The sequence below is a fragment of the Lynx rufus genome, unplaced genomic scaffold (genome assembly GCF_022079265.1).
Source record: "Lynx rufus isolate CCGP_SWC_20201006 ecotype Redwood Valley unplaced genomic scaffold, mLynRuf1.p SCAF_8, whole genome shotgun sequence".
NCBI lineage: Eukaryota > Metazoa > Chordata > Mammalia > Carnivora > Felidae > Lynx > Lynx rufus.
This window is the reverse complement of record NW_025814896.1, coordinates 110192372-110264460: the sequence shown is the minus strand read 5'-3', so window position 1 is coordinate 110264460 and position 72089 is coordinate 110192372. Positions and strand designations below refer to the sequence as shown.

General features: G+C 45.1%; 1 protein-coding gene across 1 annotated transcript; it reads right to left on the bottom strand.

Moving 5' to 3' along the window:
• Positions 1-38476: 38476 nt before the first annotated feature.
• On the bottom strand, positions 38477-61738 carry CDC42EP3 (CDC42 effector protein 3). The gene is made up of 2 exons (XM_047068521.1): positions 61481-61738; positions 38477-40491 (listed from the first exon to the last, which is right to left on the bottom strand). The coding sequence occupies exon 2, from the start codon at positions 40256-40258 to the stop codon at positions 39494-39496; it is 765 nt and encodes a 254-aa protein (XP_046924477.1). The 5' UTR covers positions 40259-40491; positions 61481-61738; the 3' UTR covers positions 38477-39493.
• Positions 61739-72089: the final 10351 nt, after the last annotated feature.

The window sequence follows — 72089 nt, the reverse complement described above, 5'->3', positions numbered from 1 at the left end:
AGGGGGGAATAAAAGAAGAGGGAAATTTAGTTGGTTGACAACGGTAAAGCAGTGCTAAACTGCATTGGTGAGCAATATTGTCTTTTTGGGCTGAGGATATTGGGAATGCATTATCACTGTGCTTTGAAATCTTGGTAGGCTTTTCAACTTTTCAAAAACGGTCCTCTCTTTTCTGGGAAATAGCTTAACTGTTTTTATTCTCCAACTCTGAAGTTTATGTTTGAGATAAAGTCTTATTTTCCTAAGTAGTTTTGAAATCCTAACAGATGTTTGAAGCAATGACTGGGGTTTTAAAATTTATTCTGTAACCTGACAACTGTTGACCAATGTGCAAATGATCCTGGGAGTCCCTGTCATCTTGCGTCATACACTGTAGCATTAGAGGGTATGAAGGAAGCAGAGAAATCTGAAGACTGAGATGGAGAAAATGGTTACAGTGATAACTGAATCAGAATCAGGGGCAGAAGTGAGCCCAGACACAGGGCGAAGGTGAGGGTGGGGAGCAAAGTCCTCGTGAACATCTACTAAAGGATGTTTTAGAAACTGCAGAAAGCAGGAAGTCAAGTGTCCAGGTAAAAGTCAGCAAACAGGAGGGTCATAGAAAGTAGGAGCAAAGTGGACAGGAAATCTGGGCCCATTAACAAGGAGTGAAAGCTGAGGTGATTTTTTCCCCAGCACCTTTATTCTATTTTGACTGTGGGAGGAGCCTGGAGACTGGAAATCTGCAATGATAAAAAATGATGATTCTGGATGAGGAGAGAGAGAGAGAGAGAGAGAGAGAGAGAGAGAGAGAGAGAGAATGCATATCTTATCCCTTTGGCTCCCCCAAATTGTCTGGTTGATATATTTCTCTTCTGACATTGTGGGTCTGCCTCCAGATTGCATTTATTTTTTTAAAGTTTATTTATTTTGAGAGAGAGGAAGAGAAAGAGAGCAGGCTAGCAGAGGCAGAGAGAGAGAGAAAGAGAGAATCCCAAGCAGGCTCTGCACTCTCAGCACAGAGCCTAATAAGGGGCTGGATCTCACGAGGCGTGAGACCATGACCTGAACTGAGATCAAGAGTCAGATGCTCAACCAACTGAGCCACCCAGGTGCCGCAAGACTGCATTTATTTTGAATCAGCATTTGCCACGACTTGATTTTTTAATTTTTCTTTTTCAAATTCAATTTTTGAAATTGAATTCAAAACTTGATTGAGGTAAAATTGACCAACAAAAAGCAGTTCATTTTAAAATATGCAATTTGATGAGTCTTGACAGATATACACCCATGAACCACCAACATGATCAAGATTCTGTACTTTGCCATCAAGATAAGCAACATTTCCACACCCTTGCAATCCCTCCCTCCACAACCTTTTTAACTCATTCTATTCAGCTTCACTGAGGTCTCATTGACAAATAACATTTTAAGATATTTAAATTGTGCAACACAATGATTTGATATATGTATACCTTGTGGAAAGATTCCCGCCAATGAATTAACACATTCAATACCCCACGTATTTACCTTTTTTTCTTTTCTGGCAAGAACACTTAAGTTCTACTCTCTTAGAAAATTTCAGTTGTACAAAATAGGAATATCAGTTATACCACCATGTTATACATCAGATCATTAGACCTTTTTCATCTTATCACTGAAAATCTGTACCAACCTCTCCCTATTTCCTCCAACCCCCCAGCCCCAGGCAACCACCATTTCATTCTGTTTCTATGAGTCAACTTCATTTTTTTAAAATATATCACATATACGTGACACCATGCAGTATTTCAGTATTTGTCTTCTGTGTCTACCTTATTTCCCTCAGCAGAATCCCCTCCTGGTTCATCCATGTTGCCAGAAATGGCAGGATTGCCTTCCCTTTTAAGGCTGAATGATATTCCATTATTAGAGTATGTATATATACATATATGATATTCCGTTATTAGAGTATATATATATACATATATACATACATATATATGTATATGTGTGTGTGTGGAACTGCTTTTCTTCCTCAATTTTCCCATTAATGGACACTTGTTTCCATACTTTAGCTATTGTGAGTAGCGTTGCAATGAATGTAGAAATACAGATATCTCTTTAATACTTCATCTTTGTTGAGAGAAAAGTTGGCTGAAGTGGGGCAGGGGAGAAAAAGAAAAAGAAAAAAACCCGATAAGTACTCCAGCCTTAGATCTTCAGAGAGGGTGCAGAGCTAGGGTTACTAGATAAAATACATGCAATGTGTGGGATATACTTATGCTAAAATTTTGTTCATTGCTTATGTGAAATTCAAAAATAACTGGACATCTTTTTGTGTGTGTGTGCCAAATCTGTGAACTTGATGCTAGGTTGAAAGGATTAAGGAACTAGAGTGTGGAATGTGTAAAGACAGAGTATCTTTATAGATTTAGATACAGTTATAGATAGGTATAGATAGGGAAGAGTTTGTTATTCAGGAGCTGCAGTTATAGCCCAGTTTGATGCATAGATATCCTTCGTGGGTCATATCTATGCACCATACTAGGCCTTAGGAGGCTATCTTAAAATTTAGAATTTGTGTGGGCATTTTGCCACCCCTCTTTTATGAAGTAATGCTGTCATCTATTAAAAATTTCCCCAAAGGGGCACCTGGGTGGCTCAGTCAGTTAAGCATCCAACTCTTGATTTTGGCTTAGGTCATGATCTCATTGTTCATGAGATCAAACCTCACTTTGGGCTCTTCCCTGACAGCATGGATCCGCCTTGCAATTCTCTCTCTCCCCCTTTCTCTGTCCCTCCCCTGGTCACTCTCTCTCTTTCTCTCTCTCTCTCTAAAAATGAATAAATACATTAAAAAAAATTTTTCCCCCAAGTAATGTGCTGCAGTCCACATGTGAGTGGACTGATTGCGGCTGGCATAATCTGATGAGTGAAAATCATTTTATCGGCTCAAGACCCTTTCATGAAGACCAACAAATGAGTAACTTGGACTAGGTTTTCCCCAGAAAAATAAACCATCACCTGAGTCATTCTTTAGTTGTGTCCATGTCTGTTTTGGTAACAGAGGGTTGGGAAAACAGTTCAGGGATTTCTGAAGGCCTTACCCCTCCCTGCAGCATTATGCACATGAGAACGAGGTGACTCAGAGGGGACGTTTTTTGAGCAGACCTTCCAGGGAGAACAAACCGATGTTCTGAAAGGATTCTGCCTATATCAGCAGCTGTGTACAACTATCACCATTGCAAAGGTTTAGATCTTCATTTATGTGTTTGTACAAATCAGATATTATTTTTAAGTGCACTTCTAAGAAAACTTGCCAGGAATTCTGTTGTGTAACAGACAATCCTTTTGTTTGAGAATGACCAATGCAGTGGATACAGACTGGCCCCTGGACCAGACTGCCTGGGTCCCAATCTTGTCTCTGTTACTTACAGAGTAATGTTGACAAATTACCTAATTTTTTGTACTTCAATCTCCTCTTCTACCAACTGGGGAAAATAGTCACACTCCCCTCAAAGTGTGGTCATAAGGGGGGAGCGCCTGGCACATGGTAAGCAGTATCTAGCACTTGTTAAATAAGCGTGTTTCTGTGCTGTTCTAAAGAGAGGTTGGGATCTGATGATATTCTGTAGGTATTCTAAACGCAGCAGAACTTTGATTTCCTTTGGTTTCCTCCTGTGATTTCCTCACTGGTGCCCAAAGTCCCCGTAAGACACTGGACTGGCTACTCAATGGCAGGAATTCCTACCAGAAAGACCAGCCTCCCTGTAGACTGATTTCTGGGAAGATGTTCTTTCATGGGGAAAAAAAAAAATTAAATATTTAGCGAGGTAATTTCACAGTCTGTAGGGCATGTTTCCTATTTATAAATGATTTTTCAGTGAGAACTCAGGATGGGGATGGGAAGGGGCTAATTCATGTCACAGGTAGAAGCAGGTCAGCTTCTGCTGGCTTTCTGAGAGGGTGGAAGGACATGATCTTCCCGGCAGCCATGGGAGATGGAGCCACTTCTCATGCAAGTGCATTTCCAGGGTTTCCCTGGAAGAATGTAAGGGACCAGTTGGACTGACATTGGATTGGGTAGGGTCCTGAGGGAAATGTAAAATCCAGCAGTTATTCTGGAGTTGATGCTTCTAAAGAAAGAGCACATTTGGCTGTGATGCTATATTTGTACTCCTAAGGAACACCCACTGAAAAAAAAATTGACCCTGAGCATTTCATTGTCTTCCAAAGGGCTCCTGAGGCTAGAGATTCTTCCTGGAGGCACTCCAATACCCTGTTGAAAGAAGGACTGATCATAACTCCCCTCCCTTGCTTTACAAACTAGATTTCCCTCAAAGTCTATTTGAAATATCTTTCATGAATTTCAAATGAGTTGTCCTGTAAGCAAGGCTATGTTTTCCTGTATCACACAGAACTATAGAAACTTCCATTTACAACACAAGACACCCGTCACAAACCCTGCCCTTGCCTTTAGCCTGTGAAGTGTGTGTGTGTGTGTGTGTGTGTGTGTGTGTGTGTGTGTGTGTGTGTGTGTGTTTAAGAAAATTACTCTTTCCAGGGTGCCTGGGTGGCTCAGTCGGTTAGGCGTCTGGCTTCGGCTCAGGTCATGATCTCACATTTCATGGGTTCAAGCCCCGTGCCGGGCTCTGTGCTGACCGCTCAGAGCCTGGAGCCTGTTTCGGACTCTGTGTCTCCCTCTCTCTCTACCCCTCCCCTGTTCACGCTCTCTGTCTCAAGAATAAATAAACATTAAAAAAAATTTTTTAAAGAAAATTACTCTTTCCTCCTTAAAGAAGGAACATGTTTTTTGTATCTTCTGTATCCTTTGTGGGTCTCAGAAAACCAAACACGCTGTTCTCCATAATTGGTTGCTTTTCTTGATATTTCCTTATTTATCTTGGCTGCCAGGAAGCTCAGAGTTAAATATGAGTTTAATTATAGTAACAATCTTTTTGCTGGTATAATTAATTCTGCATATGTTATATATGGTTTCCATTATCTTTGTGTACTATTTGTATTTCAACTTTTAAAAGAGTATAGGATATCACTTTCATAAAAGAAAAGGAATGAGATTCCTTCGTTCAATTGAATCTCTCTTTTGTAACAAACTATATTTAATGTTCTATATTGCTAAAACTCTTTACGATTTATCTATTTATTAATGTTTATTTTTGATAGAGGGAGAGTGTGAGTGGGGGAGGGCAGCGAGAGACGGGGGAGGGGATCTGAAACAGGCTCTGCGCGGACAGCAGAGAGCCAGATGCAGAGCTTGAACCCATGAACTGTGAGATCATGACCTGAGCCGAAGTTGGATGCTCAACTGACTGAGTCACCCAGGTGCCCCTAAAATTCTGTATGATTTAAAACAGGAGTTCTTATTCTGAGGTATATAAATATAATTATAAATATAAATATGCTTTGAAGGAGTCTATATACTTTATATACACACACATAATTCTTCATATAGAATACATATAACATATCAACATGTAATACTTTGTAAATACATGTAAAATAATGTGTATATACACACATATACATATCCATTGTGTGTAAGTGCACATTTTTGGAGGGAAAGCGCCTCTAGCTTTTGTTAATTTATCCAAAGGATTTACGACTCTTCTTGTCCACTCTTCCACTTCCAAAGTTAATAGTTACTGACTTGAAGGGACCTGGAAATAAACATCCAATAAAACAAATCCACACAGCTCTACCCTCAATTCTTTCCCCCACGTCCATAAACACCATCATTTATTTTTGGTCTCTCCCAGAACTGTTCCTTCTGACCAAGCAAATAGATGAATAGCTATTGTGGGTCGGGTTCAAAGCAAGACACAATCAAGGAAGCCCATGGTTGGATTTTGATCAGAGAGGGGCCAGGGCCACAGGGAAACCCTGCTTCTAAGTGAGGCCCATGCAGAGGGCCCTTCTCGGCTTCCCTGGGCGCAGAGATGCCTTCTGACTGTGCCAGATTGCACACAGGGGCAGGTGGGAGGCAGGGGTGCTGGACCAGAGGTGGCAGAGGGCTCTTAAGTCTCAAGAAGCTGGCCGTCAAGTTTCAGAAATCAAATCTACCAAAAAATCAAGGAGCCACAATAGCAGCATGTCCTTCGTCTGGGTTAGGAGGCTGTTCAGGAGGCCCCGACGGCATTTTCCAAGGTGCTCAGCCAGTGTACTTGCTGCTCAGGCTGCCTCTTGAGGATGGAGGGGAGTGTGGGTGGCACTTCCACCAGGGACACCCGGCTCTGCTCTGTTCAATAGTAGGACTTGGAGGGGACCTGGGTGGCCCAGTCCGTTAAGCGTCTGACTCTTGATCTCAGCTCAGGTCATGATCTCGCTGTTCACAGGATGGAGCCCCACATCCGGCTCTGCACTGACAGTGTGGAGCCTGCTTGGGGTTCTCTCTCTCCTCTATCTCTGCCCCTGTTCTACCACTTTTGCTCCCTCCATTTCTTCTCCCCGGGGGGCGAGGATGTGACCTATCTGATTAGGGAACTTGTGAGCAACTCCTGAGAATGAGGGGCTCGGCCGCCCCCATTCCCCTCACCAGTCTCCCTCAGAGACCATGTACCCTAGGTGTTACCAGGGCAAAGTCCTTCATGGGAGCCTTGGAGGCCTCCCAGAGCTGCTGTGGACAGCTCAAGTTGGGGCTGTGGAGCCGGCATTCCCTTCTAAGCCATGGTCTCCAACAGCTTGATCGGTAAGAGAATGATGTTTTGGTCTCCATCTGCCTGCCTGTTGTGTTTTTCTCTTTCTATTGGTTCTATATGAGCAGAAAAGCCAGGGATGCTTTGTATTAATTCTCTAAAATTCCAATAACAGCTTTTGAAGGAAGGCTTTAGAAAGGCTTGAAACCTTCTGATCTCTGGCACTGTGGGTGGTTAGCTGTGCGGGGGGTGGGGGTGGGGATCCACAGGACTGGCTGATGGTGGAGAAATGAGGGAACAGAGGTGAAACAGGTAGAGCACTGGTCACCCCACCCCCCACAACCACAGAAGTCGTGGGACCTTGCCAACCTGGTCTTCTGGTTGAACTGCCTTTCCATTCATCTCTGCCTACCAGACTGATTCTGAGAGACACTAACCAAAGGCTGCCTCTACCAGTGGACATCGAACCAATATATCGAACACGTGGAGTTTGATCTGGTATGATCATGAAGGGATATTTTTTCATGACTGCTCCGGAAAACCTATTAGGTCCTTTCTCCTACCTCCCACCTTTGGGTGAAATCTCACGTAGATGCCATCATCTTTTTGGTTATTCTCAGACAGAAATTAAAAACCGTAAAATATATCTTTTAAAAAACATTTTAAATGTTTTTATTTATTTTTGAGACAGAGAGAGACAGAGCATGAAGGGGGGAGCGGCAGAGAGAGAGGGAGACACAGAATCCGAAGCAGGCTCCAGGCTCTGAGCTGTCAGCACAGAGCCCGACACGGGGCTCGAACTCACGGACTGCGAGATCGTGACCTGAGCTGAAGTCAGACGATTAACCGACTGAGCTACCCAGGCCCCCCAAAATATATCTTATTTGCAATACAAATGTGTCCAGGACTTATAAGTCACAGGTAGGGGGAGGCTGTTCCATTCTCTGCACGGCTTGGCTTTAGTCTAGAAACGTTCATGAGGTGGGGAGGGGCGCCTTCTTCTGTGTTTCTTGCAGAGCCCATCTATAATTCTTCTCCAAGTCTCTGGACTCCCTTGGATGCTGGGGAAGAGGAAGAGGAGAGATGGGGAAAGTTCCTGCTTGGTGGTCCTCTTGTGATCTGGCACTGGTCTCCTCTGCTCTCCTCCGGCCAACACTCCTCAGAATGTTCTCCTGTGGGGTCCCTGTAACGACAGCTTCTAACCTTTTCCACTGTGGTCACCCTGGCCCTTCCAGAAAGTGCTCCTGGGTCAGATGGCCTTTTACATGATCCAAATGGACATTCCCATCATCCGGGAATCCCATACCGGCAGCCCAGGATTTAATCCTCTTACAGGTCATGGCAGAGGCTTGGTGGCCCCCGGTGTGGATGCAGGGGTGAGGCTGGCAGAAATTTGGCTGTCAGGGCCTTGGAGGAGGCACTGGGCAGAAACCTTGTCCTCTTTCAGCCTGCAGCAGCCTCTGCTTCCTGCTCCGGTCATCTCCCATTGGCTGGCCGCTTGTTTCCTCCGCCTTTTTTTAGTCCTTTGCCCTGTCCTTGTAGGGTCACATCATCTGTTCCCTTCTCATAGAATCTTGGCTTCTTGGTGACACCAGCCTTTCTGGCTTGTTTTTGTGATTTTTTTTTTTTTTTGGTCCAACTCCACCCCCTCGCCTTTCACCTGCTATGTTGAGAGCTGTGAAATGAATTAAGCAGAGGTTCCTCGGGCAATCTCTGCATGTGGGGAAGTTGACTGGGGCTTCAGGAAATGCATCTGAGCTGATCTGCGGACATAAGAAGGGGTCTGCCAATAGGAGTCGATGGTGGACGATGGGCGTGGGGCGAGGTGCCCCAGAGAAACGCAGTCGGCCGGCCAAGAGTCCACCGGCTCCAGCAACTGCCCAGCTGCCTTAAGGTGAGCCAGAATTACACAGAGGGAGGACGTGGCCACTATTAAGTTCTAAAGCATGAAAGGATTCTGAGCAAGACAGCGGTGCTGTGGGTATCAGCCCAACAGTCCCTCCCAGTGCTGGGACCCATTTCCACCAGCCACTTAGGAAGTTTCTGAATCGCTCAAAAATAGTACTCGCCTGAAACACATTCCATCTTTCCTTATCAGCAGGCTCGTGCTGCCAGCAAAGGTAACACCATGTTTTCCTCTAAAAATGTGCAGGGTTATGGGCCGTGGAACAGATGTTTGAGGTTTACGACTGCCCCTGTTCAAGCCTGATTTCTTTTATAATAACATCTTTTAGGCGCCTTCTAATGTGCACTGGCCGCATTTGCTAGAGGCCTCTCTCTCTCTAACACAGACTCAGCACCTCCCCCCCCCCCCCCCGCCCCTCTTCCCATTGGCGAGATGTCTCTAGGATCACTTGGATTTTTGTAAAGTCCTGGCTTTTGGTTGGGGCTGAGTTTGGGCCGACTGCCCTCGTGGTGCGTGGGGAGTGAAATCCCCCTGAGCCTGGTGTTGATGTGTTTACTCTGGTGAACTCCTCATTTCTCATAAAAAGGCAAGGCCTGTTCTTTCTCTCCTGGGTTGGATTTCTGGAGCCAAATCAGGTTTGCTGGGCTTAGTATTACCTCCCCTTTCCTGTGTACAAGAAAAGCAAGGACAGGTGGTTGCAAAGGCCCCGGTGAGTAAATCGAAAGCACCTGTGACAAACTCCACATCAATATTTTCTTTAAAGGAAAAGCCTGTCCACAGGCACAGGTCATTTGCCTCAGTTGCCCTAGCAGAGATGCCCCGGAGAGCTGAGGCTGGCTTCTTCGGCCACTCTGTGTGCCTAGGGTCACGGAGTCGGGTAGTGCCCTTTGCCAACTGGTTATTAACAAGACATTTCACTACTTCAAACAACATTGTTGTTTTTATTTCTACCTCAAGGAAAACAGCCATGATATCGCTAACATGTTTCTAAATGCTAGCTGTGCCCCCTTGCACCGAACTAAGTATTTTATGTGGATTATTTTGTTCAGTCCTTGCAACAGCCCTATGCAATAACCACTATTATTTTCACGCAGAGATAAGGAAACCAAGGCTTCACCAGAGTGAATTTGCCCACAGTCATGTAGTTTGTAATTGATTCAATCTATGGCTGTTCGGACACCAAAGTCCTTGCCGCTGTGTCGTCTTCGTCAGTTGAGTAAAACTCATCTCCTAAATTTGTTTCTTTTTCCTTCCCTGGGTGTTATTTATCAACAATAGTTTATTATTTCTCACTTTTTTTTCTGAAGATTTTTAATTTTTTTTTAAATAATCTCTACACCCAAAGTGAGGCTTGAACTCACAACTCCAAGATCAAGAGTCGAACGCTCTGCCGACTGAGCCAGCCAGGTGCCCCTTCTCACAATTCTATGGCGGGGGGGGGGGGGGGTGGTGCCGGGGGTTCTTCTGCTCTCAGTGGCACTGGCCACATTCAGTGGGCGCTCAGCTGGGGCACATCAGTTCTCCTCCATAGGGTCCCTTTCTGCATGCGTACAGCCCTTCTCTGCATGCAGTGTCTCTCCCTCCCGGCCATCTCCAGGTGGCTGTCGCCAGCAGGACAGCCCAGACTCCTCCTGACCTGGCCGCGGGGATCCCACAGAACTCCTCCTGTAAATGCTGATCACGCTTCTGCACCTTTCACACTTGCTAAGGCCCCATTGGCCAAATCAAGTCACATGATCAAGCTAAGCTCTTTTTTTTTTTTTTTTTTTTTTTAATGTAGCAGGGGACTTTACAAGAGGATGAATACCACCAGGTGTCCTTTACCGGGGAGGCCACAATGTCGCATTCTACCACACCAGTAATAATAGTAATAGTAGAACTCTGTTACTTATTGAGCACTTACCATGCACCAGCCAATGTGATTGCTCTTCCCATCACCATAGTAACACAACCTCTCAGCTCGGTATGTTTATCACCAGGGAACAGGAAAGGAAACTGAGCCTCAGAAACTCTAAGTGACCTGACAAGATGACAAGAATGAATTTAAACACTGGTCATTCTATCTCTAAAGTCCTAACACAAGAGAGAGATGGGTGGTCTGTAGAAAATGGAGAAGAAAAAAAAAAAAAAAAGGAGGGGGGTGAATTTAACGTAACAATTGGCCTTGGAATTTGGAAAGAAAAAAGAAGAGTGCTTGTCAGTGGCCTTCCATGCTGGGTGCTATCCTGTGTATGGGGCCTTCCTGTCCCCAGACTGCCTTTCTTACATTTATTTGCAGTCATTCTTTCCAATTCTGGCATTTGGAATGGAGAACACAGTCAGTAAGCAGGAGTGGGTATAATTAGGCTAATCAAAATGTGAAAGAATATAATGTAACTTTTCTTTTAATCAGCCTCTTGTTTTCAACCTTGGCAAAAAGAGCCAGTCTTTCCGCTGGCCTGTGTTTTCCAACCGTCCCCCGCCTGCCCGCCCAACAATTTGGGAAGCAGAGAGCTGGAGAAAGAATGGGGAGGTGGAGGGAGCTATACCCTGTAATAACGCAGATTTCAAAACATAGTTTAGATTTTTGGAAAATCCCTTCATGAGCATGAAAAGGGCAACGACTCATGTTCGGTTCCTTCTGCCAGCCGAAAACCACCGTGACACTCCTGTGTGGTTGCAAATGTTCTCCCCTTCCCCACCAGCACCCGGGGCTGCGTTCCAGGCGATGAACACAGTGTTTGGCTGTCTCAGGGCTGAGTGTGTATGAAGCGTGGGTATTGTTGGGTGAGCCTGGTTGCAAGGGCACTACTTAAAAGCAAGGGAATCATGTGGAAAGATTAATGGAAACTTACGTTAAAATATGATACCTCCAAAAATAATTTCTTGCAAGCAGTAAGAATTAATACATTGTGAAACAAACAGAACTTTCACTATTAACCTCAGGGAAGAAAAAAAAGCGGGTGGCTGGCTCAGTGGAAAATATCGCCTCTGATTTTTTTTTTTAATTTTTTTATTTTTTGCCTTTTCCATGCTCGATGGCACTAATTGACTGAAGGGCTTGGTTGTTTGGAGGGAGGTGGGGTGCCCTGAGGGCAAGGGATAAAATTAGACCGTGTGATTTTTGATATATCATGGGGCAGGGGTGTCTTTTATTTTCACCCCTATGGCTCATTACTTCACTATTGTTTTGGTCTGAGAGGTAATTTTTAATTTTAAGTAGATTGCTTGGTTTTTCTGCATGTTGACACTTGGAGGAAAAACTGGTTAAAGGTCTGCCAAATCCCTGGGGCGGGTGTCCACAGATCTGACTGACATTTGCATGGCATTTCCCTGGTCCGCTTCCCCCCACCCTGCACCCTAGTGGAGTAGTTTAATGGTACAAAAATCCTGGAAAACAGCATTTTTTAACCGTTTTTTTTCAAAGTGGAGCCCATGGAGAAAGGACTCATTTTATCTGAGCAAATAACAAATTCTTACAGAAGCTTGTAATCGCTATCAACTCTCCCCATCCAGTCCCCCAAAATAGACCTTGTGGTGTGACACGAGGACAGCAAATGATTCATACATAAGTGAGTTTATAATTCATTTTAGAAATAAAGCTGAGCCCATAAAGTATAGTCCAGGAAAAATAAGGAAGAATGAATAGCCTTAAGGGCGCATCAGATACTCTGGCCAAAATAAAATACTTGGTATAACTTAAAATAGGTGTAGGGGGCGCCTGGGTGGCTCAGTCACTTAAGCATCCAACTCCTGATTTTGGCTCAGTTCATGATCTCATGGTTCATGGGTTCAAGCCCCACATCAGGCTTCACGAGGACAGCACAGAGTCTGCTTGGGATTTTCTCTCTGCCCTCTCATGTGCGCTTTCTCTTTCTCAAAATAAATAAATAAACTTAAAAAAACAGGTCTATATATTTTTTAAATATAATTTGCAGTTAAAGTTTCCTCTGTCTATTGAATAATTGCTTAAAAATAGTTTTGTGGCATTGATGTATAGGGATTGGTTGCTTTGATCTCATCGGTGGTTCTGTGAAGAAAGCTTTTCACGTAATGTTGTTGACAGATGACAAAACAGAGGCTAAGAGATTTTGTCACTTTCCTCAGGTCCCATGGGTCATAAGTGATAGAGCCAGGACTTGAATTAGGATATTATGGCCATAAAGCTCATTCTGTTCTCTTTAATTGCTGTGAATCTCACTCTACAAGGCTTTGTAGCAACAGTAGCCATGGGCCCTCTCACTTTCTTTCTAGGTGGTGGAAGGAGGTTTGGATCCAGAATTAAGAGCTAGATTAGAGTCTTACCAGGTAGGACTTAGCCGAGTGAGGTGAAGCACATTACTAAAACTCTCCCAAGCCTCAATGTTGTCATCTGTAAACTGGGGGGAGATCTTTATCTACAGGGTTATTATGAGAACAAGGATCATGAATGTAAAAGTTCTTGGAAGATGGTAAAGTGCTCTGTAAAGGTACACTACTGTTATTTATCCAGCACAGATTAGATAGCCAGCAATGGACCAGGAGCTATGAGAAATTCGGAAGGCTTTTTTAATAGTCTGTCCTGACAACCGCTCCTGATTTACTTCCTTCCCATCGATTTCAGGAGCTCCATGCCCTCGTCACATTGAGCTTTTTAGTTTTTCTTACATAACTTGTTTCTCTGTGTGTTTACAATTTCAGCCTTCCTGTCTAGCATGCCTTCCTCTAGGAACTCTTATGCATCCTGCGGAGGCCCTTTTCCAGCTCTCCTGGGTAGAGTTAATTTTTCCTCTCCTGAGTTCCTGTACACCATATTCACATCTCTACTTAGCACTTCCTGCAGCATATTGTAATTCATCTGTTATGTATCTGCTTCTGCCCCTTCCTAAGCCATGAGCTCCTCAAGGTCAGGTGCTGCTGTGTATATGCAGTGTGCCTGGCACATAGGAGACACCCAGAGGCTTGCTGAACGAATGAACGATCAGAGATGTAAAAGTTACTGCCCTGACCCACAGATACCTTACAGCTTAACTGAGGGGCAAGACAAATAGACAAGACACACGAGGAAACACGCTGGACAATGTATTATATGCTATGGTATTTACAGCCCCTTAGCAGTGCATAAATTCAAATGAACAGGAGATTATTGAAAGTCAAGGTAAACAGGGAAAGTTTCAGTAAGTGTGCGGAATTAGTTGATGACATGAAACAAGTGGAGAAAACATTAAGCCCACCAGAATATCTTTAGGGAGAGCATTAGTTTGGGAACAAGGCTGTGTTAGACATGAAGCCCAGCTAAGGATCTGCTTGGGGGCAGGAGTGTCTGCACCAGGAAAGGGTTTTACCTCAAGTCCCAGGGAAATTAGGGATGAGGTAGTGATGTCGAAGGGGAACAGGGAGATAGATCGAGGACGACAGCTAAAGACCACATGCCAACAAATCTCATCGAGGTTGCCGAAATCCTGAAGAGTCTGAACTGAAGAAATGTTTCTGTTTTCATAGAAGCAATGTATGGATTCAAACCAGAGACATTGAACACTGTGAATACTGTAATACTGTGAATACATGTGAATACTAGAACAGGGAGGCAAAGAGAAAAGCAAGGCATAGAGACTACTAGAAGCATGAAAAGGACTTCTGAAGGTCCAGACATAGATTTAGGGTCTGGGGCAGGTTTAACCAAATCCCCAAGGAATAGAGCTGGTTGGGGGGGGGGGAGGGGGTAGATAGGGTGCAGGGGGAGGGGAGAACTGACCTCCAGATGTCCAGATGACAATACCAAAATGAATTGTTCCTCCAATGCAAAGAATTGGCCGTGAAGTGTTGTAAGGAATCATTCATGTTAAAGCAAAATGACACTTCAATCCTCTTTATACACATTCCTGTAGCCACTGACCCTTGGACCTGTAATCCATGAATGTCAGTCCTCTGACTGTGCTGATGATAGAGACAAAGTTTTCACCTGTCTCTGGCTAAGTGAGGAAAAATGGCAATGGAGTGAGGTACTTGTAACAGTCCATTGAATTTCAAGAACAGGCTTTTTTGGGAAATCATGTTCTCGTATACGTTATTTGTTATAAATGGCCTTTCTTCTATAAATTAGTGGTTATTTTTAGCTGTCCTTATGTGGCGAAATTAAAATGTGTCAACTTTATGCCCATCTCCTGAATTTCTTGGAACATTCACTGGTGTAGAAAATCCAAACGCGTAGGAACCAGCTCTCTTAATGTGACTTGAGTCTTAGTATAATTTCAATTAACTAGCGTGTCTCACATGAAATGGTAGGAAGGAGGCTTAACTTTCATCTCCTATATCCACTACTCCTAGGAAAAGACGATGCCTTTTTGAGCCCCAACATCCACAGCCTCTTCAAAGTAAAATTTGTGAGCGGAGGAATTGCCACAAGCCTCCTCGGAAGACTGCCTGCGTATGAACAGGGTTTGGTTCTCTAATTAATATACCATTCAACAGAGTAAATCCTGCACCTGGTAAAAACAATACCTGGCATTGTATTATTACAAAGCAGTGTTTATGTAATGACTACATGTTTGTGCTTACATAATCATGAAATGCACAACTGTTATTATGCCACACACTAATTGACCACAAATGGTACGCGTCTCGTGTACATGGCTGTAATTCCTGTGACTTTCTTAACAGCTTTGTGGGCGTACAACTTGTGCAGTCCCATAGGACCCCATGCCCAGGAAGGCCCGTGCTTGGTTTAATGCTCTGAGGTCGCTGTCTTGAAATTGCTAATGATTTCTGAACAAGGGGCCCCCCATTTTCCCCTTATGCTGACTCTGCAAATTATGGATCCCTCTGGCACGGGCCTCTGCTTTATTCTTGAGGCTGAGCTCAGCAGGCTTTAAGTCTTATTGAGGCTACCTAGTAGAGTGACGGGCACAACAATCTGGGCAGTCTGATTTTTTGCAGAAAGAGATCATGTCCCAAAGGTCTCCCCATGGTCTAAAATCCCATCTGATCAAGACCATTGAGGTTAATGCAGACCAATCACCCTGGAAGGGTTAAGGGGTAGGATGAGGAACCCCCTCTTCTGTGCCTTCTCTGGTGTGACCCTTGTGCTGGAGGTGGGCTCTGCGGGGAGAGGAACAAAGAGGGTAATTCGCGGTGGTCAAATGGCCAAGGAAGGGCCTTCAGGCTCTCTCCAACTCTTATGACATCTTTCAGTAGAGCTGCCATTGCTCCTTATGGTTTTGGGTTACTGGCTTTCTTTGGGGAACCCCAAAAAAGGGCCACGTTGATTCAACATGAAAATAAATACTGTTCACATGGGCTCAGGAACCAGAAGACAGAGAGACAGTGGGCAACTGGCTTCTGGGTGGCATGGCCTCAATGAGAACTTCAGCTGTGCCATGGTGAGGTGGCGAGAGTGAGTGTATATGGCCCTGAATTTGGGCGGTAGGGGACTAGTGGGCGCTCTCTGAATTTATGAGTGAGTGAAGCCCAGGTGAATCTATCAGTTTTGGTGATTAATCGTCTTTGCTCAGGCTCTTTATAAGATTTTTGCATTTGAAGGTAAAATATTTTGCTTAACTCATATGGTAGACTTCAGACATCAATGGAAATGATAATTTTGTCATTAGTTATGTTGTCATTTTAATTCTTTTTCAAGTTTCTTTCCTTTTATTCTCTGTCTCTCTTATTCCTCCACAATACACAAAAGTACACTTATAGCTTTACCATTGCTATGAGGTTAACCTAAGACAGAGGGTACGTCGCCAGCCACAGGCCAGAACCCTGGGCAGGCATGCACGAAAGAAATATTTTGGCAGCAATAGAGCTTGGGAAGCCAATATTTTTTACCATAACTTACAGTAAATATTTACAAATTCAGGCTCATGTGGGTGTTTAGATTCCTAGTGAAAAGCAATCCTGTGCACTGATATTTACTTTAAATGTGTTCTCCTCTTTTCAGTAACCGTGACTAATTCCTCTTCTCACAGAGAGTAGAGAGTAAGTTGGCCCTCAGCCTTGCAAAACACACACATACACCCCAAACAATTTATTCACATTCTGGTAGCCGGCACACAGAATGCAGGAGTCAGAGAACAAAGACTTGAGACCACAGTACCAATCAGTGAAGGACCTAAGTGAATACCGTTGCTACAGGGTCTGAGTCACTGCTCCACTGACCTTTACTGGGCTTTCGCTAGGAAAGCAAAGAATCTGTAAACTCTGAAGGTATTGCAGCCAATGAACTAAGTCCAGTAAAGATGCTTACTGAGGACTGTTGTTGATGGTGGGAGAGCTGTGAGGACAATATGATGAGATCCTTACCTCCAAGGAAATTATATTTGTAAAGAAAGCACACCAACAGTGCGAAGTTAGGCAACCGTGAAAGACGTGAATGACACTTGAAGGTAACGACACAAGACAGGTGGAGATGATTACTATATACGTGGAATGTATAGGGTTGTCTCCTAGGGACAAGAGATTATTTGGTGTTGGCAGGAAAGGAAACCTCTCTGAAAGAAGTAGATTTGAGCTGAGTAATGAAAAGGGATGTTCCAGGCCGCAGATGGCATAAGGAGAAATCACAGAGGCGGGGAAAGACCTGGGTCCACAAGAGCACGACACATAAGCCAGTCTGACTGAAATGGAGTTTCAGATGATGGATAATTAGAGATAGCACTGGAAGTAACCTGTGTATTAGACTAGAGAGGGCCTTGACCTTTGGGGTAGGAGACCCACCGTGCACCATGAAAGCCTTGCTCTGAAATAGTAACCATCTCTGGGGGCGCTTGGGTGGCCCAGCCGGTTAAGTGTCCGACTCTTGATTTCGGCTCAGGTCATGACCTCACGGTTCGTGAGTTCGAGTTGCACATCGGATTATGGGCTGACAGTGCAGAGCCTGCTTGGGATTCTCTGTCTCCCTCTCTTGCTGCCCCTCCCATGCTTTCTCTCACTCTCTCTCTCAAAATAAATAAATGAACATTAAAAAAAAAAACCAACAAAATCAAATAGTAACCATGTCTGGAATCCACTTTTCCTTCAGGTCTTCAGGGCCTTCTTTCCCTTTCTGCTTTTCCCTTGACGTCAAGAGTCCATTCCCTTGGTCCAAGTCTGACACAAGTCTAGGCATGGCAGGGGGGTGTACAAGGCCATGTGAGAGCTCCTGAAAACTCATTAGTATTCTAACTTGAACAGACCTGGTTTAGAAAACGGAGCGGTGAAGGCCTCTTGCCTCAGCATCGTGTGGAAATTCCCGTGTGCACAGTGGAGACAGAGAGGGCTTCTCCTACTCACTGCCCCCAGAACCCGCTCACCTGGTCCCTGACCCAAGATCCTGAGAAGTAGGTGTAAAATTGGGAATTTGCTCAAAGGACAGGTATTGCATAAAGATTCAGGGCAGTTTCTGAGGGAGGCTTATGAACACAGAGCTGATAATGCATTATTGTAAGACAATGAAAAGCATAGACTTTGTGGTGATGCCTTCAGTGTTAAGTAATTCTGGAAAGTAATTATGAAGCAGGAGAATGATTATACAAAATGCAGACTAAACATTTAAGCCCTGTGTGTGGGGCCAGCTGACAAGGGGAGGTAATTAATAGGCAGTTACAATGTGGAAGATTCCAGAAAATAGAGTTTTGTCGTTTGAAATTCACAGTGTCTGACGGAGGAATATTAGCAAGTTGAATGTTAGTTGGATCAAGTAATCTTGAGAGGAAGGACACCCTCCAATCACTTTTGGAAAGAATCCCTGGTGGTATTTGGTTTCCTCTGACCCTTTGTGAAAGAGCGTTCTCCTTGAGTGTTTCGGTTGGCGAGCGTGTGGGTGAAGGAGATGTCTCAAGCGACGGGTACAGCTGTATAAGCAAGCCTCTGGGAGGATTAGACAGTTGTTAGTTTTTATGAAGTTAGGTGTCTGGTCTCTGTTTCTTTGCCTTCCAGAGGCACTTCCTGGCAGAGCGTTACGATGGCGTCTCACAGAAAAACCCTGGCTGGCAGCATCCGCTAGGGAGCTCGGCAGACTACAGCTGGCCCTGACCATGGCTTGCGTATTTTCTGGGTCAGGAGCTGCTCTGGTGGTGATAGGCGTCAGCTGAATAGGACCCTCCAACCTCTGCTCTCCGTCTCCTGCCCCAGATGCACCAATTATTAGAAGATGTGACAGGAGGGGCGCCTGGGTGGCTCAGTCCGTTAAGCGGCCGACTTCGGCTCAGGTCGTGATCTCACAGTCCGTGAGTTCGAGCCCCGCGTCGGGCTCTGTGCTGACAGCTCGGAGCCTGGAGCCTGTTTCAGATTCTGTGTCTCCCTCTCTCTGACCCTCCCCTGTTCATGCCCTGTCTCTCCCTGTCTCAAAAATAAATAAATGTTAAAAAAAAATAATAAAAAAAAAAGATGTGACAGCAGTCCCTGATTTTTAGAAAACCGTAAAGCTGACTTTTGAAGACCTCCTACTTCTATTTCTCCTGTATTCTTCTGGGACCCTTTCCTCCATACCAGCCCATCCACGCCATTGACAGATACCTTTGCCCTACTCCCCAAATGTCCAGTTTAATCTTCTTTTGCAACACCATCAAAGTCTTTTCTTTTACTGTATGTACCCCCATTTCAAAATGATCCCTAGCCCCACCTCTTCAGAATGTCCATTTCCTAGGGGCTGATCCCAGAAGAAGCAATCAGATTGATTAATTCACACTAAGGTGTGAATGATTGATGATGCTCTGGGGGGCTGGAAAATTAAGGTGCTTATTCACTTATAGATGATCTGTTTGTTTTTTTTTTTTTGAGAGAGAGAGAAAGAGAGAGAGAGAAAATGAGTGGGGTAGGGGGGCAGAGAGAGAGGGGGAGGGGGGCAGAGAGAGAGGAGGAGGGGATCTGAAATGGGCTCTGTGCTGACAGCAGAGAGCCCAATGTGGGGCTTGAACTCATGAACTGTAAGATCATGACCTGAGCTGAAGTTGGACACTTAACTGACTGAGCCACTCAGCCCTCCCCCACACTATAAGAGATCTTTTAAAGCCAAGTGGTTAAGAATATTTCCTATCTATCCTTTCACATATATATCTTGTTCACCCCTGTAGAGCAGATAATCTTACTATCTCAATTTTACAGAAGGGGATACTGAAGCTCAAAAAACTCCACCTACTTAAGTAAATAATCTAGGCAAGGCTTGAACCCAGATCTCTGGCTTCAAGAGGAGCCTTTGTTCCTTCCTTCACACTCTGCTGCCTGAACAACAGATGAAAATATATTTTGATAGTTAATTCTTCTTAACTTTCAGGATGACTAATAGGTTAATCTCTAAAGGTAAGCAGTCTAAGGGGGGTGCAATGGGCTGAATCGCCCCTCAGATTCATATGTTAAAGCCCTAACCTCCAACTTGTTTGTGCTTAGAGGTGGGGCCTTTGGGAGAAAACCAGTTTTAGAGGAGGTAGTGAGGATGGGGTGCTCATGGCAGGATTAGTGCCCTTTTAGGAAGAGCCATCTGAGAGCTTGCTCCCTTTCTCTCTCCCTGCTGTCTGAAGGCACAGCGAGAAGGCAGGCCAGGAAGAGAGTCTCATCAGAACCCAATGCTGCTGGCACGCTGATCTCAGATTTCCAGCCTCCAGAACTATGGAAAAATAAATTTCTGCTGTTCAAGTTACCCAGTCGATGGTATTTTGTTAAGGCAACCCAAACTGACAAAAAAGGAGAACCCAGAGGGCATGGGGACCACTGTGCCAACATGTAGCCATGTACTCCTATCTGCTGTTTCTCAAATGTCCACATGACGAAGCCCAAGAAACCAGGCAAGAACTATGAAGAAAACAAAAAACAAAACAAAACAAAACAAAACAAAAACAAAAACTAAAACTAAAAAAGCCTGAGAATTCTCCTTCTTTACTAGATTTTTTTAAAGTTGTGTTTTGCTATAAAACCCTGAGTACAGGTCACTTGCTATAAAATTATCCATAATTTCTCTTAGCCCAGTGATACCAGCTTGGAGTTTTCCTTCAGAAAAGTTTTCCCTGATTGGGCACAATATTCCCAATTGTATTAGTTATAAAAACTAAAGGCAAAAACCATGTCTGGTCATTTAAAGTAATTCTCTTCTTGACCTAGTTGGTTCCATCTGGTCCTTTAGATGAAAGTAGTGCCTTCGAATGAGCTTTATTCTTTGGAAGTTACTTTCAGTGATGCCAAAGCCACACATCTGGTGAATGGCAGATGGGAATTTCCCTTGGGATGAGCCAAATGGGGGTGATTCACATCACCCAAGGGTGATGTCATCACAGTCCAAGATCAGCTGAAACTTGCTTAGGCAAAGGGGGATTTGTTGTCTCTCATAACCAAATCGGGAGAGGACAGGATTGTGGCAAGGCTTTGGGGTGATTGGGTGAACACTCGACCATTGTAAGCCTCCACCCTCCCAACCCCAGCCCCCCTGCTGTTTGCTACTCAGTGGTTCCATTCTTTCTGACAAATGTCCTCCTGGCAGCTGGAAATAAGACCAGCAGAAGCTGCTTACTGCTTAGATCCAGGATTCACCTCCAAAACCAGCTGGCATTGATGGTAGCTGTTTCAAACCACATGAATAGAATGGAGGAAGAGATCATCCCCCAAAGTTAAAAATTCTGTTCATAAAAGAAGTGCAGGAGGGAGCTATGTAGATTCCAAATAGATGACCCTATAAATGGCCATGGAAATCACAAATAAATGATAATAAAGCAGATTATGTATGCATTACATGTGCCCTTCCTCCTGCCCTTTCTTCTTTCCCTCCTTCCTCTCTCTTCCTTCCTTCTTTTTCTCCTTCCCTCCCTCCCACCCTCCCTCCCTCCCTTCTTCCCTTCCTTCCCCCCCTCCTTCAATCTTCCTTCCTTCCTTCCTTCCTTCCTTCCTTCCTTCCTTCCTTCCTTCCTTCCTTTCTCTCTCTCTCTCACTGACCATTAATGATTGAACTCAATCTCCCCTCCAGCCCCTGTCCTCTCCCTCGAGATCTGGGTGGGGCTGAAATTTCCAACCCTCTAGTCAATGGTTGTTTCTCAGACTGCCAGCCTCCATCCTTAGGTGTGGTTCCCCAAATAACTTCATTAACATAATAACAGATATCTTTATTGCTCCCACCCCTTAAGAAATTCTAAGGGGTGTAGGAGCTGGAAACCAGGAACTGTGGACAAGGTCAAATATATAAGAAATTTATTATTATTATTTGAGTATAATAGACATACAATGTTACATTAGTTATGTTAGTTTTCAATGGACAACATAACATTCAATGAGTTTATACAGTATGCTATGTTTACCCTGATGTAGCTACCATCTGTCAGCATATAACACTATTACAATATTATTGACCATATTCCCTATGCTGTGTTTTTATTCCTGTGACTTATTCATTCAATAACTAGAAGCCTGTATCTCTCACTCCCCTTTACCCATTTTGCCCACCCCACCCCCCACCCTGGCAACAATTTATAGGTCAGATTCTGCTTTCTGTTCATACATCTGTTGTTGTTGGTGGTGGTGTTTAGATTGCACTTGTGAGTGAAATTATACAGTATTTGTCTTTCTCCATCTGACTTATTTTAGTTGGGCATAATACCCTCTATGTCTCTCCATGTTGTCTGAAAGGCATGATCTCATCCCTTTTGAATGGCTGCATAATATTCCAGTGTGTGTGTGTGTGTGTGTGTGTGTGTGTGTGTGTGTGTATACCGCATCTTCCTCATCCATTTGTCTATCAATGGACACTTAGTTTGTTTCCATATCTTGGCTCTTGTACATAATGCTGCAGTAACATAGGAGTGCATATATCTTTTTGAATTAGTGTTTTGTTTTCATTGGGTAAGTACCCGATAGAAAGTACCATTATTGGATCACATGGTATTTCTATTTTTAATTATTTGAGGACCCTCTATACTGTTTTCCACAGTGGCTGGGCCAATTTACATTTCCAACAACAGTGCACAGGGATTAAATTTTCTCCACATCCTTTCCAACACTTGTTATTTCTTCTCTTTTTGATTTTAGCCATTCTAACAGGTGTAGTGTGATGTCTCATTGTGGTTTTGATTTGCATTTCTCTGGTTCTTGATGTTGAGCATCTTTTTTTTTTTTTTTTCCAACGTTTATTTATTTTTGGGACAGAGAGAGACAGAGCATGAACGGGGGAGGGGCAGAGAGAGAGGGAGACACAGAATGGGAAACAGGCTCCAGGCTCTGAGCCATCAGCCCAGAGCCCGACGCGGGGCTCGAACTCACGGACCGCGAGATCGTGACCTGGCTGAAGTCGGACGCTTAACCGACTGCGCCACCCAGGCGCCCCTATGTTGAGCATCTTTTAATGCATCTGTTGGCCAACTGTAGGTCTTTGAAAAAATGTCTACTCAGGTCCTCTGCCTATTTTTTAATTGGATTCTTTGTGGGTTTTTTGGTGTTCAGTTGTGGAAGTTCTTTATATATTTTGGATATTAGCCCCTTATCTGACATATCATGTGCAAATATCTTCTTCCACTTAGTAGGTTGTCATTTTGTTTTGTTGATACATTACATGTGTTTGTGAGTTGTAGGTTTCAAGGGAAAATTTGATTTGTGGCATCTAAAATTTTCATTATTTTATATACTGAAATCAAAATATGAATGGATGACAAATTTTTATTTTAAATACGTAATCAAGCCACACTCAAGAGATTCCAGCTCATTGTTTATAATTGTCGAGTATAGTTAGGACACAATGTTATATTAGTTTCATGTATACAACAGAGTAATTTGACAACTCTATACATTAGTCAGTGTTGACATGATAGGTGTAGTCACCATCTGTCACCATGCAATGTTATTGCAGTATTATGGAGTATATTTCCTGTGTTGTACTTTTCATCTCTGTGACATTTATTTTATAACTGGAATTTTGTGCCTTTTAATCCACTTTACCTATTTCACCCAACCCCCCCACCTCTGGCAACCAACAATTTGTTCTCTGCATTTAAAAGTCTGGTTTTTTAATTCGTTTGTTTATTTTGTTTTTTAGATTCCACATATAAATGAAATCCCATTTGACTCACACATTTTGACTCACACATTTCAAAGACAATGACAGTTTTCAGGAGTGAAAGAAGTCTGAAAACTTTTAAAAAATAATCGTAGAGGAAGAATTCAGATAATTAAATATAAAGTCACCTATTATTTTCCCTCAAGTATATATAATGTAACTGTAAAATAATGAGCCAAAAAAAAAGGTGGCAGACATAACTAGAATCTTACACTAACAAGTTTCGAATGTAGACATTTTGTTGGTATAATAATAACAGTTAATATTTATTGAATGTTTATTAAGTGTGGATAACTTTTATAAAACTTTTATTGGCAGTATCTGAATTAATACTCAGAGCAAGTCGTTGGCAGACTAAGCCCTGTGGGCTAAGTCCAGCCCACTGTCTGTTTGTATGGAGTTTTACTGAGACAGAGCAATGCCATTCACTTATGCATTGTCTCTGGCTACTTTCGTGCTAGAGAACAAGCAGTTTCAGCAGAGAGTGTATGGACTGCCTAAGGAATTTATAATCTTGTTCTTTATAGAACAAGTTAGCTGATCCTTGCAACACAATCCTATGCAGTAAATACCATTATCCCTATTTGACCCCAAAGTCACACACTGGTATTGTCAGCGTAGTGAGTCAAAACCGAGTATGTCTGAATATCAAGTCTATAATCTTTTTAGATATTTCTGTAGCAGAGAACACAGATCCTAGAGACAGACTGGGTTCCACTGAGACTCCACCACTTAGAAGCTGCATACTGGACATTTTGCTTAACCGCCCTGTGTCTTAGATTTCTCCAGAACTCTTCCAATTGTTAATAGACGTCGCTGGTCATCTTTGGTAGCGGCATAGCCCTTGAACCCCAACATGTCTGTCCTAGGCCCTGTACCTCAGGACCTCCGTGCTTTGGATGCCTTCCTCAACATTTTCAAAGTTCCCCTCAGGTACCTGGGAACAACTAGGATGACTGTGTTATCTGGGCAGGACCTTAGGATCAATATCTTTGTGGATTCTGGTCCCCGTTTCTCCCCTTTGGGGTATTCTTTGATCTCTATTCCCCATTCACCATGTGGAATCAACCAGATGCCCCCAAAGTGCTTCAGGATTCATATATATGGGATCATTCTGGGGCCTCCTGGCCTAGCCCTGATTCCAGGAGGGTGGTCTGACAAGTGATTGTTCCCAGGATAGCCTAGTCTCTCTCTCTCTCTCTTTTTAATTTTTTTTTAATGTTTATTTACTTGAGAGGGGTGGGGCAGAGAGAGAGGGAGACACAATCTGAAGCAGGCTGCAGGCTCTGAGCTGTCAGCATAGAGTCTGACATGGGGTTCGAACCCACGAACCATGAGATCATAACCTGAGCTGAAGTCAGACGCTCAACTGACTGAGCCACCCAGGCGCCACCCCCCCCCCACCTAGTCTCTCTTTGATGAGACTTCATGAACTTGAGCTACCGTACAAGTGTAGACATACTGATTTTGATGACTCTCAGGTAGGAGACACAAGTTCAGGAATCTGGGGTACCCATGGCACACTGCCAACATTTGGGCTGGCACACGTTGGGTCCATGTGTCAGCTCTTACCCCTCCATGTTCCAAGATAGAGCAGTCTGTGGTCTGTAGCACTCCAGGACACTAACTGTGGCATCATGCATCCTTCATCCTGCTCATCTCTCATCATAGATGCCAGGATTGTCAAGTCCCCACCCTGAGTGGTCCTCCAGAGGTGGCTATGTCATTCTCTTCCAACAGCTTTCAAGCCAGGAGACCCTTGTGACTGATGCCCTCTCGAGGCACCAATCATGTGTTGACTCTGACATCCAGTTTAAGCCATTTTGGTGAGAGACAGACATTCTTTGCACAAATGGGACCACTTTTCTTTGACTACTCATAGCCCCCCCCCCCCCCCGCCACAACTGGTGGTAGAAGGCAGAAGTGTTGTTAGCATTGAAAGAAATCACAGTCTCAGAGTTCAGCGATTACTCAGAGGAGTTCAAGAGAAGATAAGGTTAGAAAAATGTGCCATTCCATGCTTACTCTGTAAAATTTCAAACAGTGAATTTCACATGCCGAGAAAGTAATTAGCATTCCCATTTACCGCCACACTCTGGGTAAGACTGCCTTTGTGGTCATCATTCGCAAAGCCAGTAAGAGCCTTTGAGAGTCACTGGAAACTGGGATTTATGAGTGTCAGGATGGATGTGGCATCCTGAATGATGACAAATCAGCATGAAATAAAGGGTATTAGGGAAATGCAGAGGCAAGAAGATCTATGTAGTTTCAATATAAACGTATTCTGAAGAACCATAGCGTGAGTGATAACAATGTCATTACCCTTTCCTCCCAGTAGGAAAGGTGAAATTAGCACATCTAACGATAAAAAACACAAATAGATGATTCTGGCACCTGCACAGGAAGGGAAGGCAATATGAATAATCTTCACATATGCTGACTGGATAAGAAACAAATATCAATATTAATCTACCCATGATTCTAAATCTCCATCGATAAATCCTTATACCTCACATAGGTCCACCAATTTGTAAAACATTTTAAAAATCAGGGGTGCCTGGGTGGCTCAGTCATCCGATTCTTGATTTCTGCTGAGGTCATGATCTCATGGCTCTTTGTGTAATCGAGCCCCCAGTTGGGATTCTCTCTCTCCCTCTCTGTGCCTCCCCTGCTTATATGCACATGCTCTCTTTCTCTCAAAATAAATAAATAAACATTAAAAAAAATCAAATTATTTGTATAGACAGAGGTCCTGCAAAAAAAATATTTGCCTGGAGCATGTACTCTAGGGACCATCCTGCTTGGGGTGACCTTTTGTTTCCAAATGAGTCACTCTAGATTTCATTTGTGGCTTCTCCTGTATCTTTTCAGGTTTGTGCTTTCCCACATGTTTCCTGCTCATTTAGGTTGCTCTTTCTTGTCTCCTTTGCAAAAATCAACCTAGGCTTTGTAATACTGTGTACCCCTTGACTTCTTTTCAAGCAGACAATTTGCCACCCTTTCTCTCTGTCTCTTTGATCATCTGTCAGCCATTTTCTTTCTCTCTGTCCCACACCCGCGCACGCACACACACACTCTACCCACACACGCCACATCACGCAGGCACACACACAACTAATGAACATAATGCTTTGATGTGTAGGCAGCACATTTCCGTGGGATTTGTTCTTGCTTTAGGAACTATGAGACTCATGAATTCAAGGGGCTTGCATTTGGTACAGTCAGAGAGTCCAGGATTGCTCCCCCCATTCTCAGATCTAGCATCAGGACAGTGAGGTCTTACATAGCATGTGAAGAATGCCAAGATGCCAGGATGGCACACAAGTGGGAATTCTTTTAGATGGCCTGTTGTGAGCTCCAGTCTGTGATTAGAACTTGGCTCTTTAAATCTTTACTTGCCTGTGGATCAAGTGTCCTGTGACTTGTGACAGCTGCAGTGTTGGATGAGATAAGGGATGCTCTGTGTAATTCATGGCTGTGCGTCTACATTTTCACTAGAGAAAGCTATTGAACTAAAATCACATTTTATGGCATTTAAAAATATTTGGATAGCCTAAGATCCAAATCGTGCTTTCTACCAGGAGATAATACAATCCATTTTTACATGCTGTTCCTCTTTGTTGTTACAGATAATTTATACGTCTTTATTCCTGGCACTGTCTGGCTGTCCTAGAAACAGCCGATGCCACCAATTAGGACATAAAATCAGTTGCTGCTGACTTTCTGTCCTATTATGTGTTCATGCATCAGCAGGGAAGGGCACTTGAAATGCATTTGCTTTAGCACATTTAGATAATGTATGAGGAAGGTGACAGCTTTTTTTTTCTTTTTTGCCAACTTGCACATTAGTGTCTCTTAAGTGGCAGATTAAAAATTTCATAAAGCACTAGCACTGATTAAAAATGTTTGTTTAGGCTTGCTCAGGATTGTAAGTGCCCACAGGCTCCGAATCACATTCTTGTCCTTCTTTAAACCAACAACATTTTAAAAGCTTGCTGTAATGGCTCTCTCTTATTATAGCAAGCAATAATAAATTTCTATAGGGCTATATTCTTTTATAAGGTAGATAACAATAATGTATAAATATGGAAAAACCAACCAGATCCATGGAAACATTTTTAAGTATATATATATATATATATATATATATATATATATATATATATATAATATATATATATACTTAAAGTATATATATATAAATTATATATATATATAAATATATATATTATATATATATAAGTATATATATATATATATATATTTAAAAATTTCAGTCCTATTAGATTCTCCTTTGAATACATTAGAGACATGTCTCATACCTGGTTTTGTTTTTCTCAAAAATTATTTTTCAGCATTTATGACATGGCTCTCATGTAGTTAAAGCTCCTGAGGAGTCTTAACTTCTGGTGGACTGTATATCTTGTGGATTAATAAAAAAAAATTCTTTGGCGAGCATTAATTTTCGGGTCTACTTTTTATCCATTTAGTCGTTCTTCTCCTCAATGTTTCCTTCATTGAACAACAGCTCCTGTGCCTGGCCGGGGTCAGGTCTGACAATGGTGTCATCTCATCATGAGGATAGACCTAGCTCTAATGCCGTGGAAGACCCACAGAAGAGAGGCTTGAGCAAAGTGTGATGGGCCAAAAAGGAGAGAGCAGCTGACCATCAGTTTCTCATGCGGGCATCCCAGAGAAGGTGTCAGTGGGTTGGGAATGGAAGAAGAGTGCCTGCCGAGACATAGAGGCTGAAAAGTTGGGTATGTGGGGAGGTCAGCAATAGTCCATGTGACGGAAGCCAGGGGTGTAAATGAGGTTCATTAGTGACACCTACAAAGAGAAGTAGGCAAGGCCCTAAAACCTCAAATCCTGTCCTATTCCTTGTTACCAGTCCCCAGGGAAGGGACATGCTGCTACCAGCTAGGGCTTTAGCCCTCACACTTTATGTGGGTGTCTATCCTGGCCCCCCGCCCCTGGGATAAGCCTTGGGTGACATGTAAGGACCCCCTGCCTCCTCTAAGCTCAAGACCAGAAGCAGGTGAGAGGATATACCTGGCTCCTTTCTCCTGGACTTGACCTAGTTCCTGCATGGCTTTTTAAGAGAGGGAAGAAATACAATGATGTTCTATAGTCGTAAGGAGACCCTAGACCCATTTATCCCAACAACAGCTAGGAAGGGAGGAGAGAGACATGATCTAAATTTTAAGAAAGTTGAACTTTAAAGGAAGAAGTTCTAAATGAAGTACCCACCCAGAAGCAAGGATGTTTACCTTCCAAACGTAACCCTGAACAGTGTAGATCCAATTTTTACCTCCTTGGATATGGACTAGGGTGTTGGGAAGGGGGGTAAGCGTTAGACTTGATTCATGAAATTTGGGTTTTATGTCCAGGTTCTGCCACTAACACAATGAGTTCATGGAGGGCCTTACATGCCTGCTTAGGAGTTTAGGCTTTTACAGTAAGAGAGAATCTCTGAAGGTTGTTAACTTGGAACTTTATAGGATTAGATATTCATTTGGAGAAAACTAAAATATTTTTAATCTTTTTTTTTAATATTTATTTTTGAGAGAGAGAGCATGAGCAGGGGGAGGGATAGAGAGAGGGGGGACAGAGGATCCAAAGCAGACCCTGCACTGACAGCAGACAGCCCGATGTGGGGCTTAAACTTACAAACTGTAAGATCAAGACCTGAGCCAAAGTCGGGACATTCAACCAAATGAGCCACCCAGTCGCCCCTAAAATAACTTTTAAATATTGAAATATTGAAAAACTCGCCACCAGCAAAATAATACAAAAACATGGGCAGGGGTCATTGTGAAGATAGGGTAATAGTTAGGAAGTTGTTGCTGTAATAGAAGCAAGGGATGATGAGGAATTGATCAAAGTTAGTGCCGGTGGGAATGGAGAAAAGAGGTTGGATGTAAGAAATATCAAGGGGGTGAAGGAGAAGGTTGTAGGGAAGGAGGAGTCAACTCCCACATTTTTGTCTTGAGCAGCTGGTGGGCTGGTGATTGTCATTCACTAGGATGGGGAAAGGGGAGGGAAGCATATTTTTGGTGATGGTGAGCTGAGTTTGGAATACGGTAAATTCAGGGTTCCTGCAGGACAAACAAGCAGAGCTTTGCAGTGTTCAGCTGGGTGCTCAGGTATGAAGTCCACGAGTTGAGCCTGGGCAGGAAATACAGAGCTGGAGTCATCAATAAGTAGCTGGTAGTTGAAGCTTTGCCACAAGCAGAGGGACACAGAGAAGGACGAGGATGACCCCTGGGTGCACAGTAGTGACAGTGTTACGACCGATCTATCCCAGACACTAACTCAGGAAACAAACGTGTGAGCCCTGACTGCCGGGGCCACCTGCTCCTCCCGGGGAATTCTGAGAGGGCTGGACACGGAGGAAGCCCAGCTCCCGTCTGGGCTCGCCAACACTGTTGCCTAACAAACTTGGATAAACTCTGTCACAAGAGAAGACAATAACTCAAGAGATGAGGGTTTGATAGAGAGAAAGGGAGAGATTTATTTCAGGTGCCGGCAGCCCCGGGAGGTGGCAGGTGCAATCTTTAACCACCAACCTCTTCACCTACAAGATGGTCACTAGAGTTTTACAGGAGAGGTTCAGGGGGTATGTGCAGTGGAGCAGGCAGAGAGCTCATGGTCTGGGGTAAGTGCTCAACTCATGACCATGGACAGACAAGGGGACGTGTAGGGTGTGGTCTTCTGGGCATTCACTTGCTACCGGTTTTTCTGCTCTGGCAGTTGTAATGTTCTGGTCATTGGCAAACATCAGTGCCACTGTGGGGTGTCCATGCGTTACCAGGGTGCTGAGGCATTGAACCCACAGCACCTGTGGTGGTAGGCGGGGCTTGCCTCGGCTGAAACAGCTCTTTCATTTCCCCAGGGCATCCTTCAAACGCCTCCATTTCCTCCACCTCCAGCACACCGGCTGTGGCTTTGCCAGTCAGCTTCCTGGAGGGTATTTGCGATCCCCTCACATCACGCCTGGGTTTCAGTGAGCTCTCTGGCTTCTTCCTAGATTTGATCTCTGCAGACTTGGAAGGCCTATTTAAGTTTGCCTGCATCTGTGTGGGAACACTTCTTAGGCAAAGAGCTACTGAGGAATATGTTCCTATCAACAACCTAGCGCCCCTCTGAGGTCTTCTCTGCTTCCCTTTTGCTGTTATCTGGATGACAGGAATAATCTGACCCCTGCCCACATCAAATCCTGTCTGGGGCTGGAAACAAGCCTCAAAACGTGTTTTAAATCCTTTATTTCTCTCCATCTCCCCCAAATCTGCCCACCAAGCACACGCTTGGCTTATATTACACAGCAACAATGAATTGTGAGTGACAGTGACCCTCCTGAAGGTAGCCGACTTGGCCCCCATGGGCCAAGGCATCACACCTGCGTCTGATTAGACACTGTGCTACCCTGTCTGAACATGTGGCACATGAAAGCAGCTTTCTCTCGTGCACTTGTAGGGGGATGCTTTCTGGAAATGGTAATGCAGGGCTAGACTTTACTCCTGCTGATCTCCTGCCTGGAATATTCTCCCCTTGCTTGCCACCAGCCAGAGCACCACAGAATGCTCTTATCCCCCATCTTACAGTAGACACTGAGGCCCAGGGAGATGGGGCCACCCTGGCCTTGTCTCCTTAAAGAACACTCTTAAAGGGGGTCTTCTTTGTTGACTCTCTGTATTGGCTTGCTTGGACCACCATAACAAAATGCCACAGACTGGGTGCTGCAAACAACAGAAATTAATCTTCTCACCATTCTGGAGGCTGGAAGTCCAAGATCAGGGCGCCTGTGGGGCTATTTTGTCCTGAGGCCTCTCTCTGGTTTGCAGATGGCACTTTCTCGCTGTGTCTTCACATGGCCTTTGCCCTGGGTATGTGTGTGGAGACAGGGGTGTAGTGCGGGTGGGGAGATCTTTCTAAATCCACCAATCCTAGCAGGTTAGAGTTCACCCTTATGGCCTCATTTAACCTTAATTACCTCCTATATGCAAATACAGTCACACAGGGGTTAAGGCTTCAACATATGAATTTAAGGGGAACACAATTCAGTCCATAGCATTCTTTGACCTTAACATTACTCCATTTTTCTCCATTGTCTCCAGTGCTTGAGTATTACATCAGTTTCCTCTGCTGCCTTAACAAATTACTACAAACTTGGTGGCATAAAGAACAGAAATTTATTCTCTCACAGTTCTAGAGGCCAGAAGTCAGAAATTAGTATCCCTGGGCTGAAATCAAGCTGTCAACAGGGTCACACTCCCTCCAGAAGCTTCAAGCTCTGAGGGAAAATCTGTTCCTTGCTTCTTCCAGATTTTGGTGCCTACAGCATTCTCTTACTTGTGGCCACATCACTCCAATCTCTGTCTCTGTAGTTACATTGTTTTCTCCTCTTCTGCATGTCAAATTTTCATCTCTTTCTTATGAGGACAATTGTGATTGCAGTTAGGGACCACCTGGATAGTTCACCATCCAGGAGAACTCCCCATCTCAAGACCCTTGATTTAATCATGCCTGTAAAGATCCTTTTTCCAAATAAGGTAACATTTTCAGGTTCCAGGGTTTAGGACCTGATATCTTCATTGGCCATTATTCAGCCCACCCTAGGTGTATTGTTCATATGCTATCATTTGGTGTTTTAATAGGGGAGTCAATCTATGAGAGGAGCCCTTGTTGGAAGGGCAAGAGCCCCAAACATGTCTTTCTTGGGCATTTCCAGGTGAGATCACACTCTGCAAATCATCTTCCAGACAGGTGGCTCTGTCCTCTCCCATGGCTTTCTCATAGGATCTGAAGGGAGGGCTGAGAGCTGGGGGCTGGGGGTCTCCTGGGAGAGGAAATGCTTACATGATCAGGGGTCAGAAGGTAGGAGCCTTCTCTGCATTCCTATTTCATGGCTAGTTAGAAGGGTGGGCTATTTAACCTTATTACTTTGGTTACCTCTGGTTCGAGCCATGTCTGAGCCTGGGGTCTTCAGGAGGGAGACCCTGCTTCCCCTCCAACCTTAGACCACAGGGTCTGCCCCTCCTCTCTGTTCTCCCATCATGACACAATTTTCCCTCTCAATTACTTAAAACACCAGATCAATTTTCAATGTGCTTATGAAGTCCAGAGAGCCAACTGTGTTGAAAATTAGCAATTTTAATCAATAGTGAAGCCACCATTTTTTTTTCCCCCAATAAAGGGGTTACTGCAGAGTGAATCGTCACAAACAGTGCTTTATTTGGTCACAGGACCCATGGTCTGCTATGAGGACGGGAGAACTTTATTGGATGCTAATCTAATATCTAAGCTTGTGTTTGTCTGCTCTTCCTTCTGGCCATTTATGGTAAAAAAAAAAAAATCTGAGGCCAGGACACTGTAAATGTTTTCTTTCTTGTGTCCAGTCCCATCCCAATTTCATTTTCATGCAGTGAGAGTAGGGGTTAGAAGATAATTAGCGATTTTCTTATCCTGTTTTTAACAATGCCTCTGCTTGCTTTACAAAGATAAGTTTAAACATTACTGCTTACTCCAAAAAATTCAATATGTAATTTTAATGTTGTTTCAGGCTTTTTAAAGTTTCATGTGTTTGTGGAGCACTGCTAATGGTTTACCTCAGAATGCAGAAAAACTATTATAAAGTTACAAAGGAGACTTTAGGAGAAAGTCATAGTCTCCTTAAGGAAGCCATGTCACTAAGATGCCTTGTCTCGGGGAGAGAAGGGAAGATCAGACAGTGATTCAGAAATATCAACATTTGGTATCAAGGCATTAATGAACCATGTTAATCACTGAAAGCTTTCCTTTAAATTCTTCCTGTACTACCTAATTTGTGTTGATTCAAAATTAGATTGACTTGCAATGCTTGCATTTACTCCTCTGGCACCAGGGAAACCAGCCAACCAACCTTTATGATCTCTTCTGGTGAAGGCCACATTTGGTGACAGGATCTTGGAAAAGTCTGTCTCCCCACCCCTTCTTTTTTTGGGTTCCAGGCAAAATTCTACATTAAGTGAACTCACTCTTTTATGCTTCTCCCAGTTTCTCTGACTCTCTGTATCTCCCATATCCTAGTCCATTTGCTAGAGGCTTGTGTTTCTAGAGTAGACATCTGATAAGCTAGTCCACATCCCCTTGTTGATGGCTTTAAGATGCTGATACTCCAGGGAGTATTCTAAGGGGACTCCATGCCTAGCATAATGCTGTATCCAAAAGAACCCATTTCCAATGGCAGATTTTCTGGCCCTGGGGACAGCTATATAAAGGAGAAATTGTTTTGAGCAGGGTTGTCTTTCTGAGGTCACTCAACTTCTGCCGATTTCATTTACAAACAACTCTGGGCATGGGTATGGGGACAACATCCTTTGGGGGTTTTAATTCACATTTCTTGTGACTCAAATTAAAGATGGAATTTTCCATGGAAACAGTACCTCAAGGGCGTCTTTGTTCAAGACCCAAACGTAATGCAAGGATCTTCCCACTTCTCACTGGTGGTTACTTGTGGTGTAAACGTTGGGGACTTTGTGCTGTGCTGACATGACTGTTTTCCTGACGTACCTTGCAGGGTAAGGGCTAATCCAATGAGTGAATTTGGTCTTCCCTGAGGGGTGGGCAGCCCAGAAGTCACCCGTGGGAAGAGGCAAGCCCTCGGGCAGGTCCTGAGTCTGGCTGGATGGAAGTCCAGAATTTCTGCCTCTTTCTGAGTCTCACTTTTGTGAGTTTGGATTTCAAGGAATTTGAGAGAACGTCAGGGGCTGTTTGCTTCTCCTCCATTGAGCTGCTTTTCCTCCCAGCCAAGATTCTTTAATGACACTTGGACTTCTCTCTCCATTTCCTGAGGAGCTTTATCCCTTAATCTTGGGGATGTTCAATCAGAAATTGTAACCCAGCCAGGAAAAGATGGTTGAGAGGGGGCTTGAAGAAGCAACCTGGAGGTTCTGTGGTGGGACAGCTGCCCAAGTAAGTTCAGTCCAGGGACTGTAATAAGAACTTGTTTCATCTGGTGCTGTTTCAGGAGATACTTAGCCCCTCTTGCTTCTTCCATCAGCATAAATGACTTTCCCTGAACACCCAATGGTCCCACAGTTGAAGTGTCCCCAGTCTGGCTTTCAGGTTATAGCACAGGCACCATTAACTGGACATGAGCTTTCTCAAGATGGTGGCTTATTGTATATACATTTCTAACCCTGGGAGCCACCTGTTCAGCAACCCAGATTCCGAAGTCTTCTTACTCCCCTGGGAGAACCTTCTCAGGCATGGGCCCAAATCTTTCAGGCCTGGAACTGAGCATTTTCTAGTTCAATCCCTGTTCCTGGACTGTTTTGAGGAGAAACCCTTATAGCTTATAGTGCATTCTTTTGTTTGCTTATGATCTTCCTCCTGAGAATTCCCCCTCTCCTGAAAAAAATCTATTTGGGTTCTCCTCCTCTCCCATAAAGCCATCCACATCTTTCCCTCCCCAGAACTCAGAGCTCATTTTTCCCAACCATCTTTTGGCAATGAATCACACATATGTCTTATGACTTGCTCCGATAATTGTTTTATGGTAAGCATAATACCCACTTCACCTATTCAGCCTTCCTGACTTTGATATATGGCAGGCATCTCTGTCTGCACACGAACACTCTGGAGTATTAAATGTATTTGGCAAAGTGGCTTTGATTTGGGCAGATGTTTTTATGTATCTATCACTAATGTCAATCTGCTTTCCATGAGGGAAATTTGGCTGACCTTCAAAGGACAAAGATTATTGACCTCCCGTGGAAGCCAATGGAAGTGAATTCACTATCAGATTTTTTTTTTTAAGTAAAAATGAAAGACAATTAAAGGCAGCATGGTACAATAGTCCCTTCTTATCTACAGGAGATATGTTTTGGTCCCCCCAGTGGATGCCTAAAACCACAGATAGTACCAAACACTATATATACTGTTTTCCCATACGTCCTTAAAGTTTTGTTTCTAAATTAGACACAGCAAGATTAACAATAATAAAATAGAACCATTATAATAATATACTGTAATAAATTATGTAAATGGTTTCTCAAAATAGCTTATTGTACTGTACTCCCCCTTCCTGTGAGAGTTGATGAAATGCCTGCATAGTAAGATGAAGTAAAGTGAGTAGACATCGTGACATAGCATTAGGCTACTATTGACCTTCTGGTGATTGGTCATTAGGAGGATAATCTGCTTCCAGACCCAATGGCCATGGGTAACTGAAACTTTGGAGAGCAAAACCACGGATAAGGAGGACTACTGTAGTAAAATAGACTTCATTGTGCTATACATCTCTTCACAGAACAAGCAAGGTTCTTCCACATGACTTTCTTTGCAGCATTTTACCACAGAATGATGACTCCCTGGCAACTCAAGTAAGAAATGGTTAGGCCTACTTCTGAATAATCACCTGCTCTAAGAATAAGGTTAAGAATTAAACATTCTCAGATGGAAGACTGGCTGGATGAAATGGTGTGTTATCCCAATGAAGCATGCAACTTTCCAGATATCATCAGATGAAACCAACATGTCGATCAATCAAGCAAGCAGGGAGATCATCTTCTTCTTTAGAAAATAATTGTATTGTAGGGGCGCCTGGGTGGCTCAGTCGGTTGAGCGTCCGACTTCAGCTCAGGTCATGATCTCACAGTCTGTGAGTTGGAGCCCCGCGTCAGGCTCTGTGCTGACAGCTCGGAGCCTGGAGCCTGCTTCCGATTCTGTGTCTCCCTCTCTCTCTGCCCCTCCTCTGCTCATGCTCTGTCTCTCTCTGTCTCAAAAATAAATAAAAACATTAAAAATTTTTTTGAAAAAAAAAAAAGAAAATAATTGTATTGCTTAACCACACATAAGTTAATGTGTGAACATAGTTTTGAGTATTGTGACATTCCCAAGTGTACCATACAGCTAAGTAAACCAGAAGGTTACCCATCTGACTCAATCCTAGTTTATCATTTAGCATCTGGAAATTTCTTTTATCTTGCTGGATCTAGCCCAAAAGTATGGGTGGAGACACAGGGTTGCAGCCAATAACCTAGTTATATATATGGCTTATTGACTTGTCCAAAAAAAACTTTAGTCAGTCATTCATATTAGTCTGGTAAGCGAATTCTAAAGTCTGAAGATTTTATTTATTAGGATTGCTAAATCAGGGACTAGGTTGGTAACGATTTCCAAAGGAGAAATTCTTATTGGAGAGAAACCATCATGTTGACTTGTTTTAGGTTTCACAGTAAAATGATTCAGTCTCACCAGGCTTCATACTAGGAGGGGAATAGCCCTCATGTAATGTATACTTTTCCTTTTGTCTGTTTATATTTGCAAAGAGCTAAGTACCCTGATGTTTCCTTTTTTTTTTAAGCAAATAATTTGAGGCAGAAGTAATATATCCATGTCCTTTGTTAGGTCTCATCGCCCAGGGAAAAGATTACCTATGAGAACCTTGCCTACACACGAAGGGTCTCAACTTAGACAAGCTACATGGTCTCTTTCCTGGTTGTTGGGTCACAGGTCGCTCGCCATTCTGAGTCTGCAAATAAAGTGCATCTTGATAAATAAGGTTAAAAGCGGGAGAATGTTCATAGACCGAGAACATCAATTCGGCTCTCAGCAAGTGGAAAGTGCCTTTTCGCAGAAAGCCACCAGTAGCTCTGTACCTGCTCCCTGGAGAAGGAACCAGGTATCAGAAGGGCTGCCAAGGGAGAAATGCCTTAACCAAACCATAAGGCAGATGTAGCTGTTTCCTCTCCCATAGAGGCATATTTGTACCCTCTCAATCATACCTAATCTACTGGGAGACTGTATGGGAAAAGACCCAGAGAAAGTATAATAGTTAAATGCCTGCAAGGATGCATCATTGCTTAGATTCTCGCAAACAATACTGTAGCAGAGGGAATGCACAAACATTATCATTTTATCTAGTAGTTTAACCTTTTCCTTGAGGTCATGCTGCAGATGTAGAGTAACATGAGAATAAATGTGACCAATAATTAAGACAGGGAAAGCGTTAAAAGGGTCTGGTTGAAGCGAAGAAGAACACCGGACAATTGTGGGATAGAAATACAGCTGGGAAATTAAGGCAGGGACTCGGTGCTCCAAGGAAACTGGTTTCCTCTTCTATGTGGTTAGTTGTCCCGTGTTTCACCTGAAGTTCAGAGGTTATTTTAGATGATCAGATGATAGAATTGCAACAGCTCCAAACCAGGTGGGACAATCATTGAAATGTCTGAGAGAGGAAGTCATTTCAGGATACAGTTCAAGGAGAAATGAAAGTTATGATGTGCAAGTGTTTGACTTTGAAGGGGGAGGAGGGTGCTGACAGCAGGGCAGGAATCGCTGTGTACATTTCCTGTTCCCGTTCCTTAACTGACATCCTCAGGCATCTCTCCTCCTTGGTGTGGGGGTGGGGGGAGAGAGAGGAGTGTTCTCTACTGCCCTCTTTTTAGCCTCCTTAATCTTGTTTATATGACACCTGCAACAAGGAAACATCTGTCCAACAAGGATGGGATTGGGGTTACAAGAGTTTGCCATAGTGTGTTAAAGTAAGAGATGCACAGAAATGAATTTTGAGAAGCTGGCATCGATTGACCTAAAAAGTTCTGAGGGGCCCCTGGGTGGCTCCGTGGGTTGAGCGTCTGACTTCAGCTCAGGTCATGATCTCGCGGTTTGTGAGTTCGAGCCCCCCGCGAGACCTGCTGCTGTCAGCCTGTCAGTGCAGAGCCTGCCTTGGATCCTCTGTCCCACTCTCTCTGCTCCTCCCCGACTTACACTGTCCCCAAAATATTTTTAAAAATTCTGATCTCGCTCATTTCTCCTAAAATTGAGGGGTGCTGTTTCTGGAATCTCAAAGCTTTGGGAAATAATCAAAATTGCAGAGTGGATGGAAATCACCTCATACCTTATTTTAAAGGCTCACACATACTTCAGAGAAGCAATTTTTCTGGTCCTGGACTTAAGGAAAATATTATTATTCTCTTATGTTTTTATTTATTACTATAAACAAGCAACTTCATTTTAACATTTACTCTTTATTGTGTTGCATGAAGTACCTATGTAATGCAAGTATGTACTGTACTAAAATACCTATATTTCCAAATAACATTATATGGTGTAGCCCACAGTCTCTGCAGAAGCATCTTGAGTAACCTGTGCCTTTATACTTTACAATCCATTGTTGGTTGCTGTGAAAAGTATGATTAACAGATGAAGAAAAAGAGATAAAGCTAAATATGAATACACTTTTCCAAACATATACATACGCAGCTTACAATGGGACCCCAAATGGAAACAAGTCAAATGACAACATTTGATGTGATATCTATAAAATGTAGACTCTGCAATAAAAAGCCAAAGGCACATAAAAATATATTTTAACTTTAAAAATAACTTAGTTACAGTAATACTTTGCTTGTGTCTTACCAACATGTAGCGGACAGTCAAAATTTCGCGATATAGATATAATATATAGGGATATATAAGAGCTACAAGAAAATCCCCCAAACCCATAAAGTTGTTCAAATGTGAAAACAGAGAATAGTTTTAACACTGAAGAATTTGCTATGGCGAGCCCAAATGATGTAATATAGAAAAGAGTCTAGAAAAAAGGCTTAGGTGTTAAATAAACTTTGACTTCTTCTTGCCCAGGAAATGCTAGAGTACTGTGAAGTTCTTTAATGTGATTTGTGCAGCCCTTCGAGCTAGTGCCAATCTTGGCCGGGCCAGATTTCTTAGCGTGTCTGGAAGCAAAAAAACGTGAGCTGAACGTCAGCAATACCCACCGAAAAAAAAAATGGGTTCTGACTGACTCACTTCCTTTTCGCCAGGACAGTTTTTGTCGTTATTGTTTTGTTTTTGCAAACAGGGCATAACAGGTACAAAAAATACTTTGTAGGAACATTATTTTAGAAAACCTATCACACAGTGGCAAACATAGCCAGTGAAGCTCTTCTCTCCGACTGTGGTTGGTTTAGTTCTTATTTTTTGATGATACCTTTTACCCCCGAGGACAAGAGCTGGTGGTGTCTGTTACTTATTTTTATCCATGACATTCAGCACCTCATCCAAAAACGAGGGCCCCAGATCGAGCTGCAGGGAGAGGAGGGACCCCGTGAGATCGGAGAGGGACTCCTCTGATTTAGTCTTGTCTTTGACAAGCTCGCACGGGGCAGGCTGGTCATACATGTCCTCGGCCGGCCAGTCGGGGTACTGTTCGGAGAGGCTGGAGGAGTGGCTGTCCCTGCCCTGGCTGGACTGCGACGCGGACCCACTGGAGCCCCACGACACATCTCCCTGGTGGCCTGTCCCGTTCTCCAACAGACTGCTCTTCTCCGGGGCCTTCTCCTCCACGACGGGCTCACAGCTAAGCCGGGGCAGTTTGGCCGGCCCGAAGGACTCCTGCTTGGAATTAAACGTCACTGGTGACAGTAAGGGCAGCATGAGCGCCTGGGAGCCTCCGATGGTCGGGAGGGAGATGGCGTTTTTGAGCACCGGGGAGGGCGTTTCTGTGAACATGGAGTCGGACGTGCTGTTGGCCCGGAAGAACTCGCCATGCCCGGGCAGCTGGCCCATGCGGGCCTTCTCCTGGTTTCCAGGCAAAAGCTCGTAGTTCCCCTGGAGGAAAGAAATATCTCCAAAGACGTCGTGCTGGCCCTCTTTGCCGATGTGAATGGTGTGGCGAAAGTCTCCCAGAGGAGGACTAATCATGTCGGGGGACAGGATGTCCCTCAGTTTAAATTTCTTTCCTTTCTTGTTATTGGCAGCTTTCAGGTAAATTGGGGTCTTGGCTGGCATTTTGCAGTTGGAGAAGGTCTACTTTGCAAAAGGGAAAAGGGCCACTTTCTTCGCTGATGTTAAGCTCCGAATATCCTTTCTGATAGGATCTGTCACATCATTTTTCTCAAGGAGCTTCTAGAAGTGGCTCTGAAATGAGACTGGGTTGAAAAGGCCTTCCTGAAGTCACAGCCAAGTGGGGCGTCCTGGAGAGCCAGTTACATCATCCAACCCATCCCACGGCAGGGAGAAACCTGGAAAGGAAACCAAAGCAGGTTATAGTCAGCTGACCCTTTAGGGTTCACTGGGCCTGCCTCTTTCTCAAGAGCCTGTGAATAAAGGCAGGACCAGTTCCCATCTAAAGCCAAACTCTATTTTTTCCCTCCATCAAGTAGGATAAGAACTTTAATCTTAGGGTCTTTTACTAAGGGTCTACTAATCTTGGTCTTATTTCTGGGGGAAAAAAAAAGAGGAAAGAAAGAGATGAAAAAAACTCATACCTATGACATCAGTACTTTCTAAACATGGTCATGGACACAATTTTCTGCACATGCCTAAGATTTTTAGATTTTTCTCTATCATAAGAATTGCTGTCAGCACATGACCAGAGTGATTTCAGCTCCTTAGATACAAAGTAGATTTGCTTTAAAATGTTTTCCCTTTTGTTTGATAATATTTTGTTGCTAAGTTCTGTATCTAAATAAAACTCATGCAATGCAGCAAATAGTCCTATAAGGAAAGGGGTTGGAAATACCATTTACTAAGTGACAGCGGCTATTATGTGCCAGTGGCCAACAAAGTCTTAGCAAAATCCAGTCGCACAAATGAGAAAATAGGGATTCAGGAGTCACAAAATAAATCACCCTTTGTCAATAACATACAGTCAGTTCATGACAGAGCCGGAGCTGGGATCGAGGTGTGGCACAGAAAACTGGGCTGTCAAGGCTTTCAGGTCTTGGAGACATTCTGAGATAGAAGGAAAAGAACAAAACTGATTCTTTTCAAACAAAAAACAGTGTGATCATCTACAACTGGCTGGGTCTTAGAAATACTTTTGGAACACTTCCTGATAAAGTTTGTGTCCTCTCCCTGTGGTAGGTGGCACCCCAAGGTAACCCCCATGATGTGCCTCCTGGTATTAACACCTGTGTGGGCACAACCTGGGACTTGCTTCCAAACTACAGAATGTGGCAAAGGTGATGGGATGTCACCGTGGTTAGGTTACATGGTAAAAGAGTCCATCTTAGCAGACTGGAGAAAGGTACCTTTCACTGGCTTTGAAAAAGTAAGCCGCTGTGCTGAGGGAGGGCCCATGGAGATGAATTCTGCCAACAACCTGAGGGAACCGGAAGTAGATCCCCCCCACCCCGGTTGAGCCTCTGATGAGAGCAAAGCCCCCTGGCATCTGTCTCCCAGCCTGATGAGACCCTGGAGCTAAGCCCTGCCTGGGCTCCCAACTGACAAAAACTGTGGGACAATAACTTAGGTGGTGTTGTAAGCCACGGAGTTTCTGGTAGTGTGTTACCAGCATAGAAAATGCACACACCCTCCCTGCACATGCAACTTAACACAATGAGAAGTGCTAAGCCAGGAGGTGTGGGGCTCTGGGTTCTCATCTTACAGATGAGAAACTCTTCATCTCTTAAAAATAAATCCTCTGACTCTTCGGTCCCATCAGCTGACGTGAAGAAGTTAAAAACCTTTCCCACTGCGGGAATTCCTGAAATGCTCTGCTGAGACCTCTCCCCTCGGGCTCTCCTCCCCACTGGCAGAGGAGCAAATAAATAAATAAATAAATAAATATCCAAGAGCTGAGTTGGATGGTGGCTTGAAGAGAGCCAGCCACATTTGCTTTGTAGCAGCTGGAGGCTGTACGCATAAAAATTTTGAGTTCATTTCCCCGTGGCAGGTGGAAAGAACCGTGCTCTGGCACCCAGTGGCAAGGCACCAACAGGCTCCATTTGGGAAGTGGCTTGCACCCAGACTGGACAAGGCAGGGACCGATGATAAGCTGGAGAGGCCCACCCCGCCCTGGCTTCGTGCGTGGGAAGGTGGTCCACGCAGCACAAGAGGGTTTGCACCTCGAGTGAGCCGACCTTGAAGCTGCCACCTAGGACCTCACACTCAGCATCTCTCCCTTTCGTCCCAAGTAAGGACCTGGTTCAAACCTCCCCAAAGTGCTGCTGCTGTGGCCACACAGAGGCACCCCCTGGTTCTGCTTCCCACTTGAGGTCAGGATCGCATGGAAACACTGTTACTAATGGAGATGCGCCTAAGAAGCCAGGCTGGTGGGTCCGGATGTTCTCTCGGCTTTGACGCTAATTTGGGTCTGGGGGCAGTAGCAAATGTCACAACTCCAAAGCCTTGGATCCCAATGGCAGGACTTCCTTCCTCCGTAAGTGCACGACAGCCTGGGGCCCCTGCCACTCAGGGGTAGCTGGCGTTGCCTTCCTGCACCTCTGGGCACAGCGTGGCAGATGGTGGCCTGCAGGAGCCGCCAGGGCACCGGGCCCCCAGGAGGTGGGAGGCCGCCCCGAGGGACAGCTGCCCACCGGAGCGGTGTCCACGGCACACACGGCCAGGAGCACAGCTGCCAGGGAAAGATACAGCATGTCCACCGCCAACTCAGGGGCAAGTGAGGGCTGCCCGTGGTCAGCTGGTGGAGCCAGGCTTACGCGAGGCCAGAAACCAGGGCAGGGCACTTCAAATCAGGCAGAAAAGGAAAAATGCCACGAGGATGCAGCCAGAGAACAGTTCCCTGCCCTGCTGACCGGATCACTCACAATCGCCCTTCACTTGAACAGCGCCTGGCTGCGCTGGGGAGAGAAGGGAGAGGAAACATTTGCACCCGGAAGGCTCAGGGGAAGAACGCTCTGCCCTCAGTCCCTGCAGGCCACGGCCACAGGCACTGCAGGCCCTTCGCCAGAGGCCAGCTCAGACTGGTAGAAGCTGGGTTTTACATCAGAGTCACAGACACAAAGGTGGGAAGGAAGGGACAAAAAATAGAAAAAAAGGAAGAAAAGGCTTGGTGAGTGAAGGTTAGATAAGCTGCAGGCAGTGAGCCTGGAGCGGAAGAGAAGATACATTTTTCTTTCTATAAATATTTACATAGTGTTTATTGTGTGACAGGGATGTAGGCTTCTAGAGCTTTGCAAACAATTTGTATTGAATTTCTACTATGTACCAGTGCTCTGAGCTCCCATACATTGGAAGTTTTTTTTTTTTAAGGAATTTTGGACAAAAATGTCTTTTTAACTTTAGGTGAGCTGCTATTTGCAACGTAATGTTGGAGAAACAGAGCTCTAATCCCATCCCTTTATCTTATCTTTCTTTTTCAGCTCAGGGGCAACCATGCTTGATCTAATAATGAGGATTTCTTACACTGGCTGCTTCCTCCCCTCCTTTTTGGATATCCTGGGCTCCCTGGCTTATCAGCCAACATACATCAACGTCCCTTTCCCTTCCTGGCCTGACTATTCTTTCCGCACCTTCTCTGTCATTGCTAATGCAGAAATCTAATGGGCACAGTTTCTTAGCTGTTAACAAAAGAGCTGGTCCCGGGGAGGGTATGTGCATGCTCCCGGGAACCATCAACACTAAATATTACTGAGAGCATCTCTATGTTCTGGGCACTGTGCCAACCTTGGATATGTACCAGCTTACCCACAAGAACCCATCAGGCTGCTACTGTTAATATCCCCATTTTATAAATGATGCACTGAGGTCCAGACAATGAGTCTTGAGTCCCCTCTGCCAAGGCTACGTGGCTACGAAGGAACTAAACCAAGTCGCCAGGCTCCAGAGTTTAAGGTCCTGTCTCTTAATAATCACACTTGCTGGAAATTCAGTCAGCTCCCAAATTATGAAGGAGGTGCATCCCAAAGCCTCTTTAAGATACAAATATGTGGGGGCGCCTGGGTGGCGCAGTCGGTTAAGCGTCCGACTTCAGCCAGGTCACGATCTCGCGGTCCGTGAGTTCGAGCCCCGCGTCGGGCTCTGGGCTGATGGCTCAGAGCCTGGAGCCTGCTTCCGATTCTGTGTCTCCCTCTCTCTCTGCCCCTCCCCCGTTCATGCTGTGTCTCTCTCTGTCTCAAAAATAAATAAACGTTAAAAAAAATTAAAAAAAAAAAAAGATACAAATATGTGATAACACACTGGGCTGATAAGGGTGGGGTCAGGCCCTGCATATACCGATGGTGAAAGCACGAAACAGAACCCACCTCATTGGAAGCTGGTTGCCTTTGACACCAGAATTCCACTTACAGAGATTTACCCAACTTGCACACAGGGGAAATAATACACGTACAATATTATCAAATCCAGGAGGATACAACAGTCTGGAGTTGGAAACAACCTAATTGTCCACCGATAAAGGACCGGTTAAATAAATTAAGGTATCATCAATTACAAATGAATATCATACAGGTCTTACGAAGGATTCAACAGTTCTTCGCTGATACAGAAAGAGCTCAAAGATATCTATCTTTACAGGGAAAAAAAGACAGGTGCAGAAGTATATAGATACACTTGCATTGGCTTGTGTGTCTGTAAAATATCTCTGGGAGCACACACAAGAAACTAATCATGGTAACTGCCCACAGGGAGGGATGGACAGGATAGGGCAAGGGTGGGAGAGAAACTGCTCACTGTATATCCTTGTATGATTTTGGGTTTTCGAACCACCTGAATGAATTAGCCATTAGCTATTTAAAAAAAAAAAAAAAAGAAAAGAAAGGGCTGCTTAAGCTTCAGGCTGCACCTTGGAGCGAATTTAAAATTTTTTTTTTTCAACGTTTTTTTAATTTATTTTTGGGACAGAGAGAGGCAGAGCATGAACGGGGGAGGGGCAGAGAGAGAGGGAGACACAGAATCAGAAACAGGCTCCAGGCTCCGAGCCATCAGCCCAGAGCCCGACGCGGGGCTCGAACTCGCGGACCGCGAGATCGTGACCTGGCTGAAGTCGGACGCTTAACCGACTGCGCCACCCAGGCGCCCCTAGGAGCGAATTTTATACAAAGGTCCTGAAAAGTCTACTCAACCTGTTACTGGATCATAATGTAAACATGTCTGTGGCGGTTGTGTTCAAAAGCCAAAATGTAAGGTGGTGGCCTGTGGGTATATGAAGACCTCAGAAGAGGCTGACCTTGTCTCGCCAGAGCATGGCCAAGGGACAGATCGCCTCTTCCTGCAGGGACTAGGCATTCACGGAAGAGGCAGCACAGGTGTTACTTTGCAGAATGGAAAAGATCTCCTAAGAGAAGGGTTTTTAGTCACAAAGACATGAGAAAAGGCAAGAGGCATAAGTGTCCACGTGGAGGGAAGCACAGACAAGAGGAGGCACTGGGGCTTGGGCGTGCAGCTCCTGTTCAGGCGGTGGCTAGTGACACGGGCCATGCTCTAGAACGGGATGGTCCCTAACACTCAACACAAAATCCTGTCCCTGGCTCGCTGCTTGCAGAAAAGGAGACCTGGGCTCCAAGAGGCTGCTGGCAGCTGACAGATGAGGCAGGAGGCAGAGGGAGGATGAATCCCAGTGGGAGAGCCTGAATCAGGCAACACCCAAGAGGCTTTGCCCTCTGCCCAGAAGGAAGTGGGATTACTTGCCGTAGGATGGAGTGGGGAGAGGATATGAGCTACACAACCGGTCCAGATATGAGCTACACAACCAGAATCGGTGAGCAGCCCTCTGGGTGTTCTATGGGTCAAATGAAGAGAATTGTTAGCCTGGCCTTCCTGCTTTCTTGTGTTGCCATGATACCTCTGTTCTATCTTCCTCAAATCCAAAGACAGAAAGTCAGAGAGTAAGAAGGCAGGAAGACAAGAAAAAGAGAGGAAGACAGACAGAAATCTTCCCATGTATAGGCCTTTTCTCAGAAACCCTCCTCTTGACCCTGAAATCTGAACACTCCATGAGGGCTAATCCTTTTCTCTCTCTTCTTGGATCACTGTTTGCTGCTCTTTCCCCCCTTCGATGACACTGGAGAGCATATTTATCTGGGAAATTAGATCCCTTAGAAAACAAAGGTCCCAGTCCTGGGGCACTGAGGAGAGGTTAGATTTGCCAACCAAGGGGGTCAACATCCCAGTCAGCTGCTTGTCACCCTCTATCAAGGTGAGAGAGAATGTCTGGCAGATGCGGGGACATGGGTCCAGCTGCAAATGCACAGGCCCCCACTTACAGGAATCTGGGAGAAGCTCAAGCGTTCCAGGACACAGAAGGACTCAAGGGGAAGTTAAAGTCATGGTTTTGATAAGAATGGCAGAGTATCGGGGCCATCCTTCCTGCACCAAGCTGGCCAATTCCATTTTCTGGTGACCGAATGAAGCATGAGTGACAGTGTTAATAAGAGAAATCATCACTGCTACGATAATAATTCAATGAAGAAAAAACTAAAGCAGCCCTTTGATTCATTTCCTTACCATCCTTTTGGTAAACAGAATGATGCCAAAAAGACCGAAGCAGGGCAGTGGCCAGCGGGGCGGAGAACAGGGGGTTCTTAAGAAGTGACACACAAAAAAATCAGTTCTTGAATCACTTAAGAGCTGACAGGACTGGCAGTTCATCCGAAAAGAACAAAGAGGTTTAGATTCTTTAAATTCCATTTATTTTAAGAAAGGAATGTTTGGTTGGTCTACTAATTATTTTTAGAGTAATTCTTAGTGGAGAAAGAGAGCAAACACGTGCTTGCATCCTGCAAAATAGGTTGCGACGTTAATTTAAAACACACATGTATAAAGACAGGGGCAGGTGGGGGGTGGGGACATCATCCTGAGGGACCTCCAGGCTTTTCCTTTCTTCTACTTTCGGGAAGTGAGCATGTACCGGACTTCCCCTTTCTTGCTTGGTTGTCACATCCTCCAAGGACATCCTACCTTCTCATCACTTTTCACTTTGCCTCCCTTTTTCGTAACATCCAGACACAGCACTGCCGCACCACCTGGGCCCCAAGCAAAAATGTGACATGTTCCTCCTTCAAATCTGAACCATCAGTCCCAGGGAAGGAGGATGCTGACTCAGTCAAGAACCTCTCCACCCCCCCCAACCATCTTCGGGGTATTTCTCTCCACAGCGATAAGCCCTGAAAAACTGTATTTGATCCTGGACTCCACACTTTGGAAGGGATAAAGGCTACCTGGAACATGTTCCTACATGTTCTGAGGAGTCCCAACTGAGAGACAAAGAACTTGGTCGTGACATGTGAGAAGCTGAAGGAGGGGAGCGACTGAAAGAAAACTCAGAGCGAGGGAAAACAAATCTTTAGGAATCTCAAGGAGTCATTTAAACTTTAATAGAAAAGGGATTAACTGATTCTCTGAGGCCCTAGAGAAGCTGAGAAGCAGCTACAGGGACACTGGCTTCTCCAAGGGAGAAGGTCTCCAAGGGAGACCCCGGGTGTCTCACAGATGGAAAGGGTGGCTGTGGGATGGGGACGGCGATCAAGGTCTGAGGCTGTCACAGGGAGCAGCCCTGGTCCCAAGCCTCCTCAGTGGTGCATGATGTGTGTTTTGTCTCTGCTCCTTCTGAGTCTCCTACTGGGGAGTATGATCGCTGCCAATTTCCCCATGGCCTCCTCTCACATTCGCCTATGAAAACGCTCACAGACCTTACCTAGAAGACTTTCCATTTGAAGAATTTGAAATTCACAGGAAAAAAAAATCATAGTATTTGAAATTCCACACTGAACTTCAATCAAAATCCAAGAGGGAAAAAAAATGTAACCAGAGAACACCCGATAAACAGCATCCTGAAGAGATGCTTTTCATATTTTTGGTCTATTTACTCTACCCCTAAAAAGATAAGACGCCTTTTCTAGTTTTAGATTCTTACCCTCTCCTACATCATCCAAACCGAGGACATAGCTATATGTGACAAGACAGCGAAACTCCATTCGCTCAGCCCCCAGCTGCCTAGCTTTCATGCACATGAACTTACAGCCAGACTGAACAGACTGCATTTTATGGACCCACTCAGAAAGGGTGATACATCTCACCTTCACTTACCTATAAATGGACTTCTCGTTTATGATTCAGCTACAGCTTGTATTTATTTTTCTTTTACGACCTGCTTTGTAGCAACCCACAAATACCATATGGGGGACTCACTGCTCATTTGTGTACACACCTCACATTTATGGGCTCTAATTGTACTAGTTGAAAGATTTTTTAGAAGCAAAACTGGAAGACAGCACATCCACCTCGAGAGTCTGCACTTTTGAAGGCACACCTATTCTCCCTGTTAAAATCAGTTACTGGGGAGGACTCAATAGGGACATCGATCCCCAGCAGCTGTAGCAAGGCAAGAGGAGGACGAGGACAGGTTCTCTTGAAATACCGACTCATTTATCATGACTAGTTTTTTTTTTTTATTTTTTTATGTTTATTTTTGAGAGGCAGAGAGAGAGAGCGTGAGTGGGGGAGGGGCAGAGAGAGAGGGAGACACAGAATCCGAAGCAGGCTCCAGACTGAGCCATCAGCACAAAGCCCCCTGCGGGGCTCGAACTCATGACCTGTGAGATCATGACCTGAGCCGAAGTCGGACGCCCAACCGCCTGAGCCACCCAGGCACCCCTATCATGACTAGTTTTACGTGGGGCACAGACTCAGGGCTAGTCAGGAGGACCAAGGCAGGCACTCTAGAGTTTGGTGGATATGTGAACTGCTTGCATGCTTCCATAACTAATGGATCCCACCTGATCTGCAAAGTTGCGGGGACAGTATCAATACAGAAAGAGAACTTGACCCCAAAGGTTAGGCCCCTCGAATGCTCTATTTCCCTAATGGGGTGAAAAGACAGATAGGGGGCCTCCCATGTTATTCTCCCAACCTGCTGGGGTCCTCGATAACCGTTCATTCTCACTGGATGGGCTGAATCATGGCATCTCCAATCATACCAGCACTGGGTATATGTGGAAGCTGGCAGTGGCCATCCCATTCTCCACCCACTTCCAAGGCAGGCTCTCCCGTGTCATTTGTATGTAAATATCTGTACACAAATATTTATCCAGTGAATGAATGAATGTCCCCTCAGACTGGGCCGAGAGCTCTTCTATGGACACACACTGGGTCCTGTTTGCCTCCCACTACACGTGGCACACAGTGAACATCAAGTTAAGAAGTGTTTAAATCCATAACCCCTGCTACACCTTCCATCATGAAAGAGGAACTGGTTTGCTCCCAGGTTCCACCCCCCAGTCCAAGTCTGCAGGGGCTCCTCAAGGAAGCGGCAAGTTTGAAATGCCTGCTTCTCTAAGGAATTCACACTTATATTAATGGCAAACATCTGAGTGTTTGCTGCGGGCCAGGTAGGTGTTAGAAAACACCTCTCAGGAAGCGATCTTAGATTAAGCCCAACTCTTAGGTCAACCAGCCAAAATATGGAGGAGCTAGGATTTCTGCCACAGCTCGACTCCACAGTCTGGGCTCTTTAACTGCTGCTGGTTGGCTAACGTGAGGACTTGCATGTAAGTGAGTTCAGAATGGAATGTCCTCTGCAGGCTACCTGCCTTGAGTTGTGACAGCACGAAGAAGTGATACACTGTGGTCTCAACATCAATGAGAGGCAGAGATCATAACTTAACCTTGCTGGGAAGCAAGAATCAATAAAATGGTCCTAGACAACAACCAAAAGAATTTTCTCAAAGAGGATCTCAAAAGGAATTTAACTTTATGCTAAAGAAAAGCCTAAAGATGAAAATTTTGCCGTAAGAAAGCCCCCTGAGTCTCAAGGAGAAAAACAAACATCCTGTTCTTAGAAAAGAGTGTTCACTGTTAATTCTTTCCCAGAGGAAGCACGTGCATGGGGCCATTGACAACAACCACACAGCTTTCACCGGGGACAATGGCTCCCTTCCCTCACTAGTGACACTTCACTTCCCCCCTAACTTTCTGAAACGAAGAACCCTGTGTTCCTTACACGGACTGTCCTCCCACCTGCTTACCATCGACCCTTACTCATAACATCCTCCAAGACCTGCTTTAGTCACTTCCTTCCCAGAGAAATTCTCCAACTCACCTCACATAATCCAGGCTCAGTACTGCATTGGCAGAGGCTTTCTCAGGACTCCTGAAGAGCCTGCATTTGTTATTTTTCTGTTTTGTGATGTTATGCCTGATATCTCCAGATAGGTGGTAAGCTCCATAAAAATAAGGTGGGCAAAGGTGCTATGAGTAAGAGCTATTATTGATAAATTATAGTCAGTGGGCCAGATCCAGACCTTGGCCTGTTTGTGTAAATAAAGTTTTATTAGAACACATCTATGCCCATTCACTTCTATGTTGTCTACAACTCAGTAGTTCTTAACTGAGGGTGACTTCACACCCCCACATTTGGCAATGCCTGTAGATGTTTTTGATTCTCAGGACTGGGGATGGTGGTGTCACTGGCATTTAGTGAGAGGGGCCATGGATGATGCTGAACATTCTGCAATGCACAGGATAGCCCCCCACAACAATGAATTATCTGGCTCCAATTCTCAGTAGTGCTGGCATTGGGAAACCCTGGGAGAGATGCTTTCACACGACAAGGTCAGAGTTGAGTAGTTGTGACAGACTATGTGGGCCTCTCGGTCTAAAATACTAACTGACCCTTTACAGAAAAAGTTTGAGCCCCTGCCTTAGATACGGCATTTCCACAGGGTTGGATGGTTATTGTCCCTCCCCCAACCTTTCACAATCCCCCTGCAATCACACCCCCACACGTGGCCTCAACTGTCTCCTCTAGTGACAAGAGAAGTGAAAAAATCAAAAGGAAGCTACTAGAAACCTTTTGACATTGCCATAACAATCAAGCCCATGATGAGTGGCTTCTTCTTCTTGGACAGGCCATTGACAAGTTTGTGTCGTTTGGCTTGCATGGGAGCTGGCTGTGGGCCCGAGGTACTCACTTTGCACTCTAGTATCAGTATACAACGGATTGGAAATTAAAACAAATAACACACTAAAAAAACACTGCTCCTTCACAGACAGCATTGGTCTTTTCTCCCCCAGTCTTTGAGACTTCACTTGGCTTCCCCCAGGGACTTCCTGTTCAACTCGCCCCACACAAACGTGCCATCTTTCTTTCCCCCTTCCCTGACCTAGCACAGGCCTTCTGTACTTTCCTCTCTCGGTAAATGGCAGGAAGTCCCCCACAAAGTCTCCCTGCCTCATTCTCCGTAACAAGGCCCAGAGCTGTCTCCTCTTATCAATGCCACTGCCTCAGCCTTTTTTTTTTTTTTTTTTTTAATCCCTCAGGATCTCTCTCCTGCACAAGCGCATTTGCCCCCCATTGGTCTCCCTGCCTCCAACCTCATCTTGAGTGAGCCGGCAACAATGCCTGAGTAACCTGGTCACTCTCGGTCTTCGATAGCATGCCCACCCTTGTAACCTGGACACAGAATAAGCCATTTGGGTCCTGCCTACCCCTGTGGCTAATAGTTCCCACCAGCTCCCCCAAAGCCTCTTAAACTGAGCCTCGTCTGTACCTTGTTTATTTTTTTTCTAAATGTTTATTTTGAGAGAGCCAGAGAGCAGGAGCAGGGGAGGGGCAGAGAGAGAGGGAGACAGAGAATACCAAGCAGGCTCTGTGCTGTCAGCGCAGAGCCTGACATGGGGCTTGAACTCACCAACTGTAGGATCATGACCTGAGCTGAAATCAAGAGTCAGATGCTTAACCAACTGAGCCACCCAGGCGCCCCTATTGTACCTTGTTTATACTTCAAAGCCACCAATTATCACACTATGCTGCCGTCACTGCTTGTGTCTCCCACTAGGTTGCCTTCTTTTGGGGAGAGACAACTATATTTAATTCACAGCTGGCACTGAATAAATGTTCGTTGAATGAAGGGACAAATGAGAAAGTCTGAAAGAGACTGCCTTGTCTTGCTCCCCCTTCAACCCTGCCCTCCTTGTTGAAAATCCAAGATAGAGTCTTTCTATGACTCCTACAGGAAAAAATAAATGAAATCTTTTAACAAAGGAGCTGTGGCCTCTTGTGGCAAAACCTTTCTTTCATTTTTCCATCTGTAAGGCATTTTAACCTTTCTCTATCCATGCTGGGTAAGAATTTTACAGCCTATCAATGCAAGCCACAGTAATTCTATAGGCTCTTACAGATCTTTGGGATTAAGGCAGAGAATATTTGTTATCGTGCTATTTGAAAGGGAAAGGATGTCAATCCTTGACTGCAATGTGCAAATAGCATCTCAGAGAGACAGGCAAGACTCAAGAATAAACTGACAATACATTCCCCTGAATGCAGACCCACTAGTTATATTTAAGTCAATCTTAAAGAATGAGGCCCTGGGAGAAACAATGAGCTCGCTCTCCTGACCTTTCCTTTCAAAAGGAAGTGGGTTAAGGGGGAAATTTGGATTATTTGGCCCAAGAGGTACAAAGAAACCTCAAGAAACTATAATGGACATTCTACAGAAGAGGGTTGTTTTGAATGTCAATGTGGGACTAGCACAGAGCAGGTACTTAAGAAAAACGCGTTTCTGGGGCGCCTGGGTGGCGCAGTCGGTTGGGCGTCCGACTTCAGCCAGGTCACGATCTCGCGGTCCGGGAGTTCGAGCCCCGCGTCAGGCTCTGGGCTGATGGCTCAGAGCCTGGAGCCTGTTTCCGATTCTGTGTCTCCCTCTCTCTCTGCCCCTCCCCCATTCATGCTCTGTCTCTCTCTGTCCCAAAAATAAATAAAAAAAAAAAAAAAAAAAAAAAAACGTGGAAAAAAAACGCGTTTCAAATGAATGAACACTTTGGCAAACAAAACAATAGAGCCCTCACTGAGGTTCTAGGCCTTAGGGGAGAAGCTAAAACTTTGAACCAGGCTTGCAGGCTCCTTGGAGAACTCCAGACACACACATATGTGCCAGTTACCTTCCATGTAAATGGAGATAACTACCCCCAACCCGCTTCTCTTAAAGGTGATTATAAGAGCTGAGTGCTATGCAATCGCAAAGTATCATCTTGACACCAAATGAAAAACCAGAACGTCTGCTGAAACTCAACATGAAGGAGGGGAACCACTCTAACTGCCAAAATAACCACTTTCATTTTCTCCTTAAATGTTGTCTGTAGTTGTCATAAAAAAAAATGGTTCGTGTCCACCCTGTGAACAGTCTCCACAAGTGGAAGGAATTGCCACCTCCAGCTGACTCAGGATAATTCCTTCCTCTGGCACGGGGCTAGCTTCTCCTACAAATGTACAGGCCCCCTTTCTCTCCAGGTGCAATTCTCCCAGGCTTGAGGACAAATGAGACTTCCATGAGCTGGGAAAATTATCGTCAACCGTTACTGGTCAGATGAAGAAAAATTTCAGGGCCTCTAGTTGTTTTCTTTAAGTATTTGGCGAGCTGTCAGGTGAGAGGGCATCTGTAGAGTCCCAAGGAAAGAAGGAGGCATGTGATTAGAGTTCATGGTGAGGCCAGGTGGGGCTGGGTCTGAGGAAGAAGTCTAGAACAACTTGAATTAATCAGTCCGAAGAAGAGGAGAGGCTTCCCTGCTGAGTCTGAGATGCTGTCGGGATTCCAGCGGGGAAGGGAGGGAGTTAGGGTAGATCTCCTCTAGGCGACGCTAACTTAAAGTAGCAGTCTGTGGCAGGTGCCTGTGAGCTGCACAGAGATGATATCACCACAGAGTTGTTAAGATTTATCCTCGGTATTACAGACAAAGCATTTTACGATAGAGATTCCTCACACTGTGTTCCCTGGAACTCCCAGAGTTCAAGGGAGGCACCTGCGGGTCACTGGCGAAGGGAAGGGAGACAGAAAAGTAGGGCCAACATCCCTACCCATTTCCTTCCTCCTCTTCCAAAATCTGTTATTTAATATACTGGGTTTACATTAAGATTTTCTTTCTTTGCTTTAGCTAGGAAAAAAAAAAAAAAGTCCGAAAGAGGACTCATGCTTTCTGTCACCCAACTCTTAGGGCCTTGGTTTTATCCTGTCAGAATGAGAGCAGGGCCGAAATTAAGGACCCTTCCATCTGTGAAATGTTAGGGTCTGTGATTCTACATCTGCAGAAACATCTAGTTTCCAGGGAATTTTTAAGGGGAAAAAAATGACACTTTTTAATGAAGTTAATAGAATCAAAATACTTGGGGCGCCTGGGTGGCTCAGTCGGTTAAGCGTCCGACTTCAGCTCAGGTCACAATATCGCGGTCCGCGAATTTGAGCCCCGCGTCAGGCTCTGGGCTGATGGCTCAGAGCCTGGAGCCTGCTTCTGATTCTGTGTCTCCCTCTCTTTCTGCCCCTCCCCCGTTCATGCTCTGTCTCTCTCTGTCTCAAAAATAAATGTTAAAAAAAAAAAAAAAAAAACCTTGTTACCAGCCTATTAAATGTTCATCATCTTTTCCCATCCTTCCCGGTACCAAATTGAGGGTACAAAGCAGGCCCGTAATTTTCTCTGGGTGCCTCACTTTGCTCCTCTGCGGAGTGGAGATAGGAATAGTGTTTCTTAGGAGGAGACAACACACATGTAACGTGCTTGACCGAGTTCTGTTAGGCAGTGAGCTGACAAATCAGTAGAAGAGGCAATTGTTATTAAATATTCCAAGAAACTAGAGCTGGATGAGGAACAAGACAGAAGCCAATGATCAATATGTCCACCAGGATCAGGAAGTCCACGGTTCACACGGTCACGGCCGGAGAGATGCAGGCAAGCAGGAGGAAGCACAATGACCCTTACTCTGCCCAGTACCAGGCTGACACGGGCACTGCCCGGGTGGCACTGAGCCCCCGAAGTGGCACCCAGGCAGGAGGAAGCTTCAGAACAGGCTGCAACTCCCCAGAGGAGACTCAGAGGAGGTTCTGGTGGTGGCTTCCTTCTCAGAGAACCCTGGGTGATCATGACCGTCAGAATCGAAGGATGATGGTGCCTCCCTTTGAATGTGAAGGTTCTGTAGCCCGGGAAGGAGTAACTTTACTACCGCAGGATTCGATTTCTTTTTTTTTTTTTTTTTATGTTTATTTATTTTTGAGAAGGAGAGAAAGAGAACGAGCATGCACAAGTGGGGAGGGGCAGAGAGAGAGAATCCAAAGCAGGCTGAGCCAGCCAGGCACCCCTACTACCGCAGGATTTGAATAAGCTGTTAAGTGCAAATGACTTCTGGCTTGACAACACTGGGAGAAGACTGTGCCACAGGCAGAACCATAGAACAGGCTAGGACTAGACCGTCTGCTTTCCCATCAGGTCCTGTTTGTAAAAGAGATAAAAGCTGACATAAGCTAGGTTCAGTCCCTACTTTCAAGGAGCCGGCAGTCTAACTAGGTAGCCGCAAGGGTCAAAAGATGATCATTCAAACAGTAAGTGTTACAACACCAAGTACAAGACACTGTGGAAATGCCTCGGGTACAAGCGAGGGAAGAGTGATAGAATGACAGCAGTCTACAGGCAGAAGAGAGCCTGGAAAACGTCTGCTTCTTCTGTGCCCCCATCCCTCCCCTTCCACTGCTTCACAGACGAGGGGGCAGAGTCTACCCAGAGAAGCGCAGGGGTTTGCCTTGTGACACAGCTGGCCAGCCAAGGGCTTACAGCCTCATCTCCAGCTGTGTTAAAATCAATGTTATACGTCTGAACTGACCCTTGGCAAAATAAATAAACAAACAAATAAACAAACAAATAAATAAATAAATAAATAAAGTAAAAAAAAAAGAAACAAAAGGAAAAGAAATCAAATGCATTCTGAAATGGCAAAGCCACATTAAATCAAAAATGCCTTGTTTAGGAAATGGGTGCGGCCTATAATGCATTGGAACAGAACAGATCTTTTTCAACTAAACACACAGTGATTTATCATTGGCAATGATGTGTCCACAGATATGACCTTCAAGTTGTCACCAGAACATGACAGATTCCCAAATGTGGAAGCTGTCTAAATAGAGGCCTGACTTTGAAGTTCTCTGCCTTCCATGGTGGCTCAGACTGCTTTGCTACAGAGCTGCACTGGTCTGTTTTTCAACCCGGGTTTTCACATTATTAGTAGTAAGACTGGTAGGCTGATAGGTCTCACTGATTCCAGCTCACTGGGTTCTACGGCTAGAGGTTATCTGAAACCATCTAGCACCAAGCGCCTCATCTATGAGACAGACCCTGAAGTCAGTTTACGCCTGGGTCAGAGCCAAGACCAGAATCTGTTTTCTCGACTCCAGCACCTCTGTGACTGTTTCCATTAGTTTTGTATTAATTTTATCAAACAGCAGAATTACAGGTGTGCTCACATCTCCTGGTGCGTTCTTGTGGCTCTAATCCTTTGACTCTCTAAAATGTCCTTGGGATCCTTCAGCTCTGTAGGGCAGACTGCAGTGGATGGCTTCAGCCTCTGGCTTGCTGCTTCCCAGAGTGGGTTGCCTGCCAGACCACTCCTGCCGGTTGCTCTGTCGGCTAATGATTTGAGACTCTGGACACTGTCTCCCTGTGGAGACTCAACGAACACAGTGACATATTAAGTGCTCTGAGAAGTCCTGCAGAAAGGGACCTTAGTCAAGCCAGTTTCCCAAAGAATCCTTTTCTGATGCCATTCATATCTCAGGGTGCAAGTTAGGTGGTGTTATGCTAGCTAACTGCAGATGTGTTATCACTGCAACATGGCTTAACAAAGAATCAAAGGCTAGAAGACTAATAGTGACTTTTTCAAACATGCAAACAAAAGCCAAACCCCTGAAAATCAGGTTCTTTCAATTTCATATCTGAGATTCAAGGCTTCTACTATTCATTCATGACTTTAGCCAGCAATAAGGATTAATCAAATACTACTAATTTGGAATTTACCAGCTTTCAAATGCCTCAGTTCGCCTGGCTATTCAGAAACAGTAAACTTTTAAAATATCAGTATCATGATTCATATTTTAAAACTATGGGTTTTCATTTTAAAAATGAAACAAGAGGTACTGTCGAACTCGGCCCCTCATCATGAGACACTGGTGAACTTGGCACTGAGGAAATATATTAAGGCCAAACAAGGCTTTTTTTTTTTTTTTTTTTTTTTTTTTTTTAGGAAAGAAAAATACCCTACTATTGCTACATAACTATTTGGCTACTTATATTATTTTGGTTTGTGGGGTGCTGTTTTGTTTTGTAACCATTAAAGGGTGGGGGCAGGAGAAAGGAAGATTCCAAATGGAAGCCGACAGCTTGAAGGCTATTGCTCTTGGTTTTGAGGCAATGTAAGTTACTTTGGGCCATGCTTTCCAGAACCCCTACTTCGGTCTGGGTCCCCCCCTAATCACAATCCCACAAGTCCAAGGCAGTAGAGGCCAGTCAGGCTGATCCAGGGTACCTCTCTTAGGTTTCAAAGGCTTCCTTACTCTGTCTGTCCCACCAGAAGCTTATCTGGCAGGGTCTGGGGCAGGTGCAGAACTATAAGGAGGCCCGCCTTCCACCAAGGACAGAACCTTCCTGCCCAGTTTATTGGCGGCTCCTGCCTCTTGCTTAGCTCCTCCCGAAGCAGTGTCATTATGAAATAGGTATTAAATGTCCATTGGGTGCCAGGGACTGAAGGGCCACGCACCATTGGGTGCGGACACTGGCCTGAAGGACGGGACCATCCAAACTGCTTACGGAACACTGCAGCCCCTGGTTCTCCTGAACATCAACGCAGGGTTGTGGTCCTCTCTAAGCTCCACTCCATCCTTGGTCCCAGAAGTTCCCGGCACCTAGATGTTGCAGGGCCTTTTTTTCTTTCCTCCTTCCTGAGACCTGCATTTTCACATAGCAATAGCAAATCTCTTCATTTATGGTGTAAATTAAATGCTCACATTAACTCTAGCGGTTTGATTCTGGATCCCCTGCAGGAGAAGACTATGGCCATACCTGTGAGATTAAACTATCTTCAAAAATGAAATAATTCACCCGGTATCCCCCAAGGCTGGCAATTACTACCATTTTCCTTTGAATATAGAGTACTATGAAATGAATTCTCTGCTGGAGGCCAAAACCCCTCAGAAGAGTCAGATTTAATAGCCTTACTGCCACTCCTCCCAGGTGGTGGGGGTGTGGTATTTAGTACAAGGTCAAATAGACTTGAATCCAGACCTGATTCAGCTACTTAGCTGTGTGGCCTTGGCCAAGTTACTAAACCTTTCTGAGGCCGTGTTCTCATCTTGAAACAATACTCTCTATGTTAAAGAGTAGTTATGAATATTAAACAAGAGAGTATTTATTAAGCACCTAGGAAAAAAAGAAAAGCAACAAGGAAGCATCAACCTTTTATTGTACTTACTCTGGATCAGGCACTGTTCTGAGTGAATTACTGTTTTTTTCTTTTTTAAATTCATTTCATCCTCTGAGTAATATCATTATCCCCATTGTATAATCGGTAAGCTGAAGCACACAGGCTAAGTAATTTGCCCAATTACACAAGTATTAAGAGCCAGAGCTAGGCTATGAGCTCAGGCAGCCTGACTCAGAGAGGTTTTTTAACCTCAGGGTTTCCCCCCCATCTCCTTGCCCTTAAGAGGTGCTGACATGCAAGCAAGATTAGCCACTCCTACATGCACATACTGGGTTGTTAAACTGTATATGCATATTTAGGTATGTTCCTTTTGGTGTAATTTTGGGCACGTATAGAACAGGTCTGTCCCCAGCTTCCACACCCGTAAAATGGGGATATTAACAGTTCCTCCTTCATAGAATGATTACTAGAAATAAATGAGTTAACCAGGGTGAAGGGCTGAGAAGACTGCTTGGCATTTCGGACAGGCTCCATGTAGGAAGTGCCTTTATCATCCAAAGTCCTGAACAGCATGATGTTTTAGCAGAATTCTTGGGCTCCAGCACTTGGTAAAGGAGATTTTGTAGCTGGCTCAATCTACTAGTTTCAAATGACTATCCTTGTTCTCTGGCAAACATACTGTATTTAAAAATAGATTGAGGTTCTTATTCAATGAATAGTCGGGTCTACAGGAGTCTGGTTAGAAACAAATTAGGCCAGGCCTAAACGAAATTAGACTGCAAATAAGAATTTTAATAATTAAAAAGAAAACATCAAAACAGTCTTTCTGGAGGGTTTCTTCAGGTTAGGTATTGCACTTCACCCACTGGATACATGCAATGGCTACTGGGCACAGAGCTTGTGAAAAATTTATAGGCTGGTAAGAATCTGTGGGTGATATAGGTTAAAACTACCCTATCCCCATTGCTGTTGAATACCATGAACGTTAGAAGAGAAAAAGGGCAGCTTTTGTGAACATGTTGGACATAAAAAACAAAACACCACGTTAAAGGAAAAGCTGGAGAGAGACAAACCAGCTCATGTGAGCCCATGGCTTTGTATTTATTCCTCTTGCACATTTAAATTTACAATTAAAAAAAAGTGCAACGCTCCTAACTTTAGCGGTCTTTACATGTTACATTCAGACAGAGAACAGAATTTCACTGCTCAGATTTGGAAGGAAGGGGGGGCTCATCTTATTTCATGTCTGTAGCTGCTGTCACAGCACCACGTTCCAATCATGGAATTCATAATGTAAATCTCTTGCAGATGATACCACTGGAAAACAGAAACTGCCATGGATCCAGAAACACTTCCAAATTTCTGTAAAGTTCTTATCTTCGGGCCCAGAGGCTGGTATTCAGCGTTGTATTCAGTGAGTATGATTGGGAAATCTACATTCTTTGGGAGACTTAATGAAGAACGTTCAACCATCCCTTGACTATCCAAATAGTCGGTTATTTATGCCAGGTGTGACCATGCGAGGCATTTCTAACCTGCCCCGACGTATCTCTTGAGTGTTTAAATCTATTCTGAAAAGGGTTTGTGGCACACACATACTGTCTAGCTTATTTAACTGCCCAGAAGGGCTCGTGCAAATTACAGGTGGTATCAGAGAGAAGACCTCTAGAACTGTCCAGAAAAGAAGAGACGTTGCATTTCTTGGTTTTTAGATACAAAAACGATCTTTTCTAAGTTAGAATGTTATAGGAGCCTTTTAGATAGCCTTAGGGATACCCCATCATCAGACTTCATGGTAAGCCTTTTGTCTCCTTGTGATCTTAAGGGGAAGTCTGCAAGACTGGCTTTGCTATTCAAACACGGACATCTGCTGCACTCCAAATTTCTTGTTCTGTTTAAAAAGCAGCACCCCTAAGAAACTCTGGAATATTGTGAGGCCTAAAAGTTGGGGGTGGGGAGGAAATCTTTGTCTCCCTAACACATTCATCAATTCCCTCCCCCTTCCAAGCACCTCCCTCTCCAGAACCCCCTACACCCTCAGCACACATAAGAAGCGACTCCCCCAAATACATCAGGGCTGCAAAGATTCATGTTGCAGTACTCTCCTGACATTCCTATTCCCGCCCTCATTTTAATTCACTCACTTTTTTTTTTTTTTTAAACAAAATGTAATTACTTGACTGTCAGCCTGGGCTGCGCTCTGGGGCTTTTACTCTTTTCAACACAGCTGCGCTCCGGGCTTTGATGCTGCTGTCCACGCAGCTTGTCCCAGCCACAGCTTGGCTCTCGCAATTCAACATTCAAGTGCATATTTATTTTTAAACTGACCTCTCCTAGACTGTACAGTATAAAGGAGGTCCTGCCAAAAAATATGCTACTTTCTATTTATAAGATGAAACACATGCCTCTCGAAGTCGAGAGGGGGATGGAGTACAATAATTCATAACAAAAAAATTACTGGCCAGATCCATTCGTCCTCACGTGTCTGATACTTGTCTGTGTCAAGACAGTTCCAAGGTGGAAAAAAAATCTTGAAAACGCTTCAGCCATTCAGAACCACCGTCAAATAATGATAATAATAATAATAATAATAATAACAATAACAATAATTAAAACTGCCAGATCTGCAGGTTGGAGCTCCAGCCACAATGCCCCCTGTCAAGTGAGAGGGTACCCGGCGGATAGTGCCATCGAAGATCTGCACGGGGCATCCATGTGCGGCCCTGGTGTCATTCCACGATGGGAGGGGGGCGGTAGCCATGTGCAGCTTGTTCTGAGATGGAAAAATGGAATATGCGCCCAGAATGGCTGTCAAAATAGCTCGGAGGGTGCAGTGCAGCCGTGCAGCCCCACCCTGAAAAGTGGTGGGCACAAATGGTGGAGCTCTGCGTCTCGATCGTGCCACCCGAACCCCTCCCCGTCTGCTTTACGTCCCCTTTGGTCCCTTGGGCCCCAGCTGGTAAGGCGATGCTCTCCGTATCCCCGCTCCCTGTGCGTTTCCAAGCCTAGCACCCCGCGCACGCCGGAAGCGGCCACGACCGCGGGTCCCACAGACTCACAGGCAGAGAGGAAGGAGCCCTGGGCAGGCAGCAACTCACCGGCAACCCAGACGATCCCAGCCGCTGCCCCTGGGCGGGACGCCCCGCACAGACGCCTCCCGAGGGCACACGCAGTCCCAGCCCGTTACCCGCAGATCCAGCCGAGGCGGCCCGCGAGGCACCTCACAGCACTGTCCACTCCGAGTGGGCGTAAAGGCGCCCGAGGCCGCGGGTCTCCAGGCTCGGCCCCCGCTCCCGCCCCGCCCCGCCGCTGCGCTCCCGGCAGACTCCGGCCTCAGCGGTGTAGGAAGATGCGAGCCGGACTAAGCCCGCGGCTGCCAGACGCTGAGCCTGAACCTGTGAAGGGCGGGGCCGCGCGGGGCGGGGCCGGCGGCGCAGGGGGCGGGCCGGGGCGGGGCGGAGGGTGCGCGCGGCCCTGAAAGACCCACGCCGCCGCTGTACCTGCGCCGGGGCCCGGAGGAGCGGGAGGGGGTCAGCAGCGGCAGCGCCTGCGGGCCCCGGGAGTACAATGGGCGCCCATTGTTACCACCCGGGCGCCACCCTTAGGGATGCGGCGTCCCTACGAGGAGCTGCGTAGGGCTCCCTCGGCACAAAGAGAGGTCGCGGGAAGCTAGCGCGAGCTCCCTCAAAGAGGGACTCCCCGCCCCCCCCCCCCCGGGTGCTAGCGCCTGGGTGCCCGAGGACAAAGGGACTCCGCCCGCACCCTGGACACCTGCACTAAACCTCTTGCGCCCACCTCTCCTCGTCCCAACAAGCCGATCTAGCCCGGCAAAGCTAGGGTGCAGCGGGCGGGTGACTCTCGGGAAAGCGGGGCCACCAGACCGCGCCGACCCTCCCCGGCCGCGGGTCCCCCAGCCACTCGTAGCCCTGGCTGGGGGGAAAGGTCTTGTTTTGTCAGTTTCCAGCTCGCTCCCTTTGGAGCTGCTGCCAAAACCCGGAGAGTGGATTTGGCGTACTGGAGACGCCCGGGGCTGCGGGCTGAGCAAGTGGGCACGCGAACAGCCGACGCTGCAGGTTTTTCCAGTCCAGGGGGAGGTGTTTCCTCTCCTGCGGGGTCCCTAAAGAGACTTGCCTGAGGCTGGAACAGGCGGGTGGCGGCTGCCCCCGACGCGCGACGAGGCGCAAGTGGCGCAGCTGCCGGCCCGGGAGCCTAAAATTCCGCCCTTGGAGGCACCTGCGCCCGCCGGTCATTCCGGCGACCGCCGCGGCACACCCCGCCCCTCCGCCCGGAGGCCCAGCTTGGACCGGGTTAATTAATTTTCTTAATCCGTCTCCGTCTCTTCCTTCTTGAGTCCTCCGCCTGGGTTAATGAGTAGGCGACAGGAAAGGGCGGCGTTTTCCGGCTGTGAGGTCCCAGCCCGCATGGTCGGCCTGGGGAGGCGGCTGGAACCCGGGGCAGGGGGGGCGTGTCGGGCGCTCTGGGCCTGGCCGGGGGCCCTGGGGCGCTCAGGTTGGACGGAAATCCTGGCACAAAGCAGATACCCTGCAGAGGACCTTGACTTTCCAGAGCGCTGTCAGCTTCAGGTCCTCACGGCGAAGCCCCCCGGGTCTGAAACCTTAGAGGATGCACTTTAAGACGGCGTGATAAACCAGGGCTGACGTTAAGGTGAAGTGAAAAGGAAACGGACGCAACTGCTCTGGAAAGCAAAGGTCTTGGGTGGAGTGGTAAAACCCTCAAAGAAAATAATAGTTGACAGGTCAAATGGCCGTGAGGCTGGAAGTCAAATACAAAGCTCAGCTGAAGTGATGTTAGAAATCTGACCAGCAAAACAGTCCAGGGAGATAAGGGACCCTGCGTTGTTTCTTTTCTTCAAATGACAACTCCTCCAAAGTTTCCTTTGGCAGATACCTGGATTTTACTCCAGATTCCTAAGACTTTTACTCGGGGTTCATATTTCAAAATATATGTTCCATTTGGCACTAATGTATATATTTTATGTATGGATTTATTGAAAACTGTTAAATGTTACTGGCCTACTTAGATAAAGGGATTTTTACAAATATTTATGCATAGCTTTCATTGCATGTGGTATTTTTATAAGTACAAATAATATGTGTATATATTTATTAAATACCACATGAAAAATTTCTTTTGCACACACGAAGACATTCTTCACACATGTCTTATGTGTAAAAAAAGTTTTTTTTTTCATTTGCTCTATAGTTAGCTGCTGTTAAAAACACTTTGTCCACATGACTAAGTAAATAACTTCTTTTACAGCTTGTGCAAATGGAGGGTGGCAGGTTGTTTGGGGTAGCTATTTTATCCCAAAACCCCATTTTTGTTTTCCTACACCATTCCTCACCTTCTAGAAATGTTCCCTTTCTGCCCTTTGTGAGACTTCCCTTCTGGGCTCTAAACAGTTTATCCAGAACCTGCCCCTTCAAGAGCCAGTGGTGCTGATTTGATTTATCCTGGTCTCTTTGATGCTCCACATTATTTATCTGTACTGGCCATCTTCTTGATACTGAAGGTCCTCAGGGAGAATGCCCTTGTGTGTGTGTGTGTGTGTGTGTGTGTATACATGTACATGTATATGTACATGTATATGTGTATATATGTATATGTATATATACACACAGTGAATTATCCTTCCAAGTGAGAACATTTCATGTACTAACTCTGAAGGCTTTGAGGTTTGTTGGATCTTTATTTCATTTATGGGGGAAGAAAAGGTTTGTCCGAGGAAGATTTTAGGGGTTCTGGGATTCTGCTCCGTATTACGGAAAAGTTGAGCCTTGAAAACCTGGTGGTAACCTTGGAGGCCTAAGCGACACGAAGGAAGTGGACATAGAGAAGATATTCTTTCGGGTTCAATGAACACACTAATGTCTGTAGAGCAAGCATCTGGCAGGCCTGACAGTGCATATTTTTCTATGAGCCCCAACTGTAGGAAAAGAGCCAAGAAGTGTCAGCAGCACCCTTGCTGTCCAGAAACCTGCAGTGTACTTAAGGGGCAGAGCAACATGCCAGTGTGTGCACGCCAGCGCTGGCGGGGACTATTCTAGCATCGTGCCGCCAAGCGTGGCCGTGGGACCAGCAGCACCAAGCCTCACTCCAGGGCTACTGAACTGTCACCTTCATTTCAATGCAATGTAGATGCTTCGTGTGCACATACGATGTTGGAGAAGCACTGGTCAAGGGCAGTGGTTCTCAGTCTTTTTAAGTCAGGGGTTCATTTTACAATCTCATGGTACTTAGGAATACCCTTGCCTGAAAGACACACAGAACTATCCACACCAGTGCTTCAACTTGCTACTCCAGAGTTCCCCTGAACGCCGGTCTGCAGGTGGTGAGGAAGTCCTGGAAAAGCCTCCAGTCGCAGAGCCAGAAGAGCCACTCTGGGTCAGCCAGAGCATCCCCAGTTAGGGGGACATCCTTAATGGAAGGCAGAGCTTAAATTACGCTTTGGAATATGGGAGAAATTACATAGGGAGAGGAGTCAAGAAGGACATTTCAGGGAGGAGAAATGCCTAGGTGAATGGGCCCAGGAGATAAAACACCAAATATCCCATTTTTATCTGGAGTAAAGTGAAACTTAATGAGATTGTAGTTTGGTAGCAGGCTCTCCGTTGCAATGCATTCTCATTGTTTGAACCTCCAGAAAATGAAACTGGGCTCGATGGCCCTTTCACTTCGGGGACACCAGGAACCCTATGACATATGGTTTCCTGTAAGACCTCATTTCCGATTACTAGCTATCCCTCTCACTGCACATGGCCTTCAGGCTTTTCCAGGAACTCCAGCAGTGCCTGGGGCACTCCATCTGCTTGGACACTTCTTCCCCAGATAACCAAATGATCCATTAAGGTCTTTATTCAAATGGGACTTCAGGGGAGAGGCGTTTTCTCCAAAACAGTAGCCCCACCCACATCTCCATCCTGGGCTTAAAGCAAGAAGGATTTCTTCATTACCTGACATTACATTATATTTATTTATCGATTCATCTGTGGCCTGTTCCCTCTGATGCGTGGGCTTTATTTGCTCTTGTATCTTTCCTACGTAAAACGGGACCTAGTGCACAGTAGGTACTCAATAAATGACCCCTTGGCTACAGCCAGTAATGAACGTAAAAGCCGTGTTCACAAACTCCATAGCTCCAGAAATAATAATATATTAAACATTCCTGAAATAACACCACACATATGCTGAGACTGAATTTTTGACCACTTTTCTTTAGTGTAGCTGAACAAGAACTACTAAACACATGGAACATTTTAAGTTCTAAAATTCAAACATTTAAAAGTAAGGCTTACAAAAAAATGTCTTTATAGCCCATGTATAATGCATAACTACTTCTCTTCTAGCGAAGCCGAAACACACTCTCGTGTACCCAACTGGGGTTTTCCTCCAAAATGCCACATTCAGATTGAATTTGTGCATGTATGTTCCCGATTATCCCCCTACGTTAGATGGAAGGCAAAATGTAAGAGAAGCTGGAAGGTTAGAACATTCTGAATGCGAATGCCCTTGTAGCTGGCAGATTCCCCTCCTTGCTTCTCAATTAGAATTTCAGCAGTCCTGGAAATAGAGCTAACCCATGCTAATGAATTTGGTCGAACAATTGGCGAAAGCTAAGGAATTTTCGAGCCAGTGATTTCCTTGTAAATAAAGACCTGCAGGTCACATCTATGTCACCTAATCAAAGGCAGCAGGAACTGGTATACTGTGAGACTGCAAGTTCACGTAGACTGCAGGCCTAGCATGTAGTTCTGTGCAGGTTAGACAGTCACAGACACTGCCAAATCCTGGGACTCTCTTAGCATTTGAATTAGTTTTTGAACTCAGGCAGCACCAGTTTTATTTGTGGATAAGGCCTTCAAGTACACATGCATATTTGATTGTTGCCTGGAAACCAGTGACTAGTAAATGGCCTTACCTTATATTTAGATAGCCTTCTTTGCTTTGCAGAACCCTTTGCATTCGTTTCATTTCTTTCTCCTCTTAGGTTGTTGGTCCATGTTGGGTAGGTAAAGCCCTGATGATTGATTTACACTTTGCCTCTCCTTCCAGAAGGGATTTAGGGCAATTTAAAAGTCTTTTGTGTGTAATGAGTCATTCCTGTTGTACTCTTTGCAATGTTGTCTTTCTCCAGATACCTGTATGTCTCCCACCTTAGCTTTTCTCTGGCCTCTGCTCAAATGTAGCTCCCCAGAGTCCTTCTGGGACCCTCTATATAAAACATCACTCATGGCCTTTTTATGTCTTTACTGCCTTTATTCTTCATGGCGCTTATCACTCAACATATTGTGTATTTATTTGTTGATTATCTCCTCCACCCTGCATCAATCACTCTAATGTCCCCTCCGAGAGAGGAGAAAGTTTGCCTATTTTATTCACTGCTGCATCCCAACAACCTGATTAGTGCTTGGCACCTAGTAGGCACTTACTAGGTATTTGTTGAATGAATGAATGAGTGAATGAATGAATGATTCCTCAGTGCTTAATACGGATACATGGCACACAATGACTATTTGTTGAATAAAACACTACCTTCATGAGTGAGTTAGAGGAACGTCTGTGATTCATGCAAGGTCATGCAGATAGTGATAACTGGATTCATAAAGATTTCAATCCCTACTAATTCTTTCTCTGCAGCTTCTTCGTTTGTATATCTGCCGGCAAGTCCAGACTACTGTATTGTCAAAGTTTCTTTGTTCGTCCGATTTCTACCTGCCAAAGTGAACACTATAGGGCTATTTATTTCAGTGATTGTAAGATGAGCAGGAAATGAAATTGATCATTTCAGTTGATGTTCTGGATTAGTGAGAGACAAGATGAAAAGAGACAGGGGAGGAGAGAGGTTCACAATTGCACCCCCCATTTCTCCTGCTCCCCGACGTGATCCCCACACACACATGGAATGACATGCACTCTTCCCCACACACGCACAAAACACGCTCCTACCTGACAGGAACATGTTGTCTTCAGCCTCTGCCTGTCTTGTGTTGCCCGGGGTTAGAAGTCCCTGTGCACAAAGGACAGACCATCTTCCGAGGGGTTGGCTACAGGTCACTGAATTTGGACTCTCACAAAGAAGCCCAGGAAATGCGCAGTGGGGGGACCGCTGGAACTGTCCTTACATTTGCTTCACAGAGAATGTTCCACAGGGCTGTTTGAAAACCAGATCTGCCAATAGCCTCCTATTCTTAGGACCCCAAGGTCACTTGGGCTCAGGACCGAGGTCTTGTGCTGCAGCTCACCCTGCTGGTGTACCAGACTCCCAGGACACCTCTCCCCTCTCCTCAGGGGATGCCCTCCTTAGCCTGTGTCATCAAGTCTCCAGAAACAATGGTTGTGGTATTTTCCTCAAGAAAGATAAGAGATAGGCACGTGTGTGGCCCTGAGAGTGCTTTGAGCTGTCTACTGACTGAACAGGTTGGAGCAGGAGGGGAGGGGGGCCATTTCACACATTCAACACATACTTATTAGGCACCCGCTCTGTGCCAAGGAATCAGGCCAGTAATGCTGGTGCTCCTCTCGGGCTGACCTATATTTCTCTCATCTTTCAAACCTGCTTGACTGAATGTGGAAACTGTATTCCAAAGGCCTTCGTCTTAATCCTCCGGGGACATCTCGGTGCCCCTGCCTGTGGTCAGGTGACTTATCTGAGTGGAAGGACATGTGATACAAATTAGGCACCCATGTAAGAGTCAATACTCGGTGACCCCAGGCCATGCTTTGTCCCTTAGCCCAGAAACACTGAGATTCACACAAACGAATGCCAAGTGCTGAGCTTCCTCTAAGGTAGGTGTCTCCTTTGTGGCACAATATTAAAATCTCTGTTCTCCTACAGGGGTCTAAGACTTCCTTTTTGGTTTGTCAAGTCCTATCTTCAAGTTGCTTCTGTCCATGTGTCTGTCTAGAAAGCAAAGATAAGAATTTAGCACATTCATCCCAAATCAGCTTGCTAGTGAATGTGATCTGACATTCTTATTCTCATTCAACTTATATTTGTCGACCACCAGAGGGTAAGGCACTGGGACAGGTAGTCTAAAGGATGCAAAGGAGAAAATACTTCCTACACTTAAGCAGCTTAAAATTTATAGAGGTGATAACACAAGTGCACAAGTAACTCTAATATAGGCAGTATATGATAAATGTCATCAACTCCATGATATTCTCCAAATGCTAAGTGAGGACACGTACCCTGATGTGTTCTCCGACAAGGACAACATGCATCTCAGTTGAGATCATCTAGGTTATCTGGGATGGATGGCCCAGTAATATTGATATTTCACTATACATTTGTGGTTTTGATATTTGATATAATATTTGTATTTCACTATACATCTGTGGACTTTTAAAATGACATTGTAAGCAGGGCCCCGATGTCTGTGATAGACGAAAATGCAGCTATTCTGAAGCCCTTCCCCTCTGGGCCTTCCACATGCTCATCAAGGAGTTCCTTTTCTTTCTTTCTTTTTTTTATTTCTTTTTAAATTTTTTTTTAATATTTATTTATTTTTGAGAGAGACAGACAGAGCATGAGTGGGAGAGGGGCAGAGAGAGAGGGAGACACAGAATTTGAACCAGGCTCCAGGCTCTGAGCTGTCAGCACAGAGCCCCATGCAGGGCTCAAATTCATAAGCTGTGAGATCATGACCTGAGCCCAAGTAGGACACTTAACCGACCAAGCCACCTGGGGGCCCCAAGGAGTTTCTTGAAACCTCCTGACTCTTCTGGGCTCCCAGAAACACAGGTGAAACCATGGCGAGATGATCAGTCAGTGAAGAGATTGCTTCTGGTTAGGGCGATTAGGATGGCCTGATGGAGGAGAGAGCATCTGAAACAGGCATGTAGGGTGATCATTGGGCTTTTCATGTGGTCTGAATGCACCTGTACCAGGCCCAGATCTTTATGACCCAGTAAATGGCCTCCACAGAGGATGTCAGTTGAGGATCCAAACTTGGTTTGTGAGTTCCATGATGGTGAAGGATCTGAGGTTTATCTCTGGCCTCCTCTGACCCTCTCTTCCTCATTCCTTATCATCCTTCCTTCTAACCAACTACAAGGGACTGAGGCCTAGAGCCTCAGCTCCTCTGGACATTTGTCCTCTCCCAGCAGCAGCACTTACAGTGGATTCTAACACTTATTCCTGTAGCAATGGGCCCCAGAAGCTCATGCCCAGGTCACTGCAACAATGGATGAGCACTGCCATCCTTAGAGAGTGTTGTGCTTTCTTCCAAGGAGGGCAGACTTGGGGGGAAGGATACTCTCAGGAGCCATAGAACCAATGAACTAGAATCCTAGTCCTTTAGCACAGCATTGTGGCTAATCAAAGTTTTATGCCATTGCTCGGGAAGTGAGCTGCCTACACTGAGTTTCACGCTGTCTTGAAATACCTAAAAATTAGGATTAAGATAGAGGAAAGACCAAGTCAGGGACACCATTCTCTTCCTTAATTGCTTTATTATTCCTTGTCAGGCTAAGGACTTAGTTGTAAAAGAAAGCAGAGTTTATGGAAAACCCGAAGATGGAAGTCAGACGCAGATTTACAAATGTGTGAGGGTTGTGCAGAAAATTCAATTTAATTAAAAAATATATTTGTTGAGGGGCGCCTGGGTGGCTCAGTCGGTCAAGTGTCTGACTTCAGCTCAGGTCATGATCTCACAGCTTGTGGTTTCGAGCACCGCCTCGGGCTTTGCGCGGACAGCTCAGAGCGTGGAGCCCGCTTCAGATTCTGTGTCTCCCTCTGTCTCTGTCCTGCCCTTGCTCATGCTCTGTCTGTCTCTCTCTCTCTCTCAAAAATAAATAAACATTAAAAAATTTTTTTTAAATACAAATATATATATTTGTTGAGTTATTTCCTTTATTTTCTAGAGCAGTCTTAGTCATTCTATGGGTGCGGACAAATGCAATGGCTTGCTTCTGTTTACTCCCGGGGCCAGCACACCATGGTTTCAATGCAGAGTCAGCAACACTGAAAGACACACTGGGACAGAAACACCAGCCAAGAAGATTTTGAGATGTTTCTTATCACTGGGTGAGCATTTTGTCTTACCTGGCATTCCTTCTCTGGTTTGTTTCAACCCCAAAGCAAACGGCTCTCCAACATGGTGCTGTAGACGCGTCTAGTCGATTAAAAGAACAGCGGAGCGTAATGGGACCTTATACAGTCGCTAGTCCTGCCCTCCCATTTTACAGCAGAGGAAATGGAAGCTGAGAGAAAGTGAGTGATTTTCTCAAGGTTGTCCAGTTACTGGCAGAGACTCCTAGTTTAGAAAAGTTTTTTGTTTGTTTGTTTTGTTGTTTCTAAATAATTTTGCTTCTATTTGAAGACAGAGGCTCATCCCTGCACAAATTAGAATGGGCTCTAAATTATGTCTCTGGGAGGGCCATGGCATCGAGGTAATAAGTGTGTGCTCTGGAGTCAGACACCTGGGTGCAGACCCCAGCTGTCCATTAGCTAGCTGTGTGACCTTGGGGCCAAGGCTTATGCTCTCTAAGCCTTAGTTCTTTATCCGTAAGAAGAGTGGGTGGGCGGGGAGGTTATCCTAGAATACATCTTGAGAGTGGGTATGAAGATTAAGTGAAACAGCTCTCGTGAATGTGACTGGCACATTCTCAAACCTCAAAAAATACGTTCGGATCTGTTCTTCCTACCCCACGGGTAGGAAGATTGTCCTATATCCGTGGGATCTGGCACAATTCCTGTCGCCAAGTCTGTGTGCAACAAACATGTGTCGAGTGAATAAAGCACCGGGAGTGGCCTAGGATAAACAATAGCACATAAATCTGGGAAAAGAAAGAGGGACATAGAAGATAACATATGGATAAGGGAGATCTGTAAATGTTTAGATTCTCGAGCAAATGGAAAGATTTGAGAAGTGTTAAATGGCAGTGAAAGGGAAAGAGGAATCCCCCACCTCCAGGGTCACATGGAACCACACAACAGGTGCACTTGACATGCCTTGCAAAGCATGAAGTACAAAACAGGTGTGCAGGGATCGTCAATGCCAGAAGCAGCCTCGTCTACCAGGATTTGAAGAGGGAAAGGTTGCCCCAAGCATCCGGAGAGGCTTACACTGCTCAGTCCTCAGGAACCAGGGAGGTCGAGGGGGAGGAGAGTCTCAGGCAGTGCGGGTGAAAATAGAACCAACAATAAAGACACCGCAAGATGGAGTGTATTAAGCATGCCTTTTTATTCATGTCAAGACTTTTCAGCACACAGGGTGAACCTTAATTATGCAAATTTAAAAATCATTTAGGAGGTTATAGGATCCCAGGATGGAACGTAAAATATGACAAAAGAATGTAACTGTGTTATAAATGCATGAACAATCACTGAAGAGGGTGTGGGGAAAGTGCTGACCTAAGTAAATTTGGAAATAAATGGAGTTTGTAAAAAAAGACAAAAGGGATTGTACATAAACACACTAGTTTATAAAATTATTTCCTATGAAGTTATGGGCTAACAATGATGTAAATACAGTACACTGGAATTGAGCAGTTAGGTAATGGATAACTGATGGTAGGAACCAAGTTTCTCATTGTAGGAAAGGATGTAGATGAGCGAGGGAAGAAGGCTAGAATGATCCATGTGGTACTGGGTTACAGTTGGAGATATCAGTGTGACCATTATTTAGCTTAATATGGGTACAGAGAGTTACCTATAGAAATACTTATAGGTTATGTGTATATACA

Coding starts and splice junctions, on each gene's coding strand:
- CDC42EP3 (XM_047068521.1), bottom strand. CDS start 40,258: ATGCCAGCCAAGACCCCAATTTACCTGAAAGCTGCCAATAACAAGAAA.